This window comes from Cnephaeus nilssonii (assembly GCF_951640355.1).
Source record: "Cnephaeus nilssonii genome assembly, chromosome: 1".
Lineage (NCBI taxonomy): Eukaryota > Metazoa > Chordata > Mammalia > Chiroptera > Vespertilionidae > Cnephaeus > Cnephaeus nilssonii.
In genome coordinates this window covers 64844012-64907623 of record NC_137072.1, presented here as the reverse complement: position 1 = coordinate 64907623, position 63612 = coordinate 64844012, and the positions used below count along the sequence as shown (strand labels likewise).

The 63612-nt window shown below is 44.1% G+C and overlaps 2 protein-coding genes and 1 pseudogene across 4 annotated transcripts in view; 1 reads left to right on the top strand and 2 right to left on the bottom strand.

Annotated features, from left to right (window-relative positions):
- Nucleotides 1–11318, top strand: part of COPS4 (COP9 signalosome subunit 4) — a 32581-nt gene extending 21263 nt beyond the window's left edge. The window contains exons 8-10 of one of the 2 annotated variants that reach the window (XM_079775409.1): nt 4849–4964; nt 7197–7281; nt 10793–11318. In XM_079775409.1, the coding sequence (XP_079631535.1) occupies nt 4849–4964; nt 7197–7281; nt 10793–10926 (335 nt within the window). In that variant the 3' untranslated portion in view covers nt 10927–11318. The remainder of the gene's footprint in view (nt 1–4848; nt 4965–7196; nt 7282–10792) is intronic. The other variant, XM_079775410.1, reaches the window with a different exon arrangement.
- A 9730-nt stretch (nt 11319–21048) lies between these two features.
- On the bottom strand, nt 21049–48204 carry PLAC8 (placenta associated 8). Its single transcript, XM_079774132.1, has 5 exons — nt 48145–48204; nt 33939–34067; nt 31450–31574; nt 22908–23021; nt 21049–21169 (listed from the first exon to the last, which is right to left on the bottom strand). The coding sequence occupies exons 2-4, from the start codon at nt 34036–34038 to the stop codon at nt 22917–22919; spliced, it is 330 nt and encodes a 109-aa protein (XP_079630258.1). The 5' UTR covers nt 34039–34067; nt 48145–48204; the 3' UTR covers nt 21049–21169; nt 22908–22916.
- A 10361-nt stretch (nt 48205–58565) lies between these two features.
- LOC307092828 (translationally-controlled tumor protein-like) lies at nt 58566–59177 on the bottom strand (annotated as a pseudogene). Its single transcript has one exon. The product of its transcript is annotated as a translationally-controlled tumor protein-like (transcript).
- Between the last annotated feature and the right edge of the window lie 4435 nt (nt 59178–63612).

The window sequence follows — 63612 nt, the reverse complement described above, 5'->3', positions numbered from 1 at the left end:
TCCTTTTCAGTCTTAGGATTACTTGTGATTCTCCTGAGCAGTTGGTTTTTGTCTTATTTAAAAACAATGTAAATTGATAAATTGATTGGTTTTCTTAATTTGGTTGGCTGCTAAATTTGTAGTCCACCAGTAAATAGTGTGTGTGTGTGTTTTGATTGTTATGACTCTTGTGTTTCTTTTACTTAAAAAAAATTTATCGGGCCCTAACTGGTTTGGCTCAGTGATAGAGCGTCAGCCTGCGGACTGAAAAGTCCCAGGTTCGATTCCGGTCAAGGGCATGTACCTTGGTTGCGGGCACATCCCCAGTAGGGGTTGTGCAAGAGGCAGCTGATTGATGTTTCTCTATCATCGATGTTTCTAACTCTCTATCCCTCTCTTTTCCTCTCTGTAAAAAAATCAATAAAATATATTAAAAAAAAAAAGAAAAAAAATTTATTGGGGTGAAACTGGTTAATAAGATTATATAAATTTCAAGTGTACAATATTATATCATTTGCATATTGCATTGCGTGCTCATCACCTCTTTTACTTTTAAAAAAATATTTTTTTATTGATTTCAGAGAGGAAGGGAGAGGAGAGATAGAAACATCAATGATGAGAGAGGATCATTGATTGGTTGCCTCCTGCACATCCTCACTGGGGATCAAGCCCACAACCTGGGCATGTGCCCTGTCTGGGAATTGAACTGTGACCTCCTGGTTCATGGATCAACACTGAGCCACGCTGCTCTCTTTTATTTTTAAGTTATATTTTGTGCATTTTTCTGAGCAGCATTAACTCCTTTTTGTAAGATATTTGACAAACAAGTTAAAAGCTAGATAAATAAGAAAAGGTTTCCATAATTGATATACATAATTGAGCTTCAGATTTGACTTTGAGCTTTCTGACCATGACAAAAAAGAAAAGGAAAGATATAATCAATTAGATGATTCTTTTCTAAAAAGAGGGATACTCATTAGTATCTGTGAGAATGAAAATGACTTTCAAATTTGTCACATGGGACTGTATAGATAGAACAGATGTTTTGTCTTCTTCCTCTTTCATTTTAAATCCTATTGCTTTCCTTGTTTGTTTTTCTTGGACATCTTTGTTTACTGTCATTACAATCTTAGGCTAGCAATCTTTTATATTAGTTTAGGCTAGGAGTCTTGACACATAATATAGTCCCAGAGCTGTAGAACATTGCTAGTAATCTACTTCCTGCTCTATAGATTTGCCTGTTCTGGATATCCTATATAATAAAAGCCTAATATGCTAAGTGTCCGGTCATCCATTCAACCAAAGCGTAATATGCTAATGATATGTTAAGGCTGCTCAACCGCTCACTATGACATGCACTGACCACCAGGGGGCAGACAGTTGACTGGTCTACCAGTCGCTATGACGTGCACTGACCACCAGGGGCAGACACTCTGACTGGTAGGTTAGCTTGCTGCTGGGTCTGGCTGATTAGGACTGAGCGAGATGGGCCGGACATGCGCTGGAGCCCTCCCACGGTCCCTCCCTGGCTGGGCAACATCCCTTGGCCTGGCCTGTGCCCTCTCACAATCCGGGACCTCTTGGGGGATGTCAGAGAGCTGGTTTCGGCCCGATCCTGCAGGCCAGGCCAAGGGACCCCACTAGTGCATGAACTCGTGCACTGGGCCTCTAGTTTTATATAAATGGAATCATACAATATATGACCTTTTGTGACTGACTGCTTTCATTTAGCATGATGTTTTCAAAGTTCATCCATGTTGTAGCATGTATCAGTACTTCAGTTCCTTTTATTGCCAACTAATAGTTTATTATATAAATGTACCACATTTTATTTCTTCATCAGTTGATAGGTTATTTTTCACTATTAATAATGCTGCTATGAATATTCATGTAAAAGTCTTTATATGGACATAAGTAGAGTTAGGGGGTCATGATAATTTATTTTAGTCTTTTGAAGAGCTGCCAGACTGTTTTTCTAAAGTGGTTGTTCCATTTTACATTCCTGCCAGCTGTGTGTGAGGGTTTCAGTTTTTTCATATTCTCTCCCTCACTTGTTATTATCTGTGTTTTTTATTTACCCATCCTACTGGTATGAAGTGGTATTGATTTGAAGGCTAATGATGTTGAGTGCCTTTTTGTGTGCTCGTTGGCCATTTGTATATCTTATTTATTTATCCTCGCCCAAGGACTTGCTGAGAGAGAGAGAGGGAGGGAGGGATGGAGGAAGGAAAGGACGCATCAATGTGAGAAAGAAATATTGATTGGTTGCCTTCTATATACATCCCAACTGGGGACCAAACCCGCAACCCAGGTATGTGCCCTGGCCGGGATTCAAACCGGCAACCATATGGTGCACAGGATAATGCTCAACCAACTGAGCCACTCCAGCTGGGCAGCCATTTGTATTTATTTAGGGAAATGTGTATTCAGATAATTTTCCTATTTTTAAAATACATATATATTTTTATTGATTTCAGAGAGGAAGGGAGAGGGCTAGAGAGATAGAAACATCAATGATGAGAGAGAATTATTGATCGGCTACTTCCTGCACGGACCCTACTGGGGATTGAGCCTGAAACCCAGGCAAGTACCCTAACCGGGAATCGAACCGTGACCTCCTGGTTCATAGGTAGACAGTCAACCACTGAGCCACACAGGCTGGGCTCATTTGCCTATTTTTAAAATATATATATATTTCTTTATTGATTTCTGAGAGGAAGGGAGAAGGAGAGAGAGATAGAAACATCAATGATGAGAGAGAATCATTGATCAGCTGCCTCCTGCATGCCCCCCACTGGGAATCGAGCCCGCAACCCAGGCATGTGCCCTTGGCCAGAATCGAACCTGGGACCCTTCAGTCCACAGGCCGATGCTCTATCCACTGAGCCAAGCCGGCTAGGGCTCATTTGTCTATTTTTAAATTGGGTTATTTGTCCTTTTATTATTGACCTAGAGGCCCAGTGCATGAAATTCGTGCACTCGGGGGCGGGGGTCCCTCAGCCTGGCCTGTGCCCTCTCACAGTCCTGGAGCCCTCGGGGGATATCTGACTGATGGCTTAGTGGGTTTAAGCTGGCAGTCGGATATCCTTAGCGCTGCCGTGGAGGCGGGAGAGGCTCCCGTCACTGCAGCTGCGCTCATCAGCCATGAGCCTGGCTCAGGGCTTCTGGCTGAGTGGTGCACCCCCTGTGGGAGTGCACTGACCAGCAGGGGGCAGTTCCTGCATTGAGTGTCTGCCCCCTGGTGGTCAGTGCATGTCATAGTGACCAGTTGTTCTGCCATTGGGTCGATTTGCATATTAGCCTTTTATTATATAGGATTGTAAGAATTCTTTATACAGTCTAGATCTGATCAGATAAATGATTTGCAGTTCTTTCATTCAATATGTTGTTTCTTCACTTTTTTGATGATGTCTTTTGAAATACAAACATTTTCAATTTTGATGAAGTCCAATTTATTTATTTTTCTTCTGTTGCCTGTGCTTTCAGTGTTGTATCTAAGAAACCATTGCCTAATCCAATATCATAAAGATTTTTTTTTCTATAATTTCTGTAGTTGTAGCTCTTACATTTAGGTCTTTGATTCATTTTGAGTTAGTTTTTATATATGGTGTAAGGTAGGGAGGGGTCTTACTTTATATGGATATCCAGTTGTTGCAGTGCCATTTATTGAAAAGACTATTATTTCACAATGAATTGTCTTAGCATACTTGTTGACAGTCAGTTGACCCTAAATGTGAGAGTTTATTTCAGAACTCTAAATTCTATTCCACTATTCTGTATGCCTGTGTTCATGCCAGCACCACACTGTCTTGGATGCTGCATCTTTGTAGTATGTTTTAAAATCGGGAATGTGAGTCCTCCAACTTTGTTCTTTTTGAGGATTGTTTTGTCTCTGCTTGATTCCTTGAATTTCCATGTGAATTTTAAGGTCAGCATGTCAATTTTTGTAAAGATGCCAGGTGGGATTTTGATAGGAATTATAATGACTCTGTAGATCAACTTGGGGAGTATAGCTATCTTAACAATATTAAGTCTTTCATATTTTCCCATTTATTTAGGTCTTTATATTTGAAAGTTGCTAAGAGAATAGATTTTAAAAATTCTCATCAGAAGAAAAAACATTTGTAACTATGTGAGGTGATGGATCTTATCAAAACTTATTGTGGTAATCATTTTGCAATATATACATATATCAACTTACTATGTTGTAAACCTTAAACTAATACAATGTTATATGTCAGTTATATCTCAATAAAACTGGAAAGAAAGAAAAAAGAATTGGGGGAGCCCAGCAGTCTACTAACACCTTCAGGGTGGGACCTTAGATCCAGAACTTTGTCAGGCCCTGTATAACCTCATTTAAGGGAGGATGCTATGCCTTATCTCTCATGAAGGGTTAGCTTGTTCCTACATTCTGGACATTTTTCACATTTGCCTCAGAATAAGGTGCTTGTGAAGTACCCCAAAAAATAGAGATAATTCTGTTGAGCTGTATGTATTGACGTTATTAAACTTGCAGAACAGGTTGCATGATTGTTTTGCTACTCTTGCTAATAGTTAGCTTATAGCAAGAAAAGAGAGGTTATGAATCTGCTAGCTAGTCTGCGGAAGCAAACCCTCAAACCCAAAGGGTTAAATCCATTCAGCTAGTTAGTAATTATTTGCCAATAACATATTTTCCAAATATGTTATTTATATTTAATTGTGTATTCAAGCTGTATTAAATAAGGCATTTGGGTTACTTTTAAAGTTTTGATGGGAATAAAGATAATGATTATGAGTTATTACATGCTTACAAATTTTCAGGAAAAAAGGATGCATCTTTTAAAAACCAGTTTCAAACTTATAACTGTCTTATTTATATTTAAGGTTCTAGCATCTTGGACAGAGCTGTTATTGAACACAATTTGTTGTCTGCAAGCAAATTATATAATAATATTACCTTTGAAGAACTTGGAGCTCTTTTAGAGATCCCTGCAGCTAAGGTATGTTCTTGTTTCCAATACATAAAAGGGAAGTTAAGAGACTAGACTATTGGTGCAATGAGAAAATAAAATACATAATTGATAAAAACATTGGCAACTACGACAAAAATACACATAAAAAGCCTCAGGTAAGTAGAAATAAATTATTATTATTTTTATTTTTTAAAATATATTTTATTGATTTTTTACAGAGAGGAAGAGAGAGGGATAGAGAGTTAGAAACATCGATGAGAGAGAAACATCGATCAGCTGCCTCTTGCACACCCCCTACTGGGGATGTGCCCGCAACCAAGGTACATGCCCTTGACCGGAATCGAACCTGGGACCCTTGAGTCCGCAGGTCGACGCTCTATCCACTGAGCCAAACCGGTTTCGGCGAAATAAATTATTTGAATTTTAGAATAGTACTGTAATGGAATTGTCTTTGTTTTTTTTTTGTTTGTGTTTTATGATAAAGTGACCTAGAATAGAAATCTTAAAGGGTTTCCGTGTTATGATAACCAGTTTGTGGGAATATTAGAGTCTGTTAACATCCATTTCATAGCAGTTTCTGATTTCTGACTAACTTAAGATTTCGATAGATGCCTTATTACTTCTATTTTCTGCCCTAGATTGACTCAAATGTTAAATATTTCTTCTCTTTGAGAGAATATACCAGACTATTCTATTGTAATATCTGTGCTTTATTTAACTTACGAAGTTTACTGAGTTATTAGGGAATTAATTTCATTCTTTGTCATAATAAGGGTTTAGTGGCTATGTGTAAATCCCAACAAAGTACCAATACTATTTAGAGGGCATTTCAGGTATCATTTACAAAACATTCTCTTAATTTTAAGTAATAGTAAAAGCAAGCAATTAACCTTACCTTTATCTAACTTGTAAAACTTAAAGTCATGTACTTATGTGTCACATTCTTCTTTTCTGTGTTAGTGCAATTTTGTTAGGATTTTTAACAAAATTCCTTTACATGTTCACATTCAATATGCAGTAAAGGAAGTGGAACAATGTGGGAACCAAGGCTCAATTACCATTAAAAAATGCTTTTGCCTGGCTGGTGTGCTCAGTGGTTGAGCGTTGATCTATGAACCAGGAGGTCACAATTCGATTCCCAGTCAGGGCATGTGCCGTAGTTATGAGCTCGATGCCCGGTGTGGGGTGTGCAGGAGGAAGCCAATCAGTGATTCTCATCATTGATGTTTCTGTCTCCTCTCCCTTCCTCTCTGAAATCAATAAAAATAAAAAACAGATGCTTTATTCTTAGGCTTTGAGTTATGATCCCTTTATGAACAGACTAAGGGAAATGAATATATTTTTAACAATAAATGCCAGTCACAGACTGTTTAGAAGAGACTTATGATTGATTGTGAAGGTAGTCAGATTTACTAAAATGACTGAGTTACAACCCAGTTTACTCACACACAGTAAACATGAAGCATGTCTTTAGACACTAGGTAGAGAAGCTTTTGTTCCCTTTAATTGCTTTTAAATCCTTTCAGTTCTCTTTTAAATTTGAACATCTCTTTATCCTTTCAATTTTTTTCTTAAAAAATATTACGTTCTTAGAGAGTTTTTGGGATGTGAACACTGAAAATTGAAATAAAATGAGAAAAAGTCATGTGTTTTTTAAAATATATTTTTATTTATTTCAGAGAAAGGGTGTGGGGGGAGGGAGGGGGAGAGAGGGAGGGGGAGAGAGAGAGAGAAAGAGAGAAAGAGAGAAAACATCAATGATGAGAATCATCGATTGGCTGCCTCCTGCACGCCCTCTACTGGGGATCATCAAGCCTGCAACCTGGGCATGTGCACTTGACTGGAATTAAACCTGGGAACTTTCAGTCCGCAGGCCAACACTCTATCCACTGAGCCAAACCAGTTAGGGCAAAGTCAGGTTTTTTTGAGGTGTGGATCTCAGTGGAAAAACAAAATTGTTAGTTTGATCTTAAGCAGAGATAAAAATTTTTGTCCAAAAATAAAAAATTCTTGTCTAAAATCTCACAAGCAAAATAGATCCCAGTTAACTTAAAACAATGGATGTACCCAGAAAGAACTGGTGTGGTATAATAGGAAGCTTTACCAGATTTACTCTAATAATGAATGGCAGATAAACACATTTGTAAGCTTAGTGATGGGTAGCTAAACCAAGAGTTTTCAATTGTCTTAGCATATGTGAATGTGTTAGATATAATTAAAGTGTCTGAGAATGTATTACTATTATTTTTATTTAAACAGGCAGAAAAGATAGCATCACAAATGATAACAGAAGGACGTATGAATGGATTTATTGATCAGATTGATGGAATAGTTCATTTTGAAAGTAAGAAGTTTTATTTGTTTCTGTCATAATGAAATGTCAGTGAGGTATTATATATTTATGATTAAAACATGTTGAGCAATTTCCTTTGACGTAGACTCTTACTACTGGAATAGTCTTTCTCAGAGAAATAATTTAAGATATATTTTTTGTGAACTTACATTAATGCAGCATTTTCTATGCTGTAGAAAAATTTGAAACTGGAATTGTCATCAGTTCATTCATTTACTCTTCAAACATTTATTGAATGCATACCATGTAGCAGGCATGTAGAGATGACAGCTGCATTTCCTATTCATTAGACTAATGGAAGCAGGCAGGTAAGTAGATCTCTTGACTTTCTCATTTTCTAATACCTCCTCAGCCCCGGTTCCTACCTCATTTACACTGTGGACTTTGCTGTGCCCAGAACCAGTCCACTTGTAAAATTTTAGTTTGAAATATCCCACTCTGACCATAACCATTTTCCTCTCTTTCTCATGGTCTGTCTCAGTTATTTCATTTCAACTCTTCCTTGACTGCATTGAAGCCTCTCATCTGTTGACTTACCTTTTCCAGTCAGCCCAGCCCTTTTTTGTCTTTAATGCTCTTCCCATCCGTTACTCGTTTACAGATACCCTAGAACACTTGTCTGTTAACTTTTTGTTCCAGCTGTCCAGCAAAACTTCATCTTGAATGAACCCATTCCATTTTTCCCATACCTATACTTGAGTAGCTAACTAATGTTGGAGAAGAGTCAGAGCACCAGACAGATTGAACACAACTGCAAGTTCAAGGTCATGGGTCCTCAACACTACCTGGGATTCTTGATACATTTCTTTAGTCTACTCTTTTTCCTACTCTGCAGTGATTATTTCAGATTTCATTTTTCTTAAATCTCTGACTTCTTCTATCTCAGCAGAGAACCTTGTTTCCTATTTCACAGAGAAAAAAAAAAAGGTATCCATGTGAAATTATCTTCTTTATCAGATTCATAAACTTGTAAGTATTAAATAGAGATCTGATTCTTTTCTTCTCCCATGTTATGCTGGAGGTGGTTTCCACCTCCCGCTCCAGTTCTTCCACTTGTGCTTTGGATCCCTTCTGTGACCTCTGCCACTGCCCCCCCTTCCCCAGCATTTTTAGGGACACGAGCTTAGCAATTATTTTTTCTGTTTTCATCCTTTCTTTTTCTGTTGGCTTCTTCCCATCAACTTTAAACATACTTGGGTCTCTTCCATTTTAACAAAAATCCTATTACCTCTCAAGCCTCTTGTTGACTTTTCAAAATATCAAATAGGATTGATCATTTACTACTTCTTGCTATCTCCTGCCCCACCCTCATCATCTTGACTCTGTCATCTTCTGCTTTCTCTCCTACTTCTCCAGGTATTCTTCCTAGTCATCTTTGTAGATTCAGTATTTAGTGCTTTAAATTTAAATATTGGGACGGCTTGGGTTTACGTCTAGGCCTTTTCTTCTCACTCTACTAAGTTTCCCTAGGCAATCTCATCTGTTTGCATTGATTCAGTTATCATCTCTATAGAGGCAACACTTACATATACTTTTCTGGGGTAAATCTCTGCGTCCCAGACTCAGTGGTTCTAATTAATTATTAGGCGTTTCTCACTGGATTGCATCGTGGGCATCTCAGAACGAACATATCCCAGAATGAATTCATTATCTCTCCTCTCTGCCTGCCTTCCACATCAACCAACCAACAAGCCATCCAGTAACCACATTGTTCACTTTCTCCAGCATTACTTTTTTAAATTTTAATTTAAACTTATTGATTTTTGGAGAGAAAGAGGAAGAGAGAGAGAGAAAGAAACATTGATTTGATGTTCTACTTATTTATGCATTTATTGGTTGATACTTATATGTGTCCTGACTGTGGATCAAACCCACAGCCTTGGTGTGTTGAGACTATGCTCTAACCAACCAAGCTACCTGGCCAGGGCCTCCAGCATTCTTTATCCTTGATCTTACCTCTTCGTTGCTGTCCAGAATCTTTTCAATTTAACCTCCTAGGTGCATCTGGAATCCACATGCTTTCCTTCATTTCTTATTGTCACCAGCTTATTCTGAACCACCATGACCTCTTCTGGCCTTGAGAAATAGCTTTTAACTTATTTTTCTCATATCGATAATTGCTCCTTTCTAGTCCAGCTGCCTTAACATAGCCAAAGTGATTGTGATCTTTTAAAAATGCAAACAGCCCTGACCAGTGTGGCTCCGTTAATTGAAGTGTCGTCCTGTGCACTGGAAGGTTTCGGGTTCGATTACTGGTTAGGGCGCATACCTAGTTGCAGGTTCAGTCTCTGGTCAGGATGTTTGGGAGGCAACCGATCGATGTTTCTCTCTCTCCTTCTTTAAAATCAATTAAAAAATGCAAACAAACAAAAGAAAGTATTAAATTATGTTAGTCTCTTTCTTGGCATGCTTATGAGTGATTTCCCATTGCTTATATAACAAAGTTCTACAAAGTCTCTGAAGGGTCCTACATGATTTTTTTTTTAAGCTTTCTCTTTATAATCCCAATCATAAAGGTCTTTTTGTTGCTTTTCCCCCCAGTATTGTAAATCCCCCCCCCACATTAAACATTTTTAAATAATCACTCCTTGTTACATCCAGTCTCTCCATCCAGCCACCAAGTGAAAGGACAACTTAAATTAATATATACCAACTTATTTTTTATTTTCAAAATTCTAATTTTGACTTGTTTAGAAAGCAAAACAAAGAAAATGGGGATTGTCTTTGTAATTTAAAAATTTTTACATATTAATAGGAAAGGACTGATAACTCATTGTTTTATGTTCTTTATGAAGATTTAGTTTTTTTCTTCATTAATTTTGTGCCCAGTTTTTGTAAAGTTTAGTATTACTTTAAATGGGATCACTTCCCCCTATTTTTCATTTCTAACTTTATATTGCTCATATAGAAAAAAACCTGCTGGATTCTTGATGAGTTGGTTTTTTTGTTTGTATGTTTATTTTGGGTTTAAATATTGAAATATTTATTCGTCAGAGTCAAGTAAAAACAGCCTTGAATATATAGTATACACACACTTTGAATAATTATAAAGACAGTGTTTATTAAAATACATTTCATTTTCAAAATTGAGCTATCAGCTGTTAAAGCGTGTATACATTTTTTTGGGTCACCTTGAAATAGATTTACCTTTCCCAGCAGATGGCAGTGTCTTATTAGCCAATGGAGATGAGACAGTTTCAGTGAAGCCGTCTTATTGTAGTTGTGGTTGAGGTTGTTTGGTTGATTGGTTTTATTTTGTTTTCACAAATAATAATCTGTGTGTACATTTCTTTTTGTTTTGTTTCATACTTTGTGCTAGTGATTTAGGTGCTTTTTTTCCTGGTGCTTTTCTTAATTATTACTTAATTAGCTTAATTTTATTAGACAAGAATTTTGGAGTAAACTTTTAAAAATTCATACTTCTGTATTTATCTCTAAACTTACATTTGCTGTGAATACAAAAGAGTAATTTCAACTTTTACATTATTTCTTTTTTATTTAGCACGAGAAGCCCTGCCAACATGGGACAAACAGATCCAATCGCTTTGTTTCCAAGTGAATAACCTTTTGGAGAAAATTAGTCAGACAGCACCGGAATGGACAGCACAAGCCATGGAGGCCCAGATGGCTCAGTGACTCCTTGCAGAACTTCTGTGCACACTGCACCTTTTTCCATGCTGCACAGATTGATTTCACTGTCTCCAAAGCATTTGCATCATGACCTTATGTATTTCAGTCCCTTTTATGCTGGATTCCATTTAAAGAAAACATTATTAGAGCAGGAAGTACAAGCATTTAAAAATATGTAGTTCCCATATATTCAGGGTCTCTGTGTATCAAGCTAACTCAGAAGTTTTGAAAGCGTTTTCTTTAAACAGAGTAAGTGAAATATCTGTGGCTAAGAAGTTTGGGATTTGTGATAACTTCGTAGTCATGTAAAACTTAAGTGCTTTGTGCCTCTCCAAATGTGGTTATTCTAATAAATGGAGAAGTGAGCCAAATAAAGGTAGTACTTTGTTTTAAATCAGTGAACAGTGTTTTTTTCCTTTTTTTTATTTGGTGAATCCTCACCCGGGATATTTTTTCCATTGATATTTAGGGAGAGTGGAAGAGAGGGAGGGAGGGAGGGAGAAAGAAAGATAGAGAAACATTGATGTGAGAGAGACACATCAATTAGTTGCCTCCTGGATGAGCCCTGACCTGGGCTGGGGAATGAACCTGCAATCCAGGAATGTGCCCTTTACTGGGAATCGAACCTAAGACCCTTCAGTAGGTCGATGCTCTACCACTGAGCAACACTGGCTAGGGCTTCCTTTTTCCTTTTTAAAAAAAATATGTTTTATTGATTTTTTACAGAGAGGAAGGGAGAGGGATAGAGAGCTAGAAACATCGATGAGAGAGAATCATCGTCCAGCTGCCTCCTGCACACCCCCCACCAGGGATGTGCCCACAGCCAATGTACATGCCCTTGACCGGAATCGAACCTGGGACCCTTCAGTCCGCAGACCGACGCTCTATCCATTGAGCCAAACTGGTTTCGGCTTCCTTTTTCCTTTTAATTAGGCAGACAGTTACACCATATGCTAGAAATGCATAATGCCTGTTCTCTAGCCATTCACAGTCACAGAGCCGATAGATAATATGTGTAATACTTTTGTACCAAATACTGGAGCACACAGGGAAGAGCTGAGGGAAGCACCTAGGCCTGGTTCTGACCTGTGAATGGGAAGGATGTGCTGGGCTGGCTCCCAATGGGCATGGGCTGGCTCCCAATGGGCATGGGCTGGCCAGCAGGGATGACTCTTACCTTCTGCAGAAACAGGAATGGGCCAGCAGAGGGCGACAGCCTCTGCCGCCTCCCAAGGCAGGCAGCTGGGCTGGGCAGAACCCACACCTGGTTCCCCTTCAGAAGGGGTAAGGGGGAGGCTGAAGGATGGCTGTGTGGCCAGGTGGGCATCCAGCTGCCCTGGGAGGCCTGTCCTGCCTACCACCCTGCAGACGGGTCCCCTCTGGTGGCCGCACTGTGCAGGCTGAGCCCTTCAGGAGCTGGACATTTTCTTTTTTTTTTTTTTTTTTTTTTTTTTTTTAAATTTCTTTATTGATTAAGGTGTCACATATTTGTCCTCATCCCCCCATTCCCATCCCACACCCCTCCCCTTGGATGCCCCAACCCTCTGTTGAACTTAAGCATTGGTTAGGCTCATATGCATGCACACAAGACCTTTGGTTGATCTCTCCCCCCTCCCCCCACCCTCCCCTATCCTCCCTCTGAGGCCCGATAGTCCGATCGATGCCTCCTTGTTTCTGGTTCTGTTCTTGTTCATCAGTCTATGTTGTTCATCATTTCCCCTAGATGAGCGAAATCATGTGTCACTATAGATATACTTATAAGAATTGAATGTGCGACGAGCAATAATAGTTATGCTGACAGGCAAATGAATCAGTCTGTAGTGAGTTTCTTTCTGGACCAACAGTTCTTTTGAGACCCAATATCAATGTCCACCGGTTCCCTATGAGTACATGTCGGCACTGACCCCTCAGCTCTGGATGGTGGACAAATGGTGGTAATGCAGGTCCGACTCCCTCTGGTTTGGTCTCGGCTGGACCCAGGGGCACTGCTTCACCCGGATCCAGGGGCCCACGGCCTCGCCCGGACCCGGGGCCCAGGGCTCACCCGGCTCCAGGGGCCCGCAGCCTCGCCCGGACCCGGGGCCCAGGGCTCACCCGGCTCCAGGGGCCCGCGGCCTCGCCCGGACCCGGGGCCCAGGGCAGGAGCTGGACATTTTCAAACCAGCCTGGGAGGGTTCGGGTGTTGACCCCTTAGGCAGAAGGGTGCAGCCACCAGGTGGGCACTCCGCCCCTCCCCCCCACCCCCCACTCCAACACACCCTCCCTCTCCCAGGAGGAAATGCCGAGAGCACAGTCTGCTGGTGTCCAGCTTCCCACCCAGCAGCCTGCCTGCTGTGCCCACTGCACTGTCACAGCGGAGGAGCCCCAGGGAGCAGGAGACAGGGCCGAGGTAGAGACCCAGGGATGGATATCCCTGTGAGCCCCACTGTGAGAAGTCTGGAGAGGGGGGCGAGGGGAAGGGTCTCCCCTGCCACGCAGCACAGGGCTTAGCTGTTCCCAGAGCCCGCTCAAAGCCCCAAAAGGAGGGGTGTATTCCCTGAGGCTGCTGCTCCGATGACTACAGACCGGCCTAAACCAACAGGAACAGGTGCTCTCCCTCTCTGGGGGCCAGAATCTGAAATCAGGGCGTCTAGGGCTGTGCTCCCTGGGAGGGCTCCAGGGCAGGGTCCTTCCTGCCTCCTCAGCTTCTAGGGGCTCCTTTGCTCCTGGCCCCATCCCTTCCATCTCCCCTCGCCTTCACACGGCCTCTTCTCCATCCTCATGTGACTCCTCCTCCACCTTCAGGTGCCCCTTCCTCCGCCCTCACAGAACCCCACACTGTGCTCACTTCCGGCTGTCCACGTGGGCCCGCCCCCGGTTCACGTGCCCATCGTACAGGCGAAGCTACTGCAGCACCGAGAGCGCGAGTGACTTTTTGCTCCGAGGGTACACAGCAGTGAAAGGACAGAGCTGAAAATGGCACCCTCGGCTGCCCAGAGCCTCTGTCTCCTTGACCTGTGACCTCTGGGGAAGCGGCCCTTCACCCTGTGGCCATTTGCTCTGATGGGCTTCACCCTTCCCCTCACCCCCCTCCTCCACCCGCAGCAGACAGGGGTCCTGTCATGGCACCAGTGCCTCTGGGCGGCTGCTCTTTGTCCCTCGGTCCCTCCAGCTGGGAACGGAGTTCCGCTGCATTTGGGGCGAGGGCCTGGCGTGGAGAACATCCCGCCTCCCCTGGCGTCTGTGGTGGAGATTACAATGTACCATTATTTCCCCTCCTGTCTGGCTTACGCCGCCACCTGCTTCTCCTGGCAGACTTTGTTTTCCCTCGAAATGAAATTGATCCGGGGTCTGCAAACCAGCAGCCTGCCTGCTTTCGCTCTGTGAGACGTGGCTCTGCCCGGTGCCTCCGGGTCCAAGTCCCCGATGCCACCCCACCTCCGTGGCAGCATCTCTCATCCCCTGGGCCCCCGTTCAGCACACTGCACCCTCAGCGCTCCCCTGCAGCTCCAGGGACCTGCTGAGCCCGAGCCCCAGCCGGTCACCAGTTCCCCAGGTCCTGCCTGCAGCCTCAGGGTCCTCAAACCAGTCTGGGAGGGGTGGGGGTGGGTGACCCCCTTAGGCAGAGGGGTGGGCAGACACCATGTGGGAACTCCACCCCCACGCCCCGCCTCCCTTTCCCCCTCTCTCCCCCCCCCCCCCCCCCCCCCCCCCCCCGCCCTCTCCCGGAGGAAATGCCGAGAGCACCGAATCTGTGCTGGCGTCCAGCTCCTGGAGGGCTTGGCCTGCAGGGTGGTAGGCAGAACAGGCCTCCCAGGGCAGCTGGATGCCCACCTAGCCCCAAAGCCATCCTTCAGCCTCCCCCTTACAAGGGGAACCAGGTGTGGTTTTCTGCCCAGCCCAGCTGCCTGCCTTGGGAGGCGGCAGAGGCTGTCGCCCTCTGCTGGCTAGTTCCTGTTACTGCAGAAAGTGAGAGTCAACTTGCCACACAGCCCTTGCCCACTGGGAGCCAGCCCCAGCACATCCATCCCATTTCACAGGTCAGAACCAGACCTGGGCGCTTCCCTCAGCTGGGATGGAGCAGAGCTGGATTGGGAATCAGGACTGGTGTGTGTGGCCCCATTTTCAGGAACCCAGGAGGCTCCAGGGCCCTCTGTGCATTTGTAACTGTGGCTATGTCCCTGCATTACCCTGCAGAGAGGTTGCAAGAGGTAAAGCCCCGGAGATACCTGGAGAGACAAACATGCAGAAAGGCTTTTGTTAAGGGGGTGGGGAGGCCTGGCCCGTTTCCCATGTTTGCGTCCAGGGGGCGCCCACACCCTCCTGGAGGGAAGGGCAGGTTTCCAGGGCTCCTGTTGTGGGGAAGGTGAGACCCAGGCCCTGGATCCTCAGAGCTGCAGAAGTGCACTTTGTTTTCTTGTGAGGGAAACTGAGGCACAGGGAGGCCAAGGGACGTTGTCTTTGTTCTGTTGACCTTGCACTGTCTGCGCTGGTGACGTGCAGCCCTGGTAATACCACACACAGTCCAAGCTGTCGCCTCTCCTGGAATACCCTCTCAGGCCCTGATCGGACCTCGATGTCCTACGTCCTGTCCCAGGGCCGGTGAAGGGGGCAGTGCACCGGCGGAGTGAGGTGAACCAAGAATGAATGAATGCAGAAACCTGTAACTGCAGAGGCCATCAGCGGTCTGCTGAGTGACATCAGGTGATGGGCACGAACCAGGCTGCGTCTTCCTGCCACCCTCGAGCACCTGATCTTATCTCGGGGCCTCGTCCCATCCCTTTCATTCCTTCTGACTTGTCATGGTGTTTCTAAGTTGCTGTTTAACGGGTGTGTGTTTTAAAATGCATTTTTATTTATTTCAGACCGCTCCGGGTGCCTCAGACACGGGGAATCCCGCCGTCTGTGTCCTTTGTGGCTGGCTTCTCTCACTTAGCACATCCTCAAGGCTCCTCCAGGTTGCGGCACGAATCCGAATCTCTCTCATTTTTCAGGCTGAGTAATATTCCTTCCTACAGCTGGCCCTCCACTGTTTATCCACCACAGGCCCGTGGACACATATTGTTTTAAAAACCTCCTTATTTACCATAACTTTTATGTATAAAGTATGTTGTAATTTTTTAACTTGAATTTACTGGGGTGATATTGGTTAATAAAATTATATAGGTTTCAGGGGTACAATTAGATATAATATGTCCTCTCTCTATATATTCTTTTTATTTTAAAAAATGTTAATCAAATGCCCAAATTTATTGAGAGGAAGGGAACACCATAATTATGAGTTTAAAACCCTGGAACCCAAGTGATGTCATCTGTATATTGTACTGTGTGTTCACGACCCCAAGTCAAGCCTCCTTCCATCACCATTTATCCCCCTTTTACACTCTCCTACCTTCCCTCCCATCTCCTTTCCCTCTGGTAATTACCATACTGTTGTCTGTCTATGAAGTTTTTTTTTTCCCAATCCCTTCACCTTTTTTTCACCCAGCCCCCTTCTCCCCTCCCCTCTGACACCTGTACTTTCCTAATAAGCTACATGGAAAATATATTTTGTTTAATAACCAAATTCCACTGCCATTCTGTGCCTTTGGGGTTGTGGTTCCCAGGTGTAGAAAGCTGAGGTGAAACTAAATTGCTCTGCATTGGAAATGTATGTGAACTGCACCCCCATGTTCATTGCTGCATTATTTACAATAGTCAAGCCATGTAAACAACCTAGGTGTCCACCAATAGATGAATGGATAAAGAAAACATGGTATATATACATATAGTGGAATATTATTCAGGCATAAAAAAGGAAATCCTGCCATTTGCAACAACATGGATGAACCTTGAAGGTATTATGCTAAGTGAAATGAGTCTAACAGAGAAAGACAAATACCAAATGAACTCACTTATACATGAAATCTAAAACAAAAACAAAACCACACAGAAACACAAACATACACACACACACACATGCTCATAGATAGAGAACAGATTGGTGGTTACCAGAGTAAGGAATATGTGTACATGAAATGGGTGAAGACAGTAAAAAAAATAAACACTTCCAGTTACAAAATAAATAATTCCTGGGGATAAAACATACAGTATGGTAACTGTAGTTAATAATACTGCATTGCATATTTAAAAGTTGCCAAGAGAGTAAATCTTATAAGTTCTCATCACAAGAAAAAAAAAATTGTAACTATATGTAGTGATAGATATTAACTAAACTTATTATGATAATCAGTTTTCAGTATCTACCTATATAATAGGGGAATATGCAAATTAGCCGGATCACCGTAATGTCACGTCACGACCGAACAGCAGGGACCCGAGGCTGCATGGTGCCTGGCCAGGGAGAGGGACCTCAGGCCATGCCCTCCCGCCCTGTGGGGCTTGACAGGGGACCTCAGGCCGTGCCCCCCACCCCGGCACTGGACCAGGAGGCCTCAGGCTGCGCCCCCGCCTGGTGGGGCTTGACAGGGGACCTGAGACTGCGCCCCCCACCCGGCGCCAGGCCGGGGGACCTGAGGGCTGGCCAGGTCTGGGTCTCCTGCATTTTTTGAAGTGCGTGTGGGTGGTGGGTGGGGACTTGACTCTAGGTCCCGCGGCACGCCCCAGACTCTGACAGGAGGGAGATTTTCATATACATTTTACTAATTTTCTTTCATCTCTGACACTTATATTATAGAGAAAGGGCAAATAGCAATATTAAAATATTTCCTCTAATTAATTCCCTTTTAATGTGCATGAATTTCGTGCACCGGGCCACTAGTATACCTATAATAGATCATTATGTGGTACACCTAAAACTAATACAATGTTATATGTTAATTATCTATCTTATATCTATCTATCTATCTATCTAACTATCTATCTATCTATCTATCTATCTAAAGAGGTAATATGCAAATTAGGCGGGGACACTGTAATGGTCATGACCAGCTCAGGAGGAGGGGCCTGGCGTGGGCCCAGAGCCTGATAGAACAACAGACAGGGCGGCCCCAGAGCCAGAGAGAACAACACGCAGGGGGGCTGGCCCCCAGCCCCAGCCCCACGGCCGCGGCGCTGGGCTGCTGGGGCTGGAGCAGAGACACAAACCCTCAGGGGGGCTGGCCCCAGGGGCTGGGTTCGATTCTGGTCAAGGGCATGTACCTAGGTTGCAGGCTCCTCCCTGGCTGGGGCCCAGGTCAGGGCTCATGCAGGAGGCAACCAATCGAAGTGTGCCTCTCACATTGATGTTTCTCTCTGTCTTTCCCTCTCTCTTCCCCGCTCTCTAAAAATCAATGGAAAAATATCCTCAGGTGAGGATAAAAAAAAAGAAATAAAGAAAGGTCATATCCTATGAAAGAGATATCTTGAAAATGTCTAAAGAAAGTTGTCATATTTTCATGGTGAAGGGACTGGAGTCCGTGTTGATGAAAACACCTTGGTGGCCGTGATGGCTGGCAGTGGCAGCAGCAGCAGGGTGATGGGGGTGGTGCCTTCCCCTGATCAGCCCGGTTGCCTCCCTCAGAGGGAGGCCAGACTGCAGTTTAGTCCCGCACCCCGTGGGGAGAGGGCCTAAGCTGTCAGTAGGACATCCTCTGAGGGCTCCTGGACTGTGAGAGGGGGCAGGCTGGGCTGAGGGAACTGCTCCCCCCCCAGTGCACGAATATCGTGCACCGGGCCTCTAGTCTATATATAAATCCCTAATATGCAAATAGACTGAATTGCGGAACAACCGCAAAACCGGTCACAAGATGTGCGCTGACCACCAGGGGGTGTGCACGGAACATGGTGGGCATTGGCAGCAGGTGGTAGAGCACAGAACATGGCGGGTGTTGGCTGCAGCAGGATGGTGGAGCAGGTGAGCAGGGGTACCAGACCATGGTGGGGCGCTGGTTGCTGTTATCAGGGCGAGCCTCTGGTGGTTACTCAAAATTCTTTGCTCCTGAGGCCACGGTCTCGCCAGGCTTTTGCACCTGCTGCCAGTGCCGTCCCTGCTCCCACCTGCTGCTGGTGCTGGAGCCGCTGCTCACACCAGCTGCCAGCGCCCGGTGCCAGCCCCAATCGTTCAGCGCCATCAGTGGGTGCAAGCGGGGCCATCGCTGTCAGTGGGTGTGAGCGTCGGTTGCCGGCCCTGATTGCCCCTGAGGGCTTCTCCACCTCCTCCTGCTCCTGCGGGGCGATCGGGGCCGGCAGCTGCCACTCGCACCTGCTTCTGGCGCCCAGCACTGGTCCAGATCGGGTGTGAGTGGTGGTTGCCGGCCCTGATTGCCCCTGAGGGCTTCTCCACCTCCCCCTGCTCCTGAGGGGCAATCAGGGCAGCAGCTGCTGCTCTCACCTGCTGACAACGCTGGCCCTGCTCACACCGCTGCTGGTGCCAGCCCCAATCGCTCCACGCTGTCAGTGGGTGCGAGTGGGGCCAGCACCGTCAGCGCATGGGAGTGGTGGTGGCGGGAGTGGGGCTGCTGGCAGAGAGGGACCAGGGGCTGCGGTGGGAGGGGCTGGGCAGAGGCACGGAGGATGGGCCAAGACCCACACCTGTGCCCACTGCAGCCATGCAGCCCAAAGTTCCTTTCAAGGTGCACAAATTCATGCACTGGGCCCCTAGTGTGTGTGTGTGTGTGTGTGTGTGTGTGTGTGTGTATATATATATATATATATATATATATATATATATATATATATATATATATGAAAGCCCAGTGACTGAACAGTGGAACAACCAGAATGACTGGAGTGACCAGTCGCTATGATGCACACTGCAGCGGCCAAACTCCTGCAGCCCCCCCCCCCCTCCACCCCCAACTCCAGCCTAGCCCCGCAGGCTGCCTGACAGACGCTACTGCGAGGCGGGTGCAGAAAGGGCTCCCTGGGCACGCGAGGGGGGCACGCAATGGGGGCACACTGCAGCCCCTGCATGCCACCACTGCCCCTCACTGACCTGTGCCCGCCCCCGTGCAACCACCCACCTGCGCCGCAGCCACCGCCTCCTTGCGCTCACGCTGCTGTGCAGCCACCAAAGCCTTCTCCTGTGCTGTGCCCCTGGCGGGCCGCGGGCACCCCATTCTCACCCGCCCTGCCTCCGCCTGTTTACGATGATTGGGATGGACTGGACAGGCTGGCCCAGCGCACAGGCGCATTCTCTCCTCCCACCTCAGCCGGCTTCCCAGGTCCTCCACTCTGTGCTGACGGATAAGGCCGACCTGGGTGAGTGCCTGGTGCCCTCACACAGGGTACACGTAGAGTTTTCGGAAGCCCAGAGCCCAGTCTACAGAGGGCCCGTGTGGAGGAAGCACACTACACCGCCCAGGAAGCACCGCACCTCCTGTGGCCCTGAAGCTGGGAGGGCGGGGCGGGGGGGGGGGGGAGACTGAGGGAGCGTGCGGGGGGCGGAATACACTGCGCTGGTGCTCTGGGGGTGCCTGCGCCGTTCCTGGTTTTAGGGGACCCGTGGGACATACACCAACCGCCCGATCGGGGGTTGGGCTGGCCGACCTCCTGCCTTCCCTCCCCCCTGCCAGCCCGGTCCGATGGCCCCCATGTGGGCAGCCGGCGGACCCCACCCGTGCACGAATCCGTGCACCGGGCCTCAATAAAAAATAATGATACGCCACATGAACCTGGGGGGAGGAGGTGTGTGGCGATGACTTCGGGGAGGATAGAAATGCCTAATGGGAATTTTAGTTAGGAGGTTTCCTGTGTGATTTAAAACAGAAACCCTCTCCTTTGTTTCTATTATCTACAGTAAACTCTACCTTGTTGGAGTGGGTTTACTTTAAAAGACCGTGAAGAAGTGCGAAATGCCACCCAGGCTCCCAAAGGGAGAGGACCACACTGGCCTGGGGTGAAGGACCACATAGGGTAACGCCCAGCCTCCCAGGGGAGGGAAAATCCAAACTAATAAAAGCTTTTTACTTGACAACATTTAAAAACCTTTGTTGTGGACATTTTCAAGCACATATAAAGGTAGAAAAGTAGAATAAAGAATCTCCACCTACCCATGATTCAACTTTGACACCCTTGGGTTCATTTTTTAAAAAGTTTATTGTAATTTCCCATGAAGCAGTATTTAAAGACACAAGAACTGTTGAGGGAATCAATGTTTTTAATGGCAGTTACCTTACAGAATAGCACTGGAAACATATATCTTTCCAAATTAACTGGAAATAAAAATGTCTTGAAGCCATTTGAAACCATATGATTAATTGCATTAATTTCTAATATTTGAGGTGAGATAGCACTTAATAAATGCAGCATTTCATACCAGAATTTTCTTTCACCACAATGTAAATTTTACCTGTAGGAATCAGAGAGAGAGAGAGAGAAAGAAAAGAACAAATGAATGAAAAGTTAGGGTTTATTGGTCCCATCTTTCTTTAGATGATTTTGTTCCAAATATCAAAACTTCTATTCCACCCCTACTGTACTGCCAAACTTCTACATATTTAAAATCTACATCAAACAATGGCTCCTGGTTCAATACAGTTTATTAGGAAGAATCATGACCGCCAGTTAAGATTTAGAAGAGCCTCCTAGGTTAGGGCTTCAATTTTTTTTCCTTTTCTGAAACTTGTGTTCATTTTTCATTCACAATATGTGTCAGGCACTATTGCTAGGTGGTTGAGTGAACCAACAGAATGGTCTGTAGACTGCCGCAGTTAACGTCTGTCAACCAAATGACAACGAATCATCAAACATGTGAAGGTAACTGTATCTAAAAAGCAGAGAACCTAAAACCATCTTTTTCATGATGACTAGACCAGTCAACTGCCACATTCTAATTCCTCAAGGGCTACTTGGCATCAAATTCTGAGTCAGGTTGGTAACATAGGCCTTTAGAAAAGCATCTCTGTTGCCCTGGCAGATGTAGCTCAGTTGGTTGGGCATCATCCTATGCTCCGAGGGGTCGCTGGTTGGATTCCTGGGCAGAGCACCTGCCTGGGTTTTGGGCTCCTTCCCCAGTAGGGGGCATGCAGGAGACAGCTGATTGATGTTTCTCTTTCCCCTCTCCCTTCCTATCTCTCTCAAATCAATAAAAAAACTTTTTTTTTTTTAAAGCATCACTGCTTGAGAAGAGAGATAATAGTCAATTCTTAGTAGGTAGGGTATAATGATAAGAAAACTCCCCATCGAATTTGCTTGAAAGTGAGTTAAGCACTTCGGTCATTGAGGGAAGCCATTTAAAACAATCAGAAGGCAAATGGCACTAAAAATGAAACACACTGAAGCATGGTTCATGAAGAGGACATTACTTTCTGCTGCATGTGGCAAAAATAGCTTAGAGAGAGACAAATAGGTATCAGCATTAACCAATCATACACGTGAATGCGCCATCCTGATCAAGGACTTTTACAGAGAATAGCCATTTCCATGTGAAAGCTAAACTCTGATTGCAAATGTTATGGGGATTGGCAGAAGAAATCGAAAGACAGGACTGGATAAGCCATTGCCCTCTTGCCTGAGAGAAACAGGAAGAAGCGAGAAGACTAAAAATGTGATCAGGCATTTTGGATAACTCAGAGAATTGTCCACACATAATTTATAGAGGCTAAAAGAGTTCCCCACCACTTTGGAGAATGAGTTATAATTTTAATACTGCGGTACTGATAAGAACACATAAGTAGGTACATTACACAGTCACACAGCATAGCGTCTCCGTTGGTTACTGTTGGTGGCCGTGGACTTGAGATCCAGGCTTAAACAGATGACTATTCGGTCATACACATATCTCTACCCCCTTAAGTTAAGGGGTACCTAAGATGGTGATGGTTTATTTGGCACATCTCATGGCCACTCCTGTTGAGGCAGACACCTTTAAAAAGTCACAAAATTCCTATGCAACTAGGCTTAGTCCTTTCAGTCCAGGCTCTGGAAAGTGACTACCAACTGATGGGTGTAGACTGGCAATTAAAGGTCATTTGCCCTCCATTTGTTAAGGAGTATCTCATGTCTCTGTGAGACCGTACCAAGGAAATAAAAGACGGCTTTGAAATTTCATTTCGATACTCATAAATCAAGAATTTCCACCAACATACCGAACATCTTTAAAAAGCATTCATTTCTTTTCTTTTTTCAATATCTCTCTTGAGTTGACAAAGGGTGCACAGAGGGAAACACATCAGCATTAGGGAATCATTGCAAATGGATCCCTGTTTAAAAAACAAAAAACAGACACATGAGTCCACATATAGTCTACAAACATTGTCACACCATTTCCTGCATTTGCATAGCTTCCCCAACCCCTTTAAAACATATGTTTTGTCACTTGTCATGAGAATTCTGTGACATTATCCCCATTGTTCTGATGACCCAGAGAACTTAAAAGACTTGCTAAGATCACATAGCAAATTGGCGGCAGTGCTTGGTCTTTCTGGAATGGTCCCCTTTAAAGCAAGTGGTGTGATGCACCAGTTTTCCTAGAGTTGGTGAGCAGAGCCAGACCAAGCCTCATCTTGCAGCCCTCAGCCATTTTCACTGGCAGCTCTCATGTTCTGCAAGGGAGAAAGCCCCAAGTGAGAGAGGGGCATATAATTATGGGGGGGAAAGAAAGAAGGGGACGAATGATGTTTGGAAAAGCCATAGCATGGGCTACTTTCCAAGTTCTGAGGGCCCTCTCTCTGGAAGAGTCCAGGTGGGCTCTCACTGACCCTCTGGTAGAGAATCCCTTGGAGGAACCTGCTTAGTGCGGGAGGCACCGGGTGATCCACGAGGCTCGAGTCTGACAACCAGATTCTGATGGTGTGACTTGATGGACTGAAATAATTTTGAGCTCCATTTTTTTTTTTTGATAGCGCTAATTTTTAAAAAAGTGTTGAGTAAATACAATTCCCAATTTATAGTGTGAGCAGAGAGAAAATGAGGAAGAAAGAGATAGCTATGGTAGATTGAGTTTATAAGGGTTAGGAGCTCCGAAATGTTGAGATTATGAGTGCTCTCTCTCTTTTTTTTTAATCCTCACCCAAGGATATATTTTCCATTGATTTTTAAAGAGAGTGGGAGGGAGGGAAGGCGGGGGGCGAGGGGGGAAGAGAGAAAAACATAGATGTGAGAGAAACACATCAATTGGTTGCCTCCTGCACACACCCTGACCAGGGCTGGGGATTGAACCCACAACTGAGGTATGTGCCCTTGACCAGGAATCGAACCCAGGACCCTTTGGTCCTCAGGCCAATGCTCTAACCACTGAGAAAAACTGGCCAGAGCAAGTGCTCTATTTTTTATGAAAAATTTTCTGTTGCTGCAGTGATTTTGATTCTCATCTACCAGAGTAAGCATGTGGGGAAAAAGGGGAAAAATGAATAGCAATGTTAAAACTCGTCTAAAGGTGTGCCCCTTGTCAGAGGGAGGAACGGATATTCAGCCTGAAGATAATTCAGTCTTGTAGCCTTCTCTTTTTCCCTGATAAATAATCCACAGTTTCTTTAATCTTTCCTCATAGGACTTGTGCTTTTCAGTCTTTAATTCATTGTTTACTTTTTATTTTTAAAAATCTTTTAAACCTTCATTAAACCACCATTATGCCACAAAGAAGAAAACATTCTCATTTAGTAATGAGACAGTATGTCTATGCCCTGTCTATTTACCTCAGATATATATATATATATATATATATATATATATATATATATATATATATATGTATTTTTCCCCCCCATTGATTTCAGAGAGAGTAAGGGAGAAGGAGAGAGAGTAAGAATTAACAATGATGAGAGAGAATCATTGATTGGCTACCTCCTGTAATGCCACCTACTGGGGATTGAGCCTGCAACCCAGGTATGTGCCCTGACCAGGAATCGAACCATGACCTCCTGGGTTCATGGGTCGATGCTCAACCACTGAGCTACACTGGTCAGGCTCAGGTAGTGTTTAGGGGGAAAAATCCCATTATTATTTGCTGAGAAACCTAAGGAAACTTATAGAAAACACAACCTGATTGTAAGTATGTTTCATAATATACATATAGAGACTATAGAGAAGAAAAGATGTTCCTTTTTCAAAGAAAGAGGAAATGAACTACAGGTTGGCATCATGTTGAAGTTCATAAGGGATACAAATGCCTTGAGGGGAATATCTTCTTGGGAAATGGGTGCCAGAAACAAAGACTCTGCATTCACCGCTCTGCTTGGTTAAACTGGACTAGTACTTCTCTGGTTAAACAGGGTCTTGTTATCAGCACTATTTACAGATCCACTGATTGAGCAAATAAATGAACGACTTGTGGTACATGGTTGACCACACATCTACGCAGGAAGGCAGGATGATCAAGTGGGAGAAACCAGACATTTGGAGTTAGAATAAACCAGCATTTTCATGTTCTGTGACCTTAAGCCTGTCTCACGCCTGGTTTCCATATCTATAAAGTGGAGACCACAGTCCTGGTGCCACAAAAAGCTTTTAAGTAGTAAATGAGCAACTATATGTCAAAATCCTATCCCAGCAGATGGCAGCTGTTTCCTTTCTCCTCTCTCCAGCAGAGGCTATGCCCCTCCCTGGCCTAAGGGATGCTGTATTGGCTGCTCCATGAAGGGAGGGGCCAATCAGTCAGAGGCTGCATTGTAGCAGCCCCAGGACAGTTTGCATAGATGTAAAAAGGAAACAAAGCAGAAAGCACAAATTAGTCCTAGGACTTACTTGCCATTACATACATATAAATTGATTTCAGAGAGGAATGGAGAGAGAGATAGAAACATCAACGATGAGAGAGAATCATTGATTGGCTGCTCCTGCATGCCCCCTACTGGGGATCGAGCCTGCAACCTGAGCCGGCAACCCCGCCATGTGCCCTGACTGGGAATGTGAACCCTGACCTCCTGGTTCAACTACTGAGCCATGCTGGCCGGGTCTCACTCACCATTTTTAAGGTCTGTTACAAGGAGGAAGATACACTGTCTATAAATACACTTATTTAGTGTATGCTGAGAATTCTGTCATAGAATCCTAGACCTAGAAATGACCTTAGAATCATCTTGCGCAACTTCCTCATGACAGATGAGAAAACCAATGCCTCCAAATGATTTTCCAGAGACTCAAAAAATTAGCTATTTGCTGAGCTGTACCCAGAACTTTTATCATACAGAGTCCAGCTAAGTGCTCCTTCTCTCATACCTTTTGGGGTTAGGGACCATTTTGAGAAATCCACTCACACCCATATACATAACTACAAATACATGACACTTTGCCCGTAATTTTAGGAAGTCCACGGTTCAGTCACAAAGGTAAGGAAGGACTCCTGTGTGTTATCGGCCTTGTGAGTGGCACATAATGAGAGCTGCAGGGAGTGCTGAGAGTCAGGCGCTGAGCAAGCACAGCGGAGAAATGGAGCCAGGCCTGAACCCACCCTTGCCCTGGGAAATCAACTGAGTCATGTTCTGAGATAAGAACAAAAATGATAACTGTTATTTATTGAGCACTATTACTTGCCAGGCTCTGTGCTAAGCTTTTTCCATGCATTATCTTAGGTGACTTTTACTATACCACCATAACGAAGGCATCATTCTTACCACTTTATCAGCGAGGGAGCCAAGGTTAGGAAGATTAACAACTTGCTCTCCTCACATGGGAGCAATGAGTGGGCAGGGGCTAAGTTTCCAGGAACAAGAAGCCATCATATCAGTCTTTGTTTAGAATATGTCAGTGAGTTCCCGGTTCACTCGGGGTAAACGTTCTTATAGCCTCCAAGGCCCTTGCTAATGCTCTGGCATCATCATCTTCTATTCCACACCCCACACACTCTGTTCCTGCCCCTCCTCCCCAATTGTTTCTGGATGGAACATTCCAGCTAAATTCTACTTCAAGGCCTTACGTCTATCTCTTCTTCCTGGGCCTTTTTCAGGTGCGCCACCTTTTAGGTCTTCCCTTCCTGACTGAGGTCTTTCCTGATAGGCCTACTTAAAATTAGAAACTCCAACACTTTATTCCTCTTCCTTGCTTTACTTTTCTCTGTGACACATCACCATCCCATATATTTTACTTTTACTTAGTTATATTGTAGCTATCTTTTCCCATTAGAGTGTAAGCTCTGCCATTGGCAGCCATCAAAATAATAATGCAGGCAAGAAACTTCAATGAATGTTAGAGCTAGTGGGTGAAAGTTTGATGAAGAACAGGATATTTACATCTCCTTGTGAGATCCTTATCTATATATATAAAACCTTAATATGCAAATAGACTGAATGGTGGAACAACCAAACAATGGTCTCTATGACGTGCGCTGACCACGCACAAAACATGGTGGGCGTCGGCAGTAGGTGGCAGAGTGCAGAATATGGTGGGCGTCGGCCGCAGCGGGATGGTGGAGCAGAGGAGTGGGGGCGCCAGACCAAGGTGGGGTGCCAGTTGCTGTCATTGGGGGAGCCTCTGGTGATTACTGAAAATTCCTTGCTCCCATGTACCATGGTCCTGCCCAGCACTCACACCCCCTGCTGGCACCTGGTGCTGGTCCCGATCCCTTGGTGTATCAGCATGTGTGAGCGGTTGCCAGCCCCAATCGCCCCTGAGGGCTTCTCCAGCTCACCCTGCTCCTGAGGGGCGATTGGGGCAGCAGCCGCCTCTTGCACCTGCTGCTGGCGCCGGCCCCAATCGCTCTGCGCCATCAGTGGGTGCGAATGGAGCTGGCACCATCAGCGGGTGGGAGTGACAGCGGGAGCGGGGCTGCCAGCAGACAGGAGACCCAGGGCCAAGGTGGGAGGGGCCGGGCGGGGGCTCGGAGGATGGGCTGAGACCTGCCCCTGTGCCCAACGCAGCCTCGCGGCCCACAGTTCTTTTCTTTTTTCTTTCTTTTTTTTAAAATAAATCTTTATTGTTCAGATTATTACAATTGTTCCTCTTTTTTCTCCCCATAGCTCCCCTCCACCCAGTTCCCACCCCATCCTCTGTACTTACCCCCACCCCCGCCCCACTGTCCTCATCCATAGGTGTACGATTTTTGTACAGTCTCTTCCCGAACCCCCCACACCCCCTTCCCCCTGAGAATTGTCAGTCCACTCCCTTTCTATGCCCCTGATTCTATTATACTCACCAGTTTATTCTGTTCATCAGATTTTTTTATTCACTTGATTTTTAGATTCACTTGTTGATAGATATGTATTTGTTGTTCATAATTTTTATCTTTACCTTTTTCTTCTTCTTCCTCTGCTTAAAGAATACCTTTCAGCATTTCATATAATACTGGTTTGGCGGTATATGAACTCCTTTAGCTTTTTTTTTTTATCTGTGAAGCTCTTTATCTGACCTTCAATTCTGAATGATAGCTTTGCTGGGTAGAGTAATCTTGGTTGTAGGTTCTTGCTTTGAATATTTCTTGCCACTTCAGTCTGGCCTGCATAGTTTCTGTTGAGAAATCAGCTGACAATCGTATGGGTACTCCCTTGTAGGTAACTAACTGTTTTTCTCTTGCTGCTTTCAAGATTCTCTCTTTGTCTTTTGCTCTTGACATTTTAATTATGATGTGTCTTGGTGTGGTCCTCTTTGGATTCCTTTTGTTTGGGGTTCTCTGCACTTCCTGGACTTGTAAGTCTATTTCTTTCACCAGGTGGGGGAAGTTTTAAGTCATTATTCTTCAAATAGGTTTTCAATATCTTGCTCTCTCTCTTCTTCTGGCACCCCCATAATTCAGATTTTGGTACGCTTGAAGTTATCCCAGAGGCTCCTTACACTACCTTCATATTTTTGGATTTTTTTTTTTTTTGCTTTTCTAGTTGGGTGTTTTTTGCTTCTTTGTATTTCAAATCTTTGACTTGATTCTTGGGATCCTCTAGTCTGCTGTTGGATCTCTGTATATATATATATATATATATATATATATATATATATATATATATATTTTCAGTCAGTGTATGCTTAATTTCTAGTTGGTCCTTTTTCATATCCTCGAGGGTCTCACTAAATTTATTGGCCTTTTCTAGAAAATTCTTGAAAAACCTTATAACCGTGGTTTTGAACTCTATATCCAGTAGTTTTCTTTCCTCCATTTCTTTCCTTCGTGACCTGTTTCTTTGTCTCTGCATTTTGGCTGCTTCCCTGAGTTGAGAGAGTGGCTTTGTGTGATAGGTGTCCTATAGGGCCCAGTGGCTCAGCCTCCCCAGTTACCTGAGGTGGACACTCTTGGTGCACCCCTTTGTGGACTGTGTGCACAGTCTTGTTGTAGTTAAGCCTTGATTGTTGTTGGTATCACTGGGAGGAATTGACATCCAGGCCAGTTGGCTGTGAGGATCAGCTGTGTCTATGATGGGAGAACTTCTGCTGGAGACACCCTTATGAGGCAAGACTTGCAAAAGCCACTGTGCTCAGCTTGGATGGGGCGGAGTCTCAGGGCGGAGCAAACTGCAATGGCTTCCCGTCTACTCTGCCCTAAAAGGCCGCCGGGTCTCAGTGTCCCTTGGTAATCGCTGCAAGCACCTCTGAGAGAAAGCTGCCCTCAAGTTTCGCCTGCTGCCAGACAGTCCAGTTTCTCCCCGAATGAGTCTGGGTCCCCAGAGTCTCGCCCGGAACTGGAGTTCAGATCAGTTGGGAGCTTTTGTCTCCCTTCCAATTGAGAAAGCCAGCATCGTACTCAGTTGCCAGCCCTCTCCAGGCACGTGCCTCTGTACCTCTGCCTTCTGCAGTTCCTGTGAGTCTCTGTGCTTTTCTTTTTCCTTCTAGTTGTAGAATTTCCTCTTTGCCAGCCTTCCTGTGGTTCTGGATGATGTTCGTTTTGTCTTTTAGTTGTAGTTTTGAAATTGTTGTGCAAGGCAGCAGTTTAGGTGTTTACCTATGCTGCCATCTTGGTTTCTCCCCCCACAGTTCTTTTCAAGGTGCACGAATTCATGCACTGGTCCCCTAGTCCATTATAAAGAGGAAAATAGCAACTTTATAGTAGATGGTCCTGGCAGACACTATCTTAACCAAGTGATCAAAATTAACATCACACATAATGGGGTAAATGGATGTCATGTGCTTCCTGATACAATGTATGGCAAACACAGCACAGCTTCTGTGGAGTTTCTGCCAAAAGTGTACAACCTAATCATGAGGAAACTTTTGACAAACAAAGCTGAGGGATAGTCTACTGATCTATGTTCCTTAAAAAAAAAAAAAAAAGAACAAAGAAAGACCGAGAAACTGTTTCTTATTGTATGAGACGAGAGGTGTGACAACTGAATGCAATGTGTGATCCCAGATTACTTTCATTTTCGTCTAAAGCAGTGGTTGGCAAACCACGGCTCGCGAGCCACATGTGGCTCTTTGGCCCCTTGAGTGTGGCTCTTCCACAAAATACTACGTGCGGGCGTGCACATACAGTGCAATTGAAACTTCGTGTCCCATGCGCAGAAGTCGGTTTTCAGCTCTCAAAAGAAATTTCAATCGTTGTACTGTTGATATTTGGCTCTGTTGACTAATGAGTTTGCCGACCACTGGCCTAAACGATGGGTGTTGGGATAATTGGTAAAGTTCAAATAAGATCTACAGATTAGCTACTAGTCTTGTATCAATGTTAAATTCCTGATTTTGATCATTGTTTTATGGTTATATAAGAAAATGTCCTTGTTGTTAAGAAATACTCTGAAAAAGGTAATGGCACATCAAGTTTGTAATCTATCCTCAAATGATTCAGGAAAAAAAAAAATAAAGTAAAGAGAAAAATAAAACAAGTGTGGCAAATTTTTACTACTTGGGGAATCTGGGCAAAGGGTATTCAGGAAGTCTTTGTACTGTTTTTGCAACTTTTCATTGAGTCTAAAATTACGTTGAAAGGGCTTAAAAAATAAAAGAACGTAGACTCCATGAAGACAAGGATTTTGATTTCCTTTATTCACTGACATGTCTCTAGCATCTGCAACGGTAATTGGCATGTTCTATGTATTCAGTAAATCCCCATTGAATAGTGAACATCCACCTATGATTTAACAAGATTCTATGTGCTCAGTGGTCCCTTTAAAATAAATATATATATATATATATATATATATATATATATATATATATATATATTTTATTGATTTTTTACAGAGAGGAAGGGAGAGAGATAGAGAGTTAGAAACATCGATGAGAGAGAAACATCAATCCCCTGCCTCCTGCACTACTGGGGATGTGCCCACAACCAAGGTACATGCCCCTGACCGGAATCCAACCTGGGACCCTTCAGTTCGCAGGCCAACGCTCCATCCACTAAGCCAAACGGGTTAGGCCAATGGTCCCTTTTTAATGAATGAATGATTGCTTCCGAGATACCAATGAGGCCAACCGGACAGCGTGGGGAGGATGCCCTGGACTTTCATTCGTACCCAAGGGAAACTGTCCCCCACCGTGCAGGCTGCAGGGCCCGTGTGACTCTGGGTACAGCCAGGAGAGGCTAAGGGTTCCGTGCTGGCCTCTGCCCCTCACCTACTCACCACCAGCAACTTTTTGGGACACATCTATTGGATCAATAAAGTATTTTATTATAAATATATCCCCAAGTATAGATAGCCACACTGCCCCTGTAAATCACTTTAGAGTGCAGGGCGGTAATGGAGAAAAGACTAGGTCAAGGCATGAAGGTGAGGAGGGCGATCGTGGGCGTCTGGGCTGACCGCCTCGCGTGGACCGAGGGAGACTCACCGGGATGCCGTATCGCGTTCGATACAGGGTCCTCATGGCGACAGATGCTCCACATAGGCAGCATTCGTCCATGTCAGAGGCAATCTGGCACGAAAGGCACAGCGGACAGAAAGTCCCGCAGAGGCCTGGGTGAGAGGAAACGCACAGGGGAGTGAGGCCAAGGCATCGTGGTCTCCACTAAAGCACACCGCCCTCCGCGAGGTGCTCGCTGGGGACCTGGCCCTCAGACCCTCCGGGAAAACAGTGTGGTCCCTGGCTCCGCATGGACCGCTTCTGGGCCCGGCTGTCCGGGGGTTGGGGAAAACGTGCACGTCATAACATCAGGCCAGATTTCACTGTCAGACCTTCTGCCTTGCCAATCTGAGCACGTGAAACCGATCCCTCTTCCCGGTACTGGTTCACGTTCGGGCCTTGTTTGTAGGACGTTTGTGATGTCAGGATGTCTGAAAAGCCCTCTGAAAACGGGGGAAGGTGTTTGGGGGAGTGGAGAAATCCTTGGTGCCAAAATGAGAAAAGCAACAGGGAATAGGTTTTAGATGGTCATGAGGGGAAAAAGCCGAGCCCTGTTATCGGCATGAGGACGGAAGCAAGCAGAAGTTGAGGGATGGGAGCACGGAAAGCTTAAAAAGCTTACTGCAATTTCACTTTAAGGAATCTGTATAAGACAAAAAGCGGGCCTAGGGAAATGGCAAAAACGGGAGACGGTTCTCAAACATGCTCTGAGTAAAAGTCTATTTTGGAAAGCTCTGAGGTGGAGTTTTCTTTCTTTTTTTTTAATAAACACTGAGTGGCCAGTTATTATGATCTCTGAAAGCATAATAATCTGGCCACTCAGTGTGTGTGTGTGTGTGTGTGTGTGTGTGTGTGTGTGTGTGTGTGTGTATATATATATATATGAGGCCCGGTGCATGAATTTGTGCATGGGTGGGGTCTGGCCAGCCTGGCTACGGGGAGGGGACATGGGTGGTTGGCCCGCCTGCCTGCTGGTTGAACTCCTGGTCAAGGGGACAATTTGCATATTAGCCTTTTATTATATAGGATATACACTGAGTGGCCAGATTATTATGCATTCAGAGATCATTATAATCTGGCCGCTCAGTGTATTTTTATTGTTTTCAGAGAGGAAGGGAGAGGAGAGAGAGAGAGAGAAATAGAAACATCAATGATGAGAGAGAATCATTGATCGGCTGCCTCCTGCACCCCCCCACTGGGGACCGAGCCCGAAACCCAGGCATATGCCCTTGACCAGAATCGAACCCGGGACCCTTCAGTCCGCAGGCCAGTGTTCTATCCACTGTGCCAAACCAGCCAGGTCTGAGGTGGAGTTTTGAAAATGCTGTACCCCCAATAAGATAAGAAAGTCCCTTTTTTTTTTATTGTTTTACACAAAAGGCTATCTCTAATGAACTTGGAACCTCCATCATGTACCAAAAATAAAAATAAAAATAATTTAAAAATAAGGAGGCTGTTTCTCAAAGACACTGGAAAGATGTTCCACACAGAGCATTTGCAGCTCATGTGACGATAGACTCTGAAATAAGGAAATTTTCTCATGCAAAAGCGTGGTTGGTAGTGCAAAATAATTATGTCAGTAAAATAAAAACCTGCACAGCTTCCTGAAATGGACAGCCACGAGAGTATCCCTGAAAGCCGGAAAACAGTCAGCTTCTTAGGAAAGGAAGCGTAAAACTGGAGAATCGTGTCAAGAACATGGTGAGCCCAGCCGGTGTGGCTCAGCAGCTCAGCAGCTGAGTGTCTACCTATGAACCAGGAGATCACGGTTCGATTCCTGGTCAGGGCAAATGCCCAGGTGGCAGGTTCGATCCCCAGTGTGGGGCATTTAGGAGGCAGCCAATCAATGATTCCTTCTAGTCATTGACGTTTCTATCTCTCTCTTCCTCTCCCTTCCTCTCGGAAATCAATAAAAAAATATATTTTTTAAAAAGAACATGGTGATAATAAAGAGGTGAGACATTTAAAAAGAGGTGATTGATCTAAACAAGGATCACACACTCAAGGTGAGGCAGGTAAAATAAATGAGTGAGGTAGGTGGGGAAAACCCCAAAACAGTGGATGGTGAACATAAATATGGCAAACTGCAGAGTGAGAATCCTTTTTTAGGGGCTTGGCTAATACTCAGCCGCAGCTGACTGACCTCTGCCACGTGAGAATGGGAACGCATCTTTCCAGATTTTCCAAATTTTCCAGAGAAGCTGGACATCTAGATCGAAAAGCTAGATTTTCGTGTGAAATCTGATTTTTAGGTGTCTGCTACTATATTAAAATTAGTACATCAAGAAGGCTCATTATGTACGGGACAAACAAAACACACCTGGTGGCTAACTAAATCCACCTCGGGCTTGTGACTTCTGAGTTAGAGAGTGAAACATGGAACTCAGTGATAGGATAAATAAACAACTTTTTTGTTATGCTAATAACCTGCATTGCTACCAGCAGTCAAGGGGAAAGCAAAGACTATGTGCACTTACAAACGCCCATGTTGTTACAGCAGTCAAAGGTGCCTGTTTGCCAGTCACTGACGGTGGAGCCTCCTGCACCGTATCTTGGCTGCGTAACAACTGGGTTCATTTTCTAGGATCCCTTCAAAAGGTCACTGCCTGTAAAAACAAAACCAAAAAAGTATTAGTTCAATATGATATAGATACCAGCCGAGCAGGCATTTCATCACATCTCCTCTGTTGAAGGGAACTCACATTCTCCTAATGTCGCCTGACATTTCCAGGCTGTTATGGTTATCTGGAAGTTAAAACCATAAAGTTAAGGGGACGAAGGCTTCTCTCTCAGGTTTTCTGTTGTTCTCCCCCACCATCCGCCCTTCACTGATCAGCAAGATTATTTTGTTGTTGCTCTTTTTCAAGGCAACCACCCTGAACAATGTCTATTTTGCATTTGAAGTGTTTCTATTTAATAGCAATTATAATCAGTTTTTACAAAGGTATTCCACAGGCATTATCTCAGTTGTTCCCTAAGAGAACTCTGAGATAGAGTCCTTTACTTTTCCATAAAATTGTTATTAAAACAGATGCTTCCAACGATTGTCAGCTTTCATGTGTAATTATTAGTGATATCCGGATAGCTAAAGTTTTAATAGAAGACCCCTGTTACTTAGAAAAACCAACATTCAGTTTCCTTTGGTGAAGATATCAGGTCAGAATCTGAAAAAAAGAAAAAAAAAAAAAGGGCTTCAAGTTCCCGCAGAAAAACCTACTGGTTGCAAAACCACTAGGAAACAGTGTCTCTCAAACAAAGTGGTGCTTATACTTTTTATATTTCACCCTGCGATCAGGGGAAGTCTCCTAAGCTCCTGCTCAGTCAGTACTCTCAAAAGAAAACATGTGTTTGTTTTCACAATTACCAACGTTCAAAGTCGCTGCTTTACCATTTCAAATCTGACCATAGTACTGTACTCTGTAGTCTTGGCCCCTGCTCACTTCTAACACTTCCCTTGACCAGTTGCAAGGGAACCCCATGGCCCCCCATTGTCCTTGGGCTTTGCTGCCTTCAGTCTTCCTCCACTGTTACAGCCCCAGTCAACAATTCTATCAACACGCTTCCCTATCCGGGCTGCACACTAGATTCATCCTTAGGGCTTGGTTAAAAAGACAGATTCCTGTTTCTGATTGAGTAGTCTGGGGTGAACCCTGGGTGTGCAAAATTTTTAAGAGGTGATTCTGATGCAGCCACTCTGGTGGCTACAGTGACGCGTCATTTCACTCTTCCTCGGTCCTTCCTAATGCGTTTTTCTAGCTTTTCACCATGCCCTGCTCCTCTTCCAGGGTGATTCTGTCTACTCAGATCTGTGGCTGTTATCAGCTGATCTCCAACAAAGCTGAGTCCTCTAAAAGAGGGACCAAAGTTTTCTCGAATAATAAAAGCCAAGGCACTTTGAACTGCCCTAGAAAGATGTCTCTAATACTTGCTATCAAGAACTTACTTTATGACCCAAAGGGGACACTAGCCAGCTTGAGGCTATATAATTACAGTCAAAGCCCCCCAGGAATCATGTTTGAAACTGCAACGTATAGGTAAATAATTATTTAGAATCCAAACATCTTTCTCCTCTCTGCTTAATTGGGAGGGTAATGATATCTTTCTTGATAATGTAGGAAAACATATGGCTATGTGGTAGAGCAGAGACTATTAGCCAACAGGAAAAAGTAGCAAAGGGCTGACCAGGGACTTCTATCCATGTGCAGTATTGTGGAGACAATGAATTAGCAGAGAGATGATGGTTAGAAGTCCTGAGAATGGCCCTTGCCAGTTTGGCTCAGTGGATAAGAGAGTCGGCCTGTGGACTGAAGGGTCCCAGGTTTGATTCCGGTCAAGGGCACATGCCCAGCTTGCAGGCTCGATCCCCAGTGTGGGATGTGCAGGAGGCAGCTGATCCATGATTCTCTCTCATCATTGATGTTTCTCTCGTTGTCTCCCTCTTCTTTCCTCTCTAAAATCAATAAAAAAATATATTTTTAAAAAAGCTCCTGTGAATGGATAGTATTGCCTTGTCTAATCAAGTGAATTTAAACTTGTGCAGGGTAAGGCACAAAGCTTTAAGTTTTTGTATAGGAGTATTTTGTAGTTCTGGTTGTAATGGGGTCTTATTAATTAAAATACTCTACATAGCAGATATTTTCTACTGGTTTCTGCCTACAGACATTTTGTCTTAGAACACCACTGTCATATTCAAGCTAACATGTGTGTTATAACTTATTCAATAGAAAGTGTGCTTATAATTAACAAATGTTCATTTTATTTTTCAAATTTTAGTGTGGGTAAGAATCACCTGAGGAGCTTGTTAAGAATGACACATGCCTAGAAATTTAGATTTAATAGGCCTGGAAAGGGATTGAGGAATCTGTATCTCTATATATAAAAGCCTAAGTGACCATTATGACCAAACAACCGGAATGACCAGAATGACCAGTCAACCAGTCCTATGAAGTGTACTGACCACCAGGGGCAGACGCTCAACACAGGAGCTTCCCTCTGGTGGTCAGTGCGCTCCCACAGCCAACCTCCTACAGCCCCTCCCCCTAAGCTGGCCAGCTCCCTCATAGGCCCTGATCGGGAGGGGGGGGGAGGGGCAGCTGGCCAACCTCCCATGATCCTTCCCCCCAGCCAGCTGGCCCCCTGATAGGCCTCAATTGTTGGCCAGGCCGAGGGACCCCACCCGTGCACGAATTCATGCAATGGGCCTCTAGTGTTTAATAAGTGCCCAAGTGCCTCTTAAGGGAGGGGTTGATACAAAAAGTGAGAATAGTGATGGGGACCCGACCCTAATAGTATCTATCATTGCCTAATCTGACTACTTTTAAATTTAAATTGTATTTTTTTCAACTCCCTTACTCTTTTGATATGATTCCTCTCAGAACCATATTAAAAGAGGAGAAAAGGAGAAAAGCATAATTCATTCAAAATCTGAATATCCAGCAAGACTGGCTTCATTTTGGTATTGGGTATAGTTACAAAGCCAGAGGGACTATAACAGAAATTTGAATGAGAAGAAATGAAGAACTCATTAGGTGGGGATTTCCAGTGGTAAAATAAAAGACCTAAAACTGCAGAGACATTTGCACAGTCCTGAGAGGACAGGTGTAACCCAAAGAGGAAGTGGTAGTATTTAATTTCAATCAAAACAAGCCTGTACTGAGGATCTCCTTGAGCCCCTGGGACGTGTAAGGGGAGCATGTAATCGAAGGTCCTGAGCAGAAGTTCAAGCAGGAGAAGTTCTAGGAACAGGTCTTTGTGGTGTGTGTGTGTGTGTGTGTGTGTTTTCTTCATTTTTTGTTTTCCAAACTAACAGAACTAAAATTATCATCCAGTTCTGGAGAAGCTGAAAGTTGGATTGAAGGCCATAGATTCTTCTTTTTTTTTTTTTTAATATATTTTATTGATTTTTTACGGAGAGGATGGGGGAGGATTAGAGAGTTAGAAACATCGACGAGAGAGAAACATTGATCAGCTGCCTCCTGCACACCCCCCACCGGGGATGTGCCCACAACCAAGGTACATGCCCCCGACCAGAATCGAACCTGGGACCCTTCAGTCTGCAGGCTGACGCTCTATCCACTGAGCCAAACCGGTTTCGGCAAAGGTCATAGATTCTTGTCTGGGCACAGAAAGTAGAATATCCTAGGTGTGGGAATAATGATGGGAAATGCTTAGGGGAAAGAAAGACTGAGGAATGCATGAATAACAGCAGAGACATGAGCTTTTTGGAGCAGGAGGGAGGGTTGCAGTCTAGGAATGGCACTGTGTAGCCAGCTGCACATCAACAGCTCATTCCTACATCCACAGGAGATATTGCTAATTGATCCCAGAGTGTGGAATCTATTTCTACTGGATGTATCTTAGAATCCTAAACAATTGCTATTCCTGGTTGGTGGAGGTCAACGTAAAGAAGAATAAAGGCTTTGGTGTTCCATAGAACTGAAGTCATAGTCCTCCCACCCTGTCACTTTGGACAACTGACTCATTTTCTGACAGTGTACAGCATGCTGCTACCATTTGATCAGAGTTGGCACATGATGTGGACTCAATCTACTACCCGACAAATAGTTACAGATAAGAATAAATTGTACAGGCAATGAATTGTTCAAGTCTGACTGTTATACCACCAACCTCAAGTCTGAATTATTCATTACCTTTAAAAAATACACTGGGAAAATAAGTATAGTCAAAATATACAGAGTTGCAGCTGCTGCTGTGTGTGTATGTGTAGGTGTACCATTAAAGAAAGAAAATTGTACCAGTAAGGCTATATTCTTAAAAGAAAATTATTTCGGAGGAACCAAGATGGCGGCATAGGTAAAGCCTGAACTTGCTGCCTCGCACAACCATTTCAAAACTACAACTAATAGACAAAATGGATATCATCCAGAACCATGGGAAGGCTGGCTGAGTGGAATTTATACAACTATAAGGGAAGAGAAAAGCACACTGAGACTGGGAGAAGATGTGGAGGTGTGGAAGTGAAGTGCAGAGGTATGGAGGCACACATGAAAGGGGCTGGCAACTGGGTACACTGTTGTCTTTTTCAATTGGGAGGGAGATACAAGCTCCCGACTGCTCTGAACTCCAGTTCCGGGCAAGACTCTGGGGACCCAGACTCATACGGGGAGAAACTGGACTGTCTGGCATCGGGCCAGAACACGAGGGCAGCTTTCTCTCAGAGGTGCTTGCAGTGATCATTGTTCCTGCACAGTGCCGCAGGACACAGAGAACCGGGGAACTCTTTGGGGCAGGGCTGACTGTCAGCCATTGCTATTTGCTCCACCCTGGTGATTCCCTGAAACCTTGCCCCACCCAATTTATAACCCCACCCAAGCTGTGCACAGAGACTTTTTCATATGAATGGCCTGGCCTTTTGCAATCTACAACCTAACATATTGCAGCTGGGTCAGAGAGCCCCAGAGTCTCCAAAAGAAGGCCCAAATCTGGACAACAGCTAGCATTGCTTCATAGCTGGGCCTCATCTGGGCACCAGATTGGGCCTGGTGCATGAATTTGTGTATGGGTGGGGTTCCTCGGGGTGGCCTGCGGGGATTGGGCCGAAATCCCAAACAAAGAGGATGAGTCTGCAGATCTCTCTGTAGCTCCTGCTGGGTGGCCTCAGGCAGTGGCTGACTTTTCACCTCCTTGGAGATCCAGGAGCCAGTGTATCCAGTGGTCAGAGTGAGACCAACCAGATTACAACTCTTCACATCCATAAGAGACACACTCAAGGGGGAGACTCAGTGAGCACCAAAGCCCCACTGAAGCAAGTCCTGTCCCATAAGAGTGTCTCCAGCACAGAATTCTCCCATTGTAGACACAGCTGATCCTCACAGCCAATTGGCCTGGAGGTCAATTCCTCCCAGTGATACCAACAACAATCAAGGCTTAACTACAACAAGACTGTGCACACAGCCCACAAAGGGGTGCACCAAGAGTGTCCACCTCAGGTAACTGGGGAGGCTGAGCCACTGGGCCCTATAGGACACCTAGCACACAAAGACACTCTATCAACACAGGGAAGCAGCCAAAATTCAGAGACAAAGAAACAGGTCACAAATGACGAAATGGAGGAAAGCAAACTACTGGATATAGAGTTCAAAACCACAGTTAAAAGGTTACTCAAGAATCTTCTAGAAACTTCTGAGAAATTTAGTGAGACCCTCAAGGATATGAAGAAGGACCAACTAGAAATTAAGCATACACTGACTGAAAAAAAAATAATATACAGAGATCCAACAGCAGACTAGAGGATCCCAAGAATCAAGTCAAAGATTTGAAATATGAAGAAGAAAAACACACCCAACTGGAAAAGCAAAAAGCAAAAAGAATCCAAAAATTTGAAGATAGTGTAAGGAGCCTCTGGGACAACTTCAAGCGTACCAACATCCGAATTATGGGGGTGTCAGAAGAAGAGGGAGAGAAAGATATTGAAAATCTATTTGAAGAATAATGACTGAAAACTTCCCCCACCTGGTGAAAGAAATAGACTTACAAGTCCAGGAAGCGCAGAGAACCCAAACAAAAGAATCCAAAGAGGACCACACCAAAACACATCATAATTAAAATGCCAAGAGCAAAAGACAAAGAGAGAATCTTAAAAGCAGCAAGAGAAAAACAGTTAGTTACCTACAAGGGAGTACCCATACGATTGTCAGCTGATTTCTCAACAGAAACTATGCAGGCCAGACTGGAGTGGCAAGAAATATACAAAGTGATGAATAGCAAGAACCTACAACCAAGATTACTCTACCCAGCAAAGCTATCATTCAGAATTGAAGGTCAGATAAAGAGCTTCACAGATAAGAAAAAGCTAAAGGAGTTCATCACTGCCAAACCAGTATTATATAAAATGCTGAAGGGTATTCTTTATGAAGAGGAGGAAGAAGAAAAAGGTAAAGATAAAAATTATGAACAACAAAGTGACAACAAATACATATCTATCAACAAGTGAATCTAAAAATCAAGTGAATAAAAAATCTGATGAACAGAATAAACTGGTGAGTATAATAGAATCAGGGGCATAGAAAGGGAGTGGACTGACAATTCTCAGGGGGGAAGGGAGTATGGGGGTGCATGAAGAGACTGGACATAATTAGGAACCATGGAAAAAAACAAACCTGGGTTCAAATCCATTTTCCACCCTCTGTGAGTCCTTGCACAAGTAAACTAACTTCTCTGAGCCTCAGTTTCAATATCTTTAAAATAAGTATTATGACTTTCCTCTTTGGGTTGTTGTATTAATGTGATGAAAATATGTCAGTAGACTATGTCTATTAAGCAGTATGTTTCCTGTAACATGGCAATGATCTGACATATGCACTATTGTGTCTATTTTAAACTAAATGCTGCAAAGCAGCAGGGCCTATCCGTGACTTAATGGTATGAAAAAGCACCTGGGAGCACAACCCAGAAGGCAAATGACGATGTGGTGATAAGAAGACCAATGGAGCCGAAACCGGTTTGACTCAGTGGATAGAGCGTCGGCCTGCAGACTCAAGGGTCCCAGGTTCGATTCCGGTCAAGGGCATGTACCTTGGTTGCGGGCACATCCCCAGTAGGGGGTGTGCAAGAGGCAGCTGATCGATGTTTCTCTCTCATCGATGTTTCTAACTCTCTATCCCTCTCTCTTCCTCTCTGTAAAAAATCAATAAAATATATTTAAAAAAAAAGAAAGAAGACCAATGGAGTAGGAACCATTGCTAGTATTTGGGAGGCTCTAATAAGAAGGAAGGCCTATTGCACGAATCTTTGTGCGATGGGCCTCTAGTAGTAAATAATATATAAACCAGTAACATAGTCATTTATTATCATCAATCAAGCATTAGGTACTGTATATCTTGTTTTTAAGGAGATCTGAGAGTTTACAAATTTATATATGTAGTAGCAACACACAAAATGGAATCAGACACAAGGAAAACAAAGCCGGGAGCAACTTGAGCGCATGCCTGAATGTCCCCGTACAGTGCTGGACATCAGCTGCAAATTAGACTCCAAACTTCCTACCAGGCAAAGCAAAGAGGGAACACAACATTTAGGAGATTGACCATGTCCATTAAATAAAAATAGATTAAGACCCAGAGAAATTTCTCATCAAAGCCCTCAAAAAAAAAGAGATGATTTTGACATGAAACAGTCAAGGTCTTGAACAATTTCTCTACAATAAACAGAACAGAGACTTCCCTGAACCTCTTTCCTACCATTGGGTAAAAGCAGAAGGCTGGGGTAGAATCACCAAAAGTAATTGATGAGAAGCTAAAACCATCCCATCTAACTACTTACCTCTCCTCTGATAATCTGGGATGATTTAAGAATAAAAATCACATTATTTAGCCCAGCCACAGTGGCTCAATAGTTGAGCGTCAACCTATGAACCAGGAGGTCACGGTTCAAATCCTGGTCAGGGCATATGCCCAGGTTGCAGGCTCAATCCCCAATTATGCAGGGGCACCCGATCAATGATTCTCTCTCATCATTTGTGTTTCTATCTCTCCCTTCCTCTTTGAAAAAAAAAAAAATCTTACCTAATAATAGACAAACATATAAATTGACTGTACCTTCACTACACCACCAGCCAATCAAAAGTGATATGCAAATTAACCCAACAAAGATGGTGGTTAATTGCATACACAGGCACTGAGTGACAGGGTGGGACACAGGCGTTCTGACCCACCCCCGTCTATCAGGGCCTCAGGGCAGTGTGGGAAGGCGGGGCCGGAGTGGAAAGAGGCTGCTCTAGGAGCGGAAAGAGGTGGCTCCAGGGCATGAGCGGAAAGGGGCTGGGCCTGAGTGGAAAGGCGGTGCCGGCAGCCAGGGAAAGGAAAGCCCATTCTAGCACGAATCCTTGTGCATTGGGCTTCTAGTATATATATATATAAAATCAGATTATTTAGATTATTCCAAGAAACACATGGATGCATATTTTTTTGACAATCCTCCATGAATAATGTTTTCACCAGCTGGGGTTTGATAAGACTTGGACAGCAGTGAGGCTGAAGTAGAAGTCTGTGGCAAGAACCTGAGTTCAGATTCCCAACTAGGGCTGCTTATTATTCATAGGAGCAGGTATGCAGAAGGAAAGGCACGTAAGGCAAATGTATTGTTATAAAAATTAAAGGATGCAACTAGGACAACACAGAAGGCCACCCTAATAGCGTGGAGGTGAGCGAATTAATGGCTGTCCTAATTCAACATGGAGATCAGCTAAAGGCATACCTGTAGGAAAGCCTTTGTGTCCTCAGAAACCAGTTCTAAAACCTCATTAGCAGGTGACCAGTGGAAAAATTTAGAAAAACAAATTAGCCAACACAGGCTACAATTGATATTAAGTGATCCATTTAGAACAAGCTGATAGTGTTTTTTAAGCAGTACCTTATGTGCAAGCACTTATGAATCACATGAGACGGATCAAAGTCCCAAGGTTCCACATCACAGAGCCTGAAAACCTTTCATATCAGGTGTTGACAAACCCACCCACTGTGATAAAAAAAGAATTCAGTGAAACCCAGTGGAGTCTAATTTTAAGAAATGTAACTACCTGGTTAGCAGAGGTAAAACAATATGAAACCTTATAATGTAATGAGTTCACCTTTTAAAAATACCAACCACTTGGCTCCAGTGGGATTCTGATCCACTGGTCTGGTGGGAGGGGATTAGTGGCCTTGGAATTAATATGTTTAATGCTCCCCCAGAGATTCCAAGGTGCAAGGAGGATAGAGAATCACTGTATTGAAGGAAATCTATCCAAAGTAAGGATTTGAGTATTGAAGATGTGGAGCTTAAGTCTTTTATTCAAAAACTAGAGGCCTGGTGCATGAATTTGTGTATGGGTGGGGTTCCTCGGGGTGGCCTGTGGGGATTGGGCCGAAACCAGCGGTCCAATGCCACCTGCAGCTCCAGCCTCCCTCTCCCGCTTATCCCAGCCCAACTGCGCCTGCTGCCAGCTTGCACCCAATTAGTCCCGATCAGGAGAGGCTTGCGCACCGCCACCACAACAGCAGCACTCGCCAGCCGTGAGCCTTGTGTCTAGTGCCCTCCTGAGGGGAGTGGCCTGCGGGATTGGGCTGAAACTGGCTCTCCGACATTCCCTGAGGGGTCCTGGATTGTGAGAGGTTGCAGGCCAGGCCAAGGGACCCCACTAATGCACTATCGAGCTGGAGAGGGACTGTGGGAGGGCTCCAGGGCATGTCCGGCCCAGTCTTACCCAGTCCCAGTTAGCCAGACCCCAACAGCCAGCTAACCTATGCTCTGGTGGTCAGTGTTATATAATAGCGATTGGTCAACTGGTTGACTGTCTGTCCCATGGTGGTCAGTGCACGTCATAGCAAGCGTTTGAGCATCATTAGCATATTATGCTTTGATTGTTTTGAACAATTGACTGGTCACCAGATGACTGGACACTTAGCATATTAGGCTTTTATTATATAGGATAGTTTCACTCCAAACATGTATAACTTTAAAAATTTAGTCAAAATAACGTGGTTAATGAAGACAATCTAAAATTTTTTCCCCAAAAAATATCAGAAGAAACAATCTCTACTAAATCCACCATACAAACCAAACCACTATTGACACTTGTGATGTACATCCTTCCATTTAGTCTAATAAAAAAATACTTTGGGTGTGGGACTGTGTTTTCATGAGGATACTCCCAAATGTGGCAGTAAAACCATTTCTCCTATAGTGCAGAGAAGGCTGCTTTCTCTTGCTGTTTGTTAGATTGGGATGCAAGTACTCATCTATTTTAAAAAGTAGTGTATCCAATCATTGTGCTTTAGCTTAGAATTATTATCTGATTAGTTGATACCACTATCATGACTCTTGAGTTGGTGTAAAGGAGAGAGAGTATTATTTTCTAAGAAAGTTTAATAATTTGTGTTCTCCCTACAATTTATTTATATTTGTGTAATTAAGTTAAAATACTATTGATTGAGTGAATGAATATTTTGAGTTACCTTAAAAGTCCCAATTGATATGCAAGTATCCTGAAAACACTCAACTAAAATCAGATTCCTCATTTAAGCAATTATTTATTTCCCCAGACTCAAGTCTTGTCTTTATTCTGTTTCTCTCTTCATATCTTTCTTGAAACTCTGTCTCCAACAGGAGCTCGGCAGAGAGGAACCCCAAAAGATATTACCAACTCCTGAACTTGCAGAGGGCTTGGCTTTACCCCATGCTTAGCATATCTAGTATCAGGTCATATCAACAGTATAGCAGACCTACAGATGTCTCAGATGTAATATCTTGGCTAAATGAACCCGAAGACCTATGAAATACAACACTGTATTTTAAATCTTTCTGTAACTCAAATTTGAATGGGAATTGTCTATCCTTTGAATTATGCAGGATGAAGAGCACTTACCTGGTGATTCAATGCAGCTAATGGCTGCCTCTATTTTGGTACAAAACATCTCAAAGAGGCTTGATTTTTATTATTATTTTTGATAAGCAGTCAAGTTTGTTAAATGATTTTGAAGTTTGTTTTATTGTGCGTGGGGGGAAGAATCTCCTCTACTCACGTCCCCCAAATTGTATTCATGATTAAGTAAAGAGGGTTAAGATAGTGCTGGTCTGTAACCATAAAATCAATGATTGAAACTTCCAGAATATTGAATTTGAGTAGTGACTGTGATCTATAACTTGAACAAATACCATCCAATATTGTATAAGAAGATAACAAAACCATTGGTGAGTGCTCTAGTTGGTACAGATGAATCTCAAAACATCAATGAAAATACAATTATCTGGTGGCCAGAAAACACTTAAATAATGGCCAATTTAATTCAGGAGAAAGGCAGCAGCCTTTAAAAACACTTGCTTATAAAATATTTATTTTCCCTAAAAGCTTCCAGATGTATTCTTCCAGAACAGAGTTTTTGCAGTAAGAGGGGCAGCCAGTAAATTCATACACATTTGTGTCCATTTTCACTCCCCCAAGTAAAGCCCAGGTGAGTTTCAATGCAGTGTTGAAGTGCTAATTTTTCAATGAAACTGATGACCAACCATGGAGTGCCTGCCCAGGCCTCCGGGTTTCCTCTGCATTTCGTTAACACTTTCAAGTGCTCTTAGGGCTGGTTACCTCTCAGGAGGTAAATGAAGCACAGCCTTAGGCACTGTTAAGCTGGCACAATAAAGTAAAATGAAAGAGAGAAAAATTTGGACAAATATTTAGTTTCCCTCTCCAAATAAATGTAATCCTTGAGAGAAATAAGCATAGTGGCACTGGACTTATTTATTTATGAAGAGGTGTGGACCAGTAGCACCCACATGCATGTAAGGCCTCTAAAGATTCCAGTCTGGTCCTGGTTATAATTAAAGGCCAGCTGTTTTCAGGTCCCTTGCTTCTGAGCTCCAAAGGGTGCTGGTCATTCTTCTAATGTTACCGTGTAGTTGGAAGCTGTGAGGATTAGGCAATTGTGGCATATTGTGTGCAAAGAGTTTGTAAAGGGTAGTATTCTATCCTAACACAGTGCCTGCTCAATAGGTGTTTAAAAAAAAACAACCAAAAACAAAGAATGAACAAACGTATGAATAAAGCAACTGTAAGTCCCATACACATAATTTTGGAGTCTCTAGACTAGACATCCAAGACATCAGAGATACCACCACTCAATCCCAACTCCCTGTTAGGTACCATCTTTATCAAATGTGTTTGCCATAGGGCCCTGGAAGTTAAAAGGAGAAAAAAGAAGTTTCTTTCCCTCCTTTCTTTAAACCATGCAAGTGAGAAAAGCTAATTATTCCCTCAACGTGTGAAAGCAATGAGATCTACCTTGGGAATACTGTCGATAATAACAGGCTACACACCAGGAAAGATAACACATGGCCAGATCAGGATGATTTTAAAACATTGTTTTTGTTATATAAAAACAAAGACATTTAGAATTAACTTCTGACAATAAAACAATAATAAACCTTAAAATGACTGAAACAGAAATCGTGTTCCCCCCCCCCCCCCAGCAAAACCAATTCCAACAGCAAATCTTAAAACCCATCCTATCTAATAAAAGAGTGATAAGCAAATTGACTGTTATTCCAACACACAAGATGGCTGCCCCCATGTGGTCAAAGATCCTGCCCCCATGTGGACACAAGATGGCTGCCACAAGATGGCCAGCAGGGGAGGGCAGTTGGGAGGGACCAGGCCTGCAAGGGAGGGCAGTTGGGGGTGATCAAGCCTGCAGGGGAGGGCAGTTGTGGGGGACCCAGGCCTGCAGGGGAGAGCAGTTGGGGGGGGGGGGGACAAGGCCTGCAGGAGAGGGCAGTGGGGGGGACCAGGCCTGTAGGGGAGGGCAGTTTGGGGGGACCCAGGCCTGCAGGGGAGGGCATTTGGAGGGGTACCAGACCAGCAGGGGAGAGCAGTTAGGGGATATGAGGCTGGCAGGGGAGGGCAGTTAGGGGTGACCTGGTTGGCAGGAGAGGGCAGTTGGGGGGGACCAGGCCTGCAGGGGAGGGCAGTTGGGGGCAATCGGGCTGGCAGGGGAGCAGTTAGGTATCAATCAGGCTGGCAGGGGAGTGGTTAGGGGATGATCAGGCTGGCAGGCAGAAGCGGTTAGGGGCAATCAGGAAGACAGGCAGGTGAGCAGTTGGGAGCCAGCAGTCCAGATTGGAGAGGGTGCAGGCTGGGCTAAGGGACACCCCCTCACCCCATGCACGAATTCCATGCACCGGGCCTCTAGTTATAAAATAAGAGAGAAGCCAGAGAAAGACAAGAATCCCATGATCTCACTTATATATGGAATCTAATGAACAAAATAATCTGACAAACAAAATAGATCCAGAGACAAGGAAGCATGAACAGACTGAGGATTCTCTGAGGGAAGGGAGTGGGGGAAGAGAAGAGACCAACCAAAGAACTTACATGCATATAGGCATAACACATGGACACAGGCAATAGTGGGGTGAAGGCCTGGGGATGGGATGGGAGTGGGGAACAGGGGGTCAATGGGGAGGAAAAAGGGGACATCTGTAACACTTTCAACAATAAAGATAAATTAAAAACAACAACAACAAAAGTGGGGGGGAAAAAGAGAGAAACTTCCTAGAAGGAATTTAGAATATTGTTTAAACACTCTAGTCTTAATGGCGATACAATGATTTCTTCTTTAATGGTTAAAAACATTTTTTCTTCTTAAAAAATGGTCTTCTCATGCCACATTTTAAAGAAAAAGTCACAATATTCACAGACTTAAGAATCACTACTGCCGCCGAAACCAGTTTGGCTCAGTGGATAGAGCATCGGCCTGCGGACTCAAGGGTCCCAGGTTCGATTCCGGTCAAGGGCATGTACCTTGGTTGTGGGCACGTCCCCAGTAGGGGGTGTGCAGGAGGCAGCTGATCAATGTTCCTCTCTCATCGATGTTTCTAACTCTCTATCCCTCTCTCTTCCTCTCTGTAAAACATCAATAAAATATATTAAAAAAAAAAAAAAAAGAATCACTACTGCCAAACTGAAGTTAAAAGACAATTTCATGCTGCAGACGTGTGGGTTTTTAAGATTACCCTAGTTTACTCCTACTATTCAATTCTCCTTTTGCTTAAGCTAGTTACATGGTAAGATTTTATTTGCTCTATAATTTATTTATTAATTAATATATATATTTTTCTTTTGAAAGTGGATAGGAGAGAAAGACAAAAGATTTGCAAAATGGAAAAGGCACCTTGTATTGCAAAAATACTCACCACACAAAGGTTAACTGTAGAGAACAGCAGCCAGGTCAACCACTGGGAGGCTCAGGAACACTGAACTAATTGCTCTGGTGCTTCAGCCTGGGGTTATAATCACCAAGGGTGGGGTTAGGGGTGGGGAAAGTTAGGAGGTGGGACTGCAGGAAAGAAATATTGCCAAAATTGTTTTTACTGCTTCTGTACTTAAGAATGTTGACACTGTATTTTGTCTAATTGCATTTATTTTTTGTGACATTTGGTTGATAACATCTCTCCCAAAGACAGCAAGATTTATTCAGGATTGGGCAAAAACACATTTTATGAAGGTCCAAAGCTTATATATTTATTTAGGATTTCTATAATTCATTTATTTCCTAAGGTATTTAAGTTTCTGGAAACATGCTTTTTTGTTGTTTGTTTTTTGTTAATCCTCACTGGAGGATGTTTTTTCCACTGATTTTTAGAGAGAGTGAAAGGGAGGGAGGGAAAGGGAGAGAGAGAGAGAGAGAGAGAGAGAGAGAGAGAGAGAGAGAGAGAGAGAGAGCGCAACATCAGTGTGAGAGAGACACATCAATTGGTTGCCTTCCTTCTGCCTCACCCAGACTGGGGCTAGGGACTGAACCTGCAATCCTTTGGTGCATGGGCTGATGCTCTAACTACTGAGCACACTGGCCAGGGCTTGAAACATGTTTTAAAGTAAGAACTGGGCAGCTGGTCTTAGTTAGGTCTCAACAATGCTAAAGAGATATCCAACCTTCCTCTTGCCAGGTTACTGGGACTTTTGTTCAAAGCTGATGGCGTGAGCAAGGGAAGATATCGTAGGGTTAGGGGCAGAGCAGGGACAGGGCCACTTGCATTTTGGAGCCACTGGTCTGGTGCCAGTGTGGAGCCTGAATTCTCAAAGGCAAGACTGACATCAGGGAGCTCCCTCCAGGGGTAACTCCATAGAGAGTGCAGGATGAAGAGGGCAGGGCAGGGATGGAAAGGAGAGAATGGATTTAACAGAGAAACAGGAAACGGCAGTTCTTAGGAACTGGGCAGAGGGATGGAGAGGGAATGAATCACTTAATGAATCACTAGATAGGCACATAGACATGCACTACTGTATATAAGAACCTTAATGGTTTCTGGTGTCGACAAAACAATGTGTTAGTTTAGCTGAGGTTAAAATGTCCTTCGTTCCTCAGTATGATTCTAACGAGTTGTGTTTTCTTTCATGGGTTTGAACATAAGATTCGAATGACTCACATCACTGAAACTTTGTTTTATCTTCTCCCTGGTTAGACATGTGTGCACAGGGCGTTTGTTGTTCCTGGAGGTGGAAGGTAGTGGAAAGGCATCCTGGGTGCTTATCTCAAAGGGGTATTTGCCTAGTCCAGTGATGGGCAACCTTTTGAGCTTGGTGTGTCAAACTTCGCCAAAAAACTGAGCATAACTCGGGTAGTGTGTCACTTTGAGGAAAAAACATTATTTCGCAAATGTTTCATCCTCAGGGGCAGCAAATGTTTCATCCTAGGCATGCGGCCGCCTCAGAATTGAACCTGGGACCTTTCAGTGCTGACACGCGTGTCATAGGTTCGCCATCACTGGCCTAGTCTAACATTCACACATACCACGAAGCAGAACACTCAATTTCTGCATAATAAATGCTGTCTTACTTCAAGAGACTAGTGTGTGAGTAATAACCACTCACTAGTGTGTATAGGTCGCTAGACCAAGGCAGCATGGTCCCTGTCTTGGAAGAGCTCACACGTGGAACGTGCAGCCTGTATAGAAAACATGCTTGGGATCTTACGGAACAAGAGGTCATCAAATTCTAGGCCACACTATGAGGATCTTGGGCAAATGTCTTCATTTAAAAAAGCTGTGACTTATTTGGTGCCTATTATGTGCCAAGCACAAGATCATTTTATTTTGTGAATATATCAAGATACAGCTTCACCACTTGATATTCATAGGAACTCTAGCTATCATCCCCAGAATAAAGAAAAGGAAACTTCAGTAACTTGCCCAAGGACCCTATGTGGATAATTTGGTCTGTGTCAAGAGTCACATATACCTGTCCTAGACACTTTTCTCTGGGAATTGGTCATCAACCACTAAATCTACCCATTTCTCAGCCCCTAAGCTGAGATTTGGCCATTAAAGGAGAAGAATAATGTGATACCAAGCCTATGTGTCACAGAAGTTCATGGTTTTCTGTTACACTCATGTGCTGCTTAACAATGGGGCTAGCGTCTGAGAAATGCATCATTAGGCGATCTCTTCATTGTGCAAACATCACAGAGTGCACATACACAAACCTAGGTGGTGTAGCCCACTGCAGGCCTAGGCTCTCTGGTATAGCCTATTGTTCCTGGGCTACAAACCTGCACAGCATGTGACTGTAATGAATACTGTAGGCAATTGTAAGGCGTTGCAATGTGAATTTATGACAGCTACTATGTCTCTAGGCCGTAGAAAATGTTCAGTTCTGTCCTGGCTGGTGTTGCTCAGTGGATAGAGCATTGTCCTGTGCACCGAAGGATCACAGGTTTGCTTCCCAGTCAAGGGCATGTACCTGGGTTGCAGGTTTGATCCCTGGCCCCAGTTGGAGTGCATGTGGAAGGTAACCAATCGATGTGTCTCTTTCATATCAATATCTGTCTCTCTCTCCCCCCCCCACACACACACCTCCCTTCTACTCTCTCTAAAAATCAATGGGAAAAATATCCATGGTGAGAATTAAAAAAAAAAAAAAGAGAGAGAGAAAGTGTTCAGTTCTATTATAATCTTACTAGAGGCCCAATGCACGAAATTCGTGCAAGGGGCTCGCGCCCCCCCCCCTCCCCTGCCACCACCGCAGCGGCTTCGTCGGGAAGATCGTCTGGTCTAATTAGCATATTACACTTTTATTATTATAGACTAGAGGCCCAGTGCACGAAATTCGTGCATGGGGGGCAGCGGGGAGGGTGTCCCTCAGCCTGGCCTGCACCCTCTCCAATCTGGGACCCCTCGTGGGATAACCAGCAGTTGGACATCCCTCTCACAATTCAGAACTGCTGGCTCCTAACTGCTCACCTGCCTGCCTGATTGCCCCTAACTGCTTCTGCCTACCAGCCTGATTGTCCCTAACTGCTCCCCTGCTGGCTTGATTGCCCCTAACTACCTCTGCCTCGGCCCGCACCTGGTACCCAGGATTCCCTCCTCCAGCTGACCACAGGCACCCAGGATCCGGGCTTCCCTCCCTCTGGTCAGCCATAGGCACCCAGGCTGGCTGCAGCCTCAGGGGATGGTGGGCAGGTGGCTTCGCCTGTGCTGCAGCTGCAAGTGCTGGAGCCCAGGACCGCAGGGTGGGCGGCTTCTCTGTCTCCCAGGCCACAGCCAGCCACAGGTGCTGGTGCCCGGGACTGCGGGGTGGGCGGCTTCTCCATCTACCAGGCTGTAGCCAGCTGCAGGTGCCCGGGACCGCAGGCGGGTGGCTTCTCCATCTTCCCTCAGATGCAGTGGGGACGACTTCTCCTTCTGGCTGTGGCCTGGGATCATAGGGCAGGTGGCTTCTTTATGTCCTGGGCTGCAGCCAGCCTCAGGTACTAGGATCCGGTTTCTCCATCTCCCCCAGGACGTGGGGCGGGCGGACATGGGGCGGGCGGCTTCTCCAGCTGACTGCGGCCTGGAATCACGGGGCAGGCGGCTTCTTCGTCTCGGGCCGCACCCAGCCTCAGGCGCTAGGGCCCAGTTTCTCCGTCTCCCCAGGACATGGGGCAGGCGGACGTGAGGCTTCTGAGGCTGGCTGCAGCCTGGGATCATGGGGCAGGCGGCTTCTTGGTCTCCATGGCTGCAGCCAGCCTCAGGCGCTGATGCCTGACTTCTCCGGCTCCCACAGGCCTGGAGAGGCTGGGGGGTGGGGCTGCTGCCATGTTTTTTGTTTAATTTGCATACTCACTCTGATTGGCTGGTGGGCATGGCTTGTGAGTGTAGCGGAGTGATGATTTGCATATTACTCTTTTATTAGATAGGATGGGATCACTGTGGTTTATGCAGTGGGTCCTTGACTGAAACATCATTATGCTGTGCCTGACTGTACTCTCAATAACAAAATAGTGATAAAATCATCACCACCACAGGACTGTGGTGAGCATTAATTGAGATAATAGGGGAGAGAACCTGGATACATGGAAGATGTGCAATGGAGAGTTGTGTTTGAACACTCCCCTGTCATCCCTGCTCTTCCTCAGGACAAGGCTCTGTTTTTCTTGCTTCTTCCAGAGTCCCTGTGCCCCCCTCTCCTCCACAGTCCATCTCACTCGCCTTGCTCCACAGCTGGACCCTGAGCCCTTGGAAGAAGTGCAGGGCTTTTTCACTAGCATGACTTCCAAGTTGGGGCCAAGCCAGACAAAGGCATGAGTTCAGGATCACATGAGATAACATTAAATGTCTTTAGAGTTATGGTCTGAGACAGCCACACAAGAATAGGAAAAACATGTAGAAGTAATTCAGGGATCAATTGAATTGTATGGAAAGGAGAAGGATTCAGGGTTTGGGGCTTTTACCCATTTATACCAATCAAGTAGTTTGAAAGGGGCTCGCCAGGTCATCTGTGATGGGGTAAAAATCAGCCCTCCAGGTCCTATGTTCTAGTGTCTGTTTCTTTTTTCATTCATTAAACAAACACAGGGTGTCCCAAAAAAATGTATACAGACTTTACTAGCTGATAACTCGGTTTTGAAAATGAAATGTATTTTAATAAACATTACCTTTATAGTGATTCACCATGGGTGTATACATATTTTTGAGACATTTGATACACATCGAGCACTTGCTACACATCAGGCCTCTGTGAGCTACTGGGGATACAGCAGAAACAAACAGGTTTCCTGCTCTCAAGATGCCCGTTCAGTTTCCTTCTAATAAGGGAGAAAGACAGAAGAAAAACACATACAAACACAAACAAAACCCAAGTAAACATACAAGTGAGTAAAACAGTTGCACGTTGTTCTCAGGGTTGCAAAGAAAACCATCAAGGGCCTGAGATTCTGAATAAGAGGTGCCGGCCTTAGGCAGGGTGGCCAGGAAGGGTCTCCTCAAAGCAGAGACCCAGAGGAGGAGCAGGCGCTGGCCGTGTGCGGAGGGCTGGGAGGAGTTCCGGGGGGGGGGGGGGCGGGGGGGGGACCAGCGTCTCAGCCTGAGCTCAGCAGATTTGAGGAACAGAAAGGGGGCACCTGTAGGGCAAGCAATGTGCTTCCTCATGGGCCATGTGAGGCCCCAGCAATGGCGGTGGAAGTAGTTTTAAGGACTGTCCAGGAAGGACTCCATTTTTGAGAAGACAGATGGGCAGATGCATCCTGGGCTCAGGCATGCGGGCCCGTGTGTGTGAATTCATGCTGAGGAAATCGCCAGGTCATTTGTTTGCCTTTCTGTGATTAAAGGATAGGAGATGGCCACAACTTACCTAGTGTTGCTCCTCTCTTTGCAAACAGGCTCAGCAAGCTCTGGGGCTGAGAAATGGGTAGATTCAGTGGTTGATGACCAATTCCCAGAGAAGAGTGGTCAGGACAGGTATGGGTGACTCTTGACACAGACCAGAATGCTGTAGGGTCATTGCCCCTTTCAAAAAGGACCAAGTAGCCACCAGCCTGTGCCAAGTGGGGTGCGTCCTGGAACAAGTTCTGTGGGAATCCTTCCTGAGGATTGTTATTCACTTAACAAATGTTTTTTTGTTGCTTTGTTTTTGTCACTCATCAAGTGTACCTTTATTTATCTATTTTTTAATTGCAGTTGACATGCAATATCACACTTGTTTCAGGTGTACAGGACAGTGATGAGACATTTATACACACGCCTAAGTGATCACCCCAATGAGCCTAGTCACCCTCTATCACCACACTCAGCATGTGTTTATCAACACAGTGTGGCCTCTTGAGTTGGAATTGCCACTGACTCACTGTGGGACCTTGGCCTAAGAAGTCACTTCAGGTTCCTCAGAGGATTGTTGTCAAGATTAAGAAGTGAACAGGTCCTCGCACAGTCTACCAGTGTATGACAAGTACTCAGCAAATGTGGATTTTCTTTTTTCTCCCCTGAGTTAAGAGAAGTAAAAAGAAATTGAGGAAGCAGAATGTGCAGTTTGCCACAGAGGCTGTTGACAGTGAGGGAGAGGGAAGAATTGAAACGGTTCCCAAAGTTCTAGCCCAGGACATTGCTTAACGTTGCATATCATTCAAGACTCTTTCTGACTCAAGTCAATATTAAGCAAAAAAGGGTTTTATTGCCTAATGTCTGAAAAATCCTGGGGACAACCAGCTTTAGGGCCAGTTTGCGCCAGGGATCAATCCTGTGATTGGGCCCAGGTGTCTCCCCTGGGCTTCGCTCTCCTTCAGGAGGAGGTTGTTCCTTCTCAGTCTTCACCTGCCCTGTAGCGTTTGCCAACAGCTATAGATCCTGGGGCAAGAGAAAATAGTAACAGTAGTTAGCACCCATATTGGCTTACTATTATTCTAACTTTTTATACTTGTGATTTTCATAAGGTAGGTAGGAAAACTGAGGCAGATTAAATTACTAGCCTAGCCCTGGCCGGTGTGGCTCAGTTGGTTGGAGTGTCATCCTGTACACCAAAAGGTCTCAGGTTTGATTCCCAGTCAGGGTACATACACAGGTTGCAGGTTCGATCCCGGCCCTGGTCAGGCATATGCGGAAGGCAAACAATCAACATGGTCTCTCTCACATCGATGTTTCTCTCTTCCCTCCTTCCCTCCCTTTTACTCTCTAAAAATCAATGGAAAAAATATCCTTGGGTGAGGTTTAACAACAACAACAACAACATCAACAACAATATATACTCAATTATAATGATAGATTTCAAAATACCTTTCTCACAATTAGCCAGAATTACCAGTCAAAAAAATCATTCATTGTGCTGTACACCTTAAACCGATACACTGCCCTATGTCAATAAAACTGGGGGGGGGGGGGGGGATCTTTCAGACCAACAAAATAATACAGTGTTATACCAGTCAAAACATTATTCAGTAGAACTGAATAATACAATGAAATTACTTGATATAGTATTACATATAAGGGCTTCTTATAACCTACAAATAAAGAAAATATTTTTTCATGGAAATAAAAAAAATATAAATACATGATTAAAGGTGACCCAAACCCCACAAATAGTTATAAATTAAGAAACCAATTTCTAATCTTGGATCAAAGAGGCAGTAAAAGGGAACTTATAATGCTCTAGAAACCAATGAAAAGGAAACCACTTTCTATTGAGACCTAAAGGATTCGAAAGCAGTACTAAGAGGGACATTTAGAGCTCTAAAATACACTCACACTTTAAAAGTAAAACCAAAAAGAAAGGAACTAAATATTCATTGTAAAACACTTTAAAAAAGAAATCAGGAAGTTGAAACCAATAAAGGTAAAAGTTGAAAGTAATAATACAGAAAAAATAACAGAAAGGACAAAAATAGTAAGGCGAATAAATAAATCAAAATCTAATAACTCTTAAAGTTTACTGAGAAGACTAATAAACTATGTTTATGTAAATAGATAAATGATTTGCAAGGTTGAAGAGGGAAAAAATATAAGAGATTAGGAATGAGAAAAGAGTCATAACCCCAGGCACACAAGAAATTAAAAGATTTAAAAGAATCACTATAGGCAACCCTACAGCAATGAATATGAAAACCTACAAGTCATGCACGATTTTCTGGCAAATTACAAACTATTAAACATGAATAGGCCAATGAAGGTGATTGGATGTTAATAATGAGAAGACCCTAGGGCCAAATGGATCAGAGCTGAATTTTAGTTTACCTCTAAAGGTCTGTTATTCCCAATGTTAAGTTATTGAAAGCCTTGCTACTCACAGTGTGTCCACAGACTAGCAGCATCAGCAGCACCTGGGAGCTGGTTAGAAATGTGGGGTTAGCTACTCCAAGCCATAGAAAAATCTTTTAAATTCATGTTTTCAAGCCAATGTAATTTTAATGCAAAAAAAGAAAAAATTGTTCAGATGATATATACTTTTTAATTACAATTATAATTGTAGATTAATTTCACTTAAGATTTAGAGAGTAAAATTATAAGCAAAATATTAGCTTATAGCAACCTTCATTATATCAAAACAATTAAAAACAATAAGCAAGGTTTATTCCCAAACTGTAAGTGTGGTTCAACATCCATTAACATAAGCCATTACATTGGTAAACCAAACGATACTAAAATTCAGCAGTTATTCATTCCTAATAAAAATTCTAAGTATAGAAGCAAATTATTTAAATATGCAAAAGGCTATTTACCAAACACCAATAGCAAATATTACCTTAAGAGAATGTGATAAGGTGGATAGATGCTAGATAAATATACAGAAACCAATAGCTTTTTTCCTGTTCTAATAAAAGCCAACTAAAAATAAAAACGAGAACATATTTTTCCATGTACAATTGTGACAAAAACTATAAATTACTTAGGGATAATTCTAACATAAAATATAGGGAGAAATCTCTTGCTATCTTGTTAAAACACACAAAAAAATTCAATAGCAAAGGTCTCCCATATTTTTGGAAGGGAAATTTTATATCACAAAAAAGTCAATTCTCTTAAAATTGATTTCATGCAGTTTCCACTAGAATGAAAACAGGTGTGTTTTTTCCCTTGGAATTGGACAAAATAATCATACAGTTCATTGGGAAAAATAAATGTCCAATATTAGGTTAAGAAAACTATGAAAAAGAAAAACAGTGAGGGGAGATTTGCCTTCTCAGATAATCCCAGACCTAAAGTTACCGTAATCCAAGATTTGGCAGAACAATGTAATTAGGATTAATGTAGACACTTGAAGAGTAAAACCAGTGTTTGCAGAAGTGCTATTTCATTTTGTTAATCCTCACCCGAGTATATTTTGTCCATTGATTTTTAGAGAGAGTGGAAGGGAGGGGGAGAGACAGAAAGAGAAACGTTGATGTGACAGAGACACATGGATTGGTTGCCTCCTGCACGTGCCCCTACTGAGTTGGGGATCGAGTCTGCAACTGAGGTACATGCCCTTGACTGGAATCGAACCTGAGACCCTTCAGTCCACAGGTTGACGCTCTAACCACTGAGCAACCAGCTAGGGCAGAAGTGCTATTTTATTTAGGTGACATTATTGGGATCCCTACATGGAAATATCCAGCAGCTAAAGTGAAACATGCAGTCCTGGCTGGCATGGCTTAATGGTTGAGAGTAGACCTATGAACCAGGAGGTCATGGTTTGATTGCTGGTCCAGGCACATGCTCAGATTTTGGGCTCGATTCCTAGTGGGGGTCGTGCAGGAGGCAGCCTATCAATGATTCTCTCTCATTATTGATATTTCTATCTCTCTCTCCCTCTCCCTTCCTCTCTGAAACCAATAAAAATGTTTTTGTTTTTTTTTTAAAGTAAAACAGGCATTTGAAGAGAAGGTAGGCCCAGAGAGGTGGGTCTGAGAACTTTCTGTTGAGGTCATAAGTGAGGAAATGAGTCACCAAGGAAGAGAGAATGGTGCTCCCAAGACTTTGATTTGGAGGCCTGGGGTCAGCTCAGTGAGTATGCCATTAATTGCCTCTGAACCTTATTACGTGAAGGGCTAATAATGCCTGTCCTTCCGCTACAGAGCATCACCATGTTGTGATGTATAAGAAAGTGGTTGTAAACCAATAAGCACTATGCAAAGTAAGGATGTTGCTAAGAGAGTAGATCCTAAATATTCTCACAATAAAAACGAAATGTTGATGGAGGTGGTAATTACTTTACAATATTAAGTGTATCAAATCAACAGGTTGTGCACCTTAAACGTAGACAATGTTACATGTCAATTATATCAAAATAAAACTGGAAAAACAAACAAACAAACAAACAAAACAAACCCACAAAAAATAACCTCCAAGTGCTGCAATGAATCTCACTTCAGTTACCTTGATTTGCTTCTGTAGAAAATGTCAGAGTTTATTTTGGTCCATGTATTCTGTGGATTTAATAGGTTTCACACACTTTTTCAGTCTGGCAATGTGGAATATTTGGTTGATATTCAATTCCTGTTTCCTACAGGTCAGTGCTGAAGAATTCTGGAAGTGATAAGAACACCTCCAAGCTTTCAGACAATCTGTCAGAAAATAAAATGCAATTTCTTCATCCCAGGGGGAATTTACCCTCTTTCTTCAGTGTATGGTAGAGATGTCTGATGATTACAGTTTTAACTTGTAGTAAAATACACATAAAATGTCTTACCCATTTTTTTATACATTTTATTTTTAGACAACCTACATGGCATGTTTTTCTTAAAAACAATGTCTCCGCTCCAAATAAATCAGGATACAAATAAACGAAGAGCTCAAGATACCATCGTCCCATTTGTCCTGTGCTTGTGTGTGGAGGAAAAGCAGCGGCCAGTTACGATGGATGACAGGTGATAGGTCCAATCGCCAGATTGTTAACACTTTTCCATTTCTGAACCATCCTTAAAGAGCATCATCTGTGGGGTCACACCATCCTCACGGGGGTCCGGAGGAGCAGCCCTGCCATCTGGACTCATGTTGTCTCCGATACAGAACTGCTGGTTTCTAAATCAGCAAGGCTGTGCTGGATTTGTCCTGCAGCCCCTGTCATGAGAGGCTTTGCTCTTGCTGTCTCCGTTCTTCACGTTTCACTTTGATTTCGTGTCATCTTTGATGTGCTTCCTGTTGGCTTCTTTTGTGAAGCTGGTTTCCTGCAAATGATGGTTCATGACACTGTCAGCACCAGTGATGACTGTGCTTTCGGTACCTTCGCCCTTGGGGCCTTCAGTGGAGGCATTTCCACCAATGACGCCATCAATGTTACCCTCTGTCCTACTGACCACCTTCTCCGCCACCTCCAGGCACAGCTTAGCTCTGATGGCCCAGATCTGGCAGATATCGGAGAAGGTCTCATCAGAACTGATGAGGTCCCGGTAGATGATCTTGATGGCGGCTGGAAGGAGATGATAGAGGCATTGGCTCACAGGAGCAGGAGCTCTGAGCCAGCCCGGCGCAGGGGGAGCGGGTGGAAAGGCTGTGTTACCCATTTTTAAGGGCACAGTAGTGTTAAATATATTCACATTTTATGCAACCAATCTCCACTACATTTTCATCTTGCAAAACAAAAACTTTATACCCATTAAGCAACAACTCCCCATTTCCCCTCCTCCCAGCCCCTGGCCACCACTGGATGGTAACTTTTTTTATTGGGTCAGTTTCCTAGAAGTTCTGCCTGGGTGAGTGTACTTAACACATCCCCGAATAGTCCGAACCTGTAGGTACCCTTAGAAATTAGGGTGTCATTTGGCTAATCCAGAGAATTAGTGATTAGATATGATCCCATGCCAGGAGGAAACAAAATTCAGGGGTGGATTCGTAAGCAAGCGCTGGAAGATGGACAGAGCTTGGATACAGGTAAAGCAATTTGATTCCCAGGCATTAGTACAGGCCTTCTGCATGAAGGAAGGAGTGGGTGCAGCAGCTAGAGGAAATGTGACGATCATCGAGGTCAGTAGTCATTCATTCATTCAGTAAATATATTTTGAATATGCCCAGGCCCAACCCTGACCTAGGGTTTGGCGCTCAGTGATGAATAATCCAGGACTCAGGATCTCAAGGAACTTGCAGTCAAATAGTCTGGACAAGCCCTGGCCGGGTGGCTCAATGGTTGAGAGTAGACCTATGAACCAGGAGGTCATGGTTTGATTCCAGTAAGGGCACATGCTCGAGTTGTGGGCTCGATCCCCAGTGGGGGGTGTGCAGGAGGCAGCTGATCAATGATTCTCTGTCATCATTGATGTTTCTATCTCTCTATCCCTTCTTCTCTGAGATCAATAAAAATATATTTTTAAAAAATAGTCTGGGCAAGGTAAGGCAGAAAATAAATGTGTTTGCTGCCACTTCTACAAGTTCCTCCATGCTACGGATATCCTTTTTACCTCAAATAAACTGACTACAGATGGCAAAGATACAGATAATCATATCCTCCATTTTTAAGTTACTCATCTTATTTTCCACCATAAATGTTTTTTAAATTGCATCCACGTTAAAAATGTTCACCACGTAACTGACTCTGTCTAATGTGTTTTGACTATTCACTAAGCACTTACAATTCCATAATCACATTTGCTCCTAGGAAATGCTCTGAAGGAGGAGGATAATATTATCATCATCCTTATTTTTCAAATGAGGAAATAGAAGCTCAGAAAGTCTGGGTGGCTTTTCCAGAGTCACAAAGCTAGAAAAGGTAGAGTCAGCATGGAGCTCAGATAGAGGCTCAGTTAAATGCCATGCTCTTTTTGAACCCCCGCCCCCCCCCCCCCCCCCCCCACACACACACACACACAAGTTAATCACAGGGAGAAGGCTGTCAGTCAGTTGGTCGTCAATACATATATCTATGGGTCACTTAACTGCGCCAGGCATCTGGGGTACTGTAATGAATGTGATCTGTCCCTTCCTGAGCTGAAAGAGATAATTACACCCACAAATGCTAAGCATTGCAAAGGATTGTTTTTGGAGAACAAAACACAAGGAAGGAACCCTGCCTAGACTGGAGTTGGGTTGGAGGCAGGGGGAGGGGATGGGTGGGGAGATGGATGTGATGGTGTCATAGACAAGAATTTACCTTCTGAAAATAAAGCTTCGGGACCCTGCCCTTTATTGCTGTTAGCTGTGGCCAAAGACATTCAGGCTTGTTTTATTTTGTGGGATGATTCAGTTATCTGGTGGGTTCAATTGAATAGTGGGTAGAAAGTCCCATCCTCGCCCAGACTAGCTAAACCAGTTTGAGTAGTTTCACAGCCTGTGAAATACACACTCTGTAAAGAAATACACCCAATTTGGAGTAAAATTTAGAATTAGCGCCTGGGTAGAGAAGTCACACCTGACCCATCTCCTGTTCTGTTAGTGCTACTTTCAGCAAGAGAAGGACACGTCTTTGTGAGGAAAAAAGTGCTGCTGTTGGACTTGATGCAACTCTTGAAAAACTGACTTCTACATTGGGCTCTTCCTCCAGATTGACACAATCAGAAAAAGTTGACAGGAAAGTACTAACAAGACACAATTGCAACAGTTAACACTAACACTTGAAAGAATTATCTACTGTTAAAGCAGAAAAAAAAAAAGGGAACAAGGTTCTTCAGTTTTTGCATATGCCAGACTCAACACACTGAATAGATCACTGTGCTGGTCCCTTGGTTATAAAGAGATGCAGTGAGACTTCATTTTTGTCACTCTCCTGCAAATTATTGTCTAAGACCACAAATTCATGTTTACCGGACTTTCTGGGGCTGTTCAAATTTCAGATAATTCCGTTTCTGGTCAAATCACAGCTCCTTGGAGACATGGGACTCTTCTTGTCTCAAATGGTGCTGTATTCTGTCCCCAGCAGTGTTTCCTTATTGCACATACTTGACAGATTAATTGTATGCCTGACAATACAGAAATCATTGCCACCACAATTCTGAAAGACATTTCATAGGGCCAGAGATGTTAGAGTGTCCGTGGAGAATTGTTTGTACACGCAGACCTAGGGAAGAGTCCCTGGGACTGAAGATCCCCCTCCGTAAGCAGAGGGCAGGGAGAGACCAAAGAAAGAGGCTGACCATTCCAGTCTGTTGACCAATAGAGTATATTAAAGGAAACGTACACACAAGGCGTGACTTGGGTGGCTGCAAGATGAAATGAATCTCTGTGCTATACAGCAGGGGCTGAAGAATTCTGCAGGGTAAGTAGGGAGGGGGAAGAGTCACAGGTGCTAGTATGTGAATACTACCAGGTATGGAAAATTACTTTAACATGCTTGACCAGGAGGCAGGGGAGAGATGCTGATTTATTTATTTTTGGTCAGAATGAAAGTTGATTATGATCAGATAGAGTCTAAGGGAGGTTGCAGTAAGCAACCTCTTGGGCCAGGGTCCAGCTTGTGTTGGACAGCAGTCACATCTTGGACCAGTGTCTTCCACAAGAATCACCATTCATTCCTTTGTTAATATATTGATGTGTTGCATAAAGTTATTGAATGCTTAGTCTGTGCCATACACTGTAATAGCTTCTGGGAATACAGAAGTGAATAAAATAGGCAAAAATTCCTGTTCTTATGGAGCTTAAGGCCCGGTGGGGAAGATAGATGACAATTAAGTTAAATATTTGGTATTAGAGGCCCAGGGCACAAAATTTGTGCACTGGGGTGGGGGGTGTCCCTCAGCCCAGCCTGCACCCTCTCCGATGTGGGACCCCTCAGGGGATGTCCGACTGCCGGTTTAGGCCCAATCATCGGGCCTAAACCGGCAGTTGGACATCCCTCTCACTTCCGGTTGGTCGAGCCTCCCAGTCGTTGCAGATGTGACGGACCCATAGTTTTTATATATTAGGATAATAGGTGGTAACAGATGGTATGGAGAAAAATAAAGTAAGGAAGCAGAATGGAAAGTGGGGTTGTTTGAAATTTTTGATTGAGTAGTCAGGGCCTGCATAGTTTCTGTTGAGAAATCAGCTGACAATTGTATGGGTGCTCCCTTGTAGGTAACTAACTGTTTTTCTCTTGCTGCTTTTAATATTCTTTGTCTTTTGCTCTTGGCATTTTAATTATGATGTGTCTTGGTGTGGTCCTTTTTGGATTCCTTTTGTTTGGGGTTCTCTGCGCTTCCTGGACTTGTAAGTCTATTTCTTTCACAAGGTGGGGGAAATTTTCTGTCATTATTTCTTCAAAAGGGTTTTCAATATCTTGCTCTCTCTCTTCTTCTGGCACCCCAATAATTCGGATGTTGGTATGCTTGAAGTTGTCCCAGAGGCTCCTTCCACTAGCTTCTATTTTTGGATTCTTTTTTCTTTTTGCTTTTCCAGTTGGGTGTTTTTTGCTTCTTTGTATTTCAAATCTTTGACTTGATTCTTGTGATTCTCTAGTCTGCTGTTGGATCTCTGTATATTATTTTTTTATTTTAGTCAGTGTATGCTTAATTTCTAGTTGGTCCTTTTTCATATCCTCGAGGGTCTCGCTAAATTTATCGGCCTTTTCTAGGAAATTCTTGAAAATCCTTATAACCGTGGTTTTGAACTCTATATCCAGTAGTTTGCTTTCCTCCATTTCTTTCATTTGTGACCTGTTTCTTTGTCTCCGCATTTTGGCTGTGTTGATAGAGTGTCTTTGTGTGCTAGGTGTCCTATAGGGCCCAGTGGCTCAGGCTCCCCAGTTATCTGAGGTGGACACTCTTGGTGCACCCTTTTGTGGGCTGTGTGCACAGTCTTGTTGTAGTTAAGCCTTGATTGTTGTTGGTATCCCTGGGATGAATTAACCTCCAGGCCAATTGGCTGTGAGGATCAGCTGTGTCTACAATGGGCAAACTTCTGTGTTGGAGACACCCTTATGAGACAAGAGTGTGTCTTTTATGGACCTGAGGAGTTGTAATCTGGATGGTTCCACTCTGACCACTGGGTACACTGGCTTTTGGATCTCCAAGGAGGTGCTAATTTAGCCTCTTC

Coding starts and splice junctions, on each gene's coding strand:
- PLAC8 (XM_079774132.1), bottom strand. CDS start 34,038: ATGAACCCAGTTGTTACGCAGCCAAGATACGGTGCAGGAGGCTCCACC. Junction 31,575..33,938: donor CTGTAACAACATGGGCGTTT/GTAAGTGCACAT, acceptor CCTCTCACCCAG/GCCTCTGCGGGACTTTCTGT. Junction 23,022..31,449: donor GAACGCGATACGGCATCCCG/GTGAGTCTCCCT, acceptor TTTTTTAAACAG/GGATCCATTTGCAATGATTC.